Source organism: Chiloscyllium plagiosum, unplaced genomic scaffold (genome assembly GCF_037043375.1).
Source record: "Chiloscyllium plagiosum isolate Xiang-an unplaced genomic scaffold, Cpla_swu_hap1 HiC_scaffold_42, whole genome shotgun sequence".
Classification (NCBI taxonomy): Eukaryota; Metazoa; Chordata; class Chondrichthyes; order Orectolobiformes; family Hemiscylliidae; genus Chiloscyllium; species Chiloscyllium plagiosum.
This window is the reverse complement of record NW_028270180.1, coordinates 24,451,515-24,523,271: the sequence shown is the minus strand read 5'-3', so window position 1 is coordinate 24,523,271 and position 71,757 is coordinate 24,451,515. Positions and strand designations below refer to the sequence as shown.

Below are 71,757 nucleotides of genomic sequence, written 5' to 3'. Positions count from 1 at the left end.
GGGGGAGGGGGGGGGAGGGAGGGGGGGGGAGGGGGGGGGAGAGGGGGGGGGAGGGGGGGGGAGAGGGGGGGGGGGGGGAGAGGGACATGGAACCCCAGGGCCTTGCTTAGCTCTTGCTGTCTGTAGAGATGGCGGCCGCCAGCCCTCACTTACTGAATCAACTCCTCATTCACTTCCAGGCTGAACTTCCGAACTAGCTCCTGCTGGCACCAGCGCAAAAGAGACTCCGCATCACCACTCATCTTCCCTCCGCCACTACCACCTTCATTCCGCGCAGCAGCCATTGCACCGACCCGGAAGTATATCAACCGCGGACACAACACACGTAAACGGTGCAGCTCCTGTCTGTACCCAGGACAAACTGCTCCCCCGGCTCCGCACTAACGTTCCGATCACAAAGACATCCAAGTGTTGTCTGAGTGAGACCTTCCTTCACTCAAATCAAGAACCTTTATCTTCTAGAGAATGCCAAGGTAAGTCAAGAACAGGATACATTATACTAAATAACTCGGTTTATTCTAACGACAGTGACTATATTAGAAAGGGGTTTGATAATGTGTTATTTCAAAAACGGCATGCTCCTTCCAGACATAATTTTTTGCTTTGGTTGTGACAGACAATCATTCATAATGTGACATCTTTTGTTTTAAATTTTAGAATATCCAAGACATCTTTCCCTCTGCTCTTCTTCAACATAGTGCGATGTGGGATCTACTACATTCACCAGAAGGGCTTTTGTCCGAAATGTCGATTTTCCTGCTCCTGGAATGCTGCCTGACCTGCTGTGCTTTTCCAGCATCACCCTAATCTTCAGCATCCACAGTACCCACCTCCGCCCATTCATCAGAACAGGTAGGCCATACCTCAGTCTCACATCTTATCTGAAAAATAGCACCTCCACCATCATGCAATGCTCCCTCAGTACTGCATTAGAATACCAACCAAGGATTCTCTCATCTCAAACCCTGGAGGAAACCTCGAAATCCAGGACTTTGTGATTCAGTTGCTACCAACTGAGCCACAGCTACGTCATTGGGCTGTGTTTCACAAACTGGCAGCATGAAGATTACAAGATAGACCCACACTTACCAAGATTGATGGTAGGCATCAGGTGAGTTCAACCTTGTTCAGAGGGAATTTTTATTTTAAAAAAGTTCTACTGTGACAACAAAGGATACAAAGATACCAGATCACTCACATATTGATTATTCTATAGATTCAAATGGAGGGATCAGTGATTAATAACCTATTTGAAAAAGAGCTATCAAATCCAAAAAGTTTGTGAATATTTTCTCAGTTACTACTCCATGGATAAGGAGTATTTCACCTGTGTTGTCACTCCAAATTGCAAGCCTAAAATGTGTGTTATTCTTCTAGCTGCTTTGGCTTAGTGGTAACAGTACTTTAGAAGTCTGAAACTTCAGGTTCCAAATTGGAGATTTGGTTAGAAAATCTCATTTGGCATTCACAATATAATACTAAGGAAGTACTTTCAGGCAATATGTTTAGTTCAGGCAGAAATCCAGGTGGGATTATGATGTCCTTCAAGATGAAATTTGCATACTGCCATTTATGACCTGATCTCAGACACAAAGGACAGTCACATGGGAGAAATATAGACAAGGGAAGCATGGATAGTTTCAATCAACCTGTTCAGATGCATGATGGTACACCTCTGATGCAAGTGGGACTTGAATCTCAATGTCTTGGCCAGGGATATGGACACTATCATTGCACCGGAAGAGAGTGCTCCCGAGTCTACTTTTTATAAAAATTAATCTATTTTTCTAATCAACCTGTTCAAACATATTATTACACACCTCTAGTGCAAGTGGAACTTGAACCCAGATCTTGTGGCTTTTGGCAGCATGTTCAAAAGCAAAAATGAAGACTTTGAAAATGAGGCCAGGTGTGTCCAGTTTGGGTTTTAAGCTTGCCCAAGACGCGGAGAACTGCAGAGTGTTAAATGCTGCAGGGTCATATTATTGTTGGAAAAAGTGATTTAGAGGAAGACTTGTTCAGACTCACTGATTTTGGACCATGTTATATTTCATAGACACATGAATGTTGCTGAGAGGATTCAAATCAATGACATCTAAACTCTTAATTACCAATACATGATTAAACAGGAACAGCAAACAATGATGTACAATATAACAATGGCCTTTTGTACTGCACCTTATCGTTTAGGTTGTGATTGAATCATGTTTCCATATGTGCATTGCATTTTGTGTATCTCGAGAGAGTTAATTTTGCTGGAGGTGTTGGCGTGTGGGTTGCCTTTTATGCACTGTTTTTCGGCTACTCGCTGTGTGTTTTTATTTGATGTGGTTTATTTTGTTGGTTCTGTGTACTGCTTTTCCAGTTGGTTATGGAGGGGACTTTGCTTTTGAGACCCTTTTTGTTGTCGCTTTTTTTTCTTGTTAACTGTTAGTGTCATACATATGGCCACTCAGGTAGGTGCCCAACTGGGGGTTGGGACCAAGGCTGTAGGACCTCTTACCTTGCAAGAGTTCCTGCTAGCCACCCCCACACACTGAGGCTCAAGAGACTGGGTGGAACAGGCATACCCATAGCTGATACAGAATCTCCTGTTATTAGAAAACATTATAACAAGTGCCCAAGTGGTTCTTGAGCCAACTGGCCACAGTCAGTGGATTTGGGAGGCACTGGCTCTTGAGGTGACTGGCCACAGCCAGTGTGCCTTAGGCTCCTGACTCTTGGGGAAAAAAACAAAAGTGTAACAACTGCCTACACAGATGTTTTGTTGGCCTAGTCATCTGTCAGTCAAATTGGACCATAAGCTAATTGGATAAGTAAATTACTTCATGCATAAAATTATATCCAACAGATAACAAAATTAACATTGGAGTGCAGAGATGGAACATGGTTTAAAGGCAAAATAAAGTTGTCATAGTCCCAGAAGACCACAGGGCTGCTCTGTCATTGGACAGAGAAATGACTGGTGGTGGTTTAACCTAAGGGTCACCACATCTCTGACAAGATGAGAGGTTGAAGGGAGTTTTTCATGGTAACCTCAGCCAATGTGGGAATTGAACCCATTCTGTTGCTGTCACTCTGCATGACAAACCAGCTATCCAGCCGATGGTTCAGGATGGTATACATAGTTGCAACAAGGAGGAAAGTTTGAAGGAGTAATGATAGCATCAGCCAAATAGAAATAGGAAAATTATGATTTGACACAGATTGGAAAAGGGAAAGTTGAGTAAATTATGATTTGTCCTGACAAACTTTTCCTTTTGGTCTAATTTTAGTAAAATATTTTTACAAGTAAATGTTATTTCCTATATACGTTTACTTCAGCATCTTCCATCATGCAGTGAAGGGGAATTTAACAGATACAGCATATCTTCTGTAACTTCCATACTTTTGTCCATCAGTTGAAAAATGTACTTTTCGCCTCAGCAGACTTGTTTCAAAGTGAGAAGTGAAAGAGCTGCCCCTCCTTTCCATCTTGAACATGACTAGATAGAAAATGAGGGCTGCAGATGCTGGAGATCAGAGTCAAGAGTGTGGTGCTTGAAAAGCACAGCAGGTCAGACAGCATCTGAGGAGCAGGAAATTTGACGATTTGGGCAGTGATGAAGGGCTTATGTCCGAAACATCGGTTTTCTTGCTCCTCAAATGCTGCCTGACCTGCATGACTAGATTCTGGATTAGTGGTACTGGAAAAGCACAGCAGTTCAGGCAGCATCCAAGGAGCAGTAAAATCGACGTTTCTGGCAAAGTTTTACCTGCATGACTAGATGTTGTTCAATCTTTGTCATGTCCAGTTCTATTGTTTGTCAACACTGCCCCACCCTCCTTTCCTTCTGTTAGCCTGGGGTGATCATGTTGATTGTGATGACAGGCCTTCTCAACTCTGGTGTTTCCACAACATATATGATCATTGTTTGACTAATGTTAGATACCTTTTTAGCAGCTGATTGATGGGTAGCAATTAAGGAAGTAAAGTATTCACAATGATCAAAACCATTTCCTTTATCTTATTTCAAATGTAAACATTGTGTGGATATGGACACTGAAATCATGTGCCCAATCTATAATTCAATAAATATTTTCCAAACAAAAATAGATTTTGTCTTAAGATCGTAGAGACATACAGCACAAAAGAAAGTCCTTTGATCCAACTCATCCATGCCAACCCTAAACTAATTTAGTCCTATTTGCCAGCACTTGGTCCATATCCCTCTAAACTCTTACTGTTCATATAGCCATCCAGATGCCTTTTAAATGTTGTCATTGTACCAGCCTCCACCACTTCTTCCAGCAGCTCATTCCACATATGCACCACCCCCTCTGCATGAAAAAGGTGTCCCTTAGGCCACCTTTAAATCTTTCCCCTATGCCCTCTAGTCCTTAGCAATACTTGTGACCAAAAACATTCATTCACAGTGAATTTACCATTCTCAATGCTTTGTTTGGCCTGCAACTTTCCATCTTAATTTGCTGAAAATAATGTTTAAAATTAATATCAAGGACTGGCTCAGTGGTTAGCACTGCTGCCTCATAGCACCAAGAACCAGGGTTCGATTCCATCATTGGGCGACTGTCTGTGCAGAGTCTGCACATTCTCCCTGTATCAGTGTGGTTTTCCTCCAGTAATCCGGTTTCCCCTCTTAACCCAAAGATGGGCAGGTTAGGTGGCTTACCCAGAGGAAATCAGGGTTACACAGATAGGGTAGGGGGATGGGTCTGGGTGGGATGCTCTTTGGAGGGTTGGTGTGGACATCTTGGGCCAAATGGCCTGCTTTTGCACTGTAGGGATTCTATGATTATAATAGGCAACACAAAGGAACAATAATCCTTTGGATCACTGTCCAAACAGAAGGTTTGAGACTGGCCCAAAAGAAGGTAACTCCCACTGTAATAACTGCATCTGTCACAACTTTCCTTCCCCTCACCTCATGTAATAACATTAAAATAACAGGTTTTAAAGATGGACTTAAAGATTTTCCTGCTGTATTTTTACTGTGTTAATTTTGTGGGTAATTGTTGTCAAATACACCCCTCTGGTCGTTAGTAATTTTAATCGATCTTAATTATTGTAAAGTCAGTTTTTCTATGGAGTGTGTGTCAATGTGTCGATAACTTAAAATGTTCTGCCACTCTCCTGGCCAATCCTGAACTTTCAGGTGAGCTTATTGAAAGATCAAGGTTTTTGTTTGTTGTGGGGGGAGGATTTGAAATGTTTGTTTACCCTCCCTGCACGTCTCAATGTCTCAAGTAGGGCCAATTTTCAACTGCAGTTGTCTTTTAAAAATGTCAAAAGCAAGTATGCAAATAAATCCCAAGAGAAAGCTATCAATTAAGGTTAGGAACAAAGGACATAGGAGCAACAAAAGAATGAAACTAGGCAGACCACCTAACATCAATCTGGGCACCCGAAAAGATAACATCAGAAATAGCTCTATCGAGCCTGCAAAGTCATCCTTACTAACATCTGGGAGCTATTGTCAAAATTGGGGGGCACGGTCTCATACACGGGTCAAGCAACAGCCTGATATAGTTGTACTCATGGAATCATGACTTGCAGACAATGCCTCAGACATCACCATCGCCATCCCCAGATATGTTCAGTTCCACCAGCAGTAAAGACCCAGCAGGCATGGTGGCACTGAGGTATACAGTCAGGAGGAAATTGCCCCGCGAATCCTCAACAATGACTCTGGACCCCAAGAAGTCTCATGGCATTACATTAAATACAAGCATGGAAACCTCCTGCTGATTACTATGTACTGTCTTCCCTTACCTGATGAATCAGTACTCCTTCTTGTTGAACAATATTTGGAGGAAATACCGAGGGTGGCAAAGATGTAAAATAAATTCTGGTTGGGAGATTTCAATGTTCACTAGAAAGAGTGGCTCAGTAGCAGCGCTACTGATCCAAGGACATTGCCGCTAGACTGGGTCTGTGGCAGGTGTTGAGGGAAAAACTTACTTGACCTATTCATTAGCAATCTGCTGGCTGCAGATGCATCTATCCATGACCATCTCGATAAGAGTGACCAGGGCACATTCTCACATTGAGAATATCTCGATTGTATTGTGTGACATTACCACTGTGTCAAGTGGGACAGACTTTGAACAGATTCAGCAACTCCAGACTGGGCATCCATGAGATACCGTGTGCCATCAAAACCAGCATAATCTGCAATCTCGTGGCCTGCATATCTCCCACTTAGCCAGGACTATGAAAGCCAGAGGATCAAGCTTGGTTCAATGGAAAAGGTATGCCAGAAGCAGTATCAGGCATACCTGAGAATGAGGTGTCAACCTGTTGAAGCCACCAAACAGGACTACTTAAGTGCCAAACAGCAAAAGCAGCAAGTAATAGAATTAAGCAATCCTGCAAATCTGCAGAATTAAGCTCTGCAGTCCTGACAGTCATGAATTGTGGGGGACAATTAACAACTCACTGGAGGAGGAGCTTCCACTAATATCCCCATCCTCAATGATGGAAACGCCAAACACATCAGTGCAAAAGATAAGGCTGAAGCATTTGCAGCAATCTTCAGCCAGAAGTACCAAGTGAATGATCTATCTGAGCTTCCTCCAGTGCACCCCTGTATCACAGATGCCAGTCTTCAGCCAATTTGATTCACTCCACATGATCTCAAGAAACACTGAATGGAGACACTGGATAGTGCAAAGGCTATGGTGCCTGACAACATTTCAGCGATAGTACTGAAGACTTGTGTTTCAGAACATGCAGCACCTGTAGCTAAGTATTTCCAGTACAGTTAGAAAACTGGCATCTGACTGACAATGTGGAAAATGACCCAGGTATATCCTGTACACAAAAGTGGAACAAGTCAAATCACTGCCCATCAGTCTACCCTTAACCATTAATAAAATGATGGAATTTGTCATCAACAGTGCTATCAAGCAGCACCTGCTCACTAATGCTCAGTTTGGGTTTCCCCAGGGCCATTCAGCTCCTAATCTTATTCCAACCTTCAAACATTGACAAAAGAGGTGAACTCCTGGTGTGAGGTGAGAGTGACAGCCCTTGATATCAAGACCACATTTGATTAAGTATGGAATCAATGAGCCCTAGCAAAATTGGAATCAATGGAAGCTAGGGGGCAAGCTCACCACCAGTTGGAGTCACACCTGGCATTTAGAAAGATGGTTGAAGTCGGTCATCTCAGCTTCAGAACATTTCTGCAAGTGTTCCTCAGGGTAGTGTCCTAGGCCCAACCACGTTCAGCAGTTTCAGCTGACTTTCTCTTCATCTTAATGTCAGAACTGGACATATTCACTGATTACACAATGTTCAGTACCATTCATAGAGTTTTACAGCATGGAAACAGACCCTTCAGTCCAATTCGTCCATGCTGACCAGATATTCTGCATTAATCTAGACCCATTGGCCAGCATTTGGTCCCTATACTGCTAAACCCCTCCTATTCATATATCCATCTAGATTACTTTTAAATGACTCTCTAACCTCCTCGACAACACATTTTCCTATCTATCTTGATGTTATAGGCAAGTTCATCCACTAAATATTTGATGCCTTCATTCAAATCATTGAGATAGACTGTTAGTAATTGAGGCCCAGCATTGATCCTGTGGCATTCCAGTGGTTAGAACTTACCAACCTTAAAAAGAAAATCAGTTTACCTCTATACTGTCCTTCCTGTTTGCTAATCACCCTTTTAGCCAGGTTAATATGCTTTTTCCCTACACCAGCTTGGATAGCAACCTTTTGTGGCATGTTCTTTAAACACCTTTTCAAAATTTAAGTACACCTCTATTGGTTCTTCTGTATCCACTGTGAATGTTACCTGACAAAAATCTCTAATAGGTTTGATTGAAGAGGATTTCACTTTCACGGAGCCATGTTGGTTTTGCCTCATTACATCATAGTTTTCTTATCAGTATTCTGCTGTCGCCTCCTTAACACTTTCTCTTTGAGATTTTCCTATCTCTTATGGGAAAGTCTGGATTTCTTGATATTCTGCATTATATAAAGGTTTAATTTCTGTTCCTGCCAACAACCATTATTCGCATTAACTCTCATACTGGCCAGATTTAAGTTCCAATTTCCATTAAATCCAAATGTGTTCAGTTTTGAGCTCTGAGATCCTTCCTTATCATTTTCAAAAGAATGGATGCATGAATAGGAAGGGTTTAGAGAGATATGGGCCAAATGCTGGCAAAGGGACTAGATTAATTTAGGATATCTGGTCAGCATGGACGATTTGGACCGAAGGGTCTGCTTCTGTGCTGTACATTTCTATATTTTTAGACAGTCCCTGAGAATGATGATGACTTTCTTTTACTTGAGAGTTTTGGGTTCGGAGGTGGCTAAACAGACAAATGCTGGACCTACAAGTGGGACAGGTGTTATTTGAAGAAGTGGGTGCTGGAATGTTCAGTTTTCACATATTATTTCCAGTGTCTGTGCTTGGCCTTTAACTGTTTGCTCAGTTGGCTGGATAGCTAGTTTGCAAAACAGTGTGATGCCAACATTGCAGGTTTATTTCTGACACCGGCTAAGGTCACCATGAAGGCCATCCCAACCTCACCCCTTGCCTGAGGCCAGGCAAAACTCAACAAAATCATTTCTTTCTTTCTATGGACCTCTGGGGCTATGATGACTTACTTTAAAAACCCATTTGAAAACAACAAACCCCTTCTCCTTCCCCCAGTCCGACTGAGAACGATGGTTGCTGGGTTTGAGGTGGAACATCTGGAATCAGGACTTGACACCATCTTGGCAAATATTTCACTCACATTTATAATTTACCTTGAATTAATTATAGAAAAAATATATACCCATACTTTTTGATGGAATTAAATAGTATGCTTAAAAGTGGGTGGTTCTTTTTTTCTGCGAGAGCTGTGGTTGGGGAAGGGAAGACAGTTCCTCGTGGATACAAAAAGAATAAATTTTCAACCTACATCCTGATCAAAGGCAAGAAATTTGCTCCATGTGCACAACTAAATATTAAACTCCAAGACCGACAACACAATGGTTAGGTATGGATAAAGAAAAATTCATCAACTTCCCTCAACGAAATGGCCACAAATTCTCATTCACATACAACATCTACATATATGACGTGCATTGCAACTATCTCCATTGGGAAGCATAGGATATCCTGTGATCAATTACCATTTACTCTGAGTAATTGTCGAAGGTCATTTATTTTATGTCCAAAGTTCACAGCCCAAACTAAACATGAAAAAAACACTGGCACGTTTGGAAGTTGTGCACACGTTTAAAAACGTTAATCAATTTTCTTCCATTTGAAGTTTGAATCTACATTTAGCAAACTTAATCTTGCATGATATCATAGTCAAAGCCTCTTCCATGTTCAAGTGACAAGAAACCAATGTAGGTTTACGAAGAAAAGGTGGGTGTTTGGCACCAAGTCAAAATCATCAGAGAGCTGGTGCAGACTTGATCAGTTGAATGGCTTTATTCTGTGATTTAATGATTCTGTGAACATGAAAGGATAATTCTTGTTTTAGAGCCAACTACCAAACAATCAAATCCAGAATCTAATGCTGTGGGGAGATAAATACAAATCCCACCCGGCCAAGTAGGAGGAATTTAAATTCAATGAATAAATTTGGAATTAAAAAGCTAGTGTCCCTGCAAAATCCATCTAGTCTACTAGTGCCCTTTAGGGGAGAAAACTCTACCATCCTTACCCAGTCTTTTCTTCATGTAACTCTAGAGTTACAGCACATTTGACTCTTAACTGCCCTCTAAAATGACCAAATAAGCCACTCAATTCTGGGCCAGTTAGGGACAGGCAACAAATGCTGACACCAATATATGAACAAGGAATAAGAGTAGGGCACTTCACCCTTCGGGCCTGCTCTGCAATTCAAGATGGTCATGGCTGGTCTAATTTTAAACTCAACTGTACATTCTTGCCTAATTTTTCAAGAATCTACCTCGGCCTTAAAAATATTTAAACAGTTTGCATCCACCGCTTCACCCACATCCCGGGACGGACTTTTTAAAAAAGACAAGGTTCCACATCATAGACTGCTTAATGAGGTTGGATCACATGGAATACAGGGAGAACTAGCAATTTGGATTCAAAATTGACTGGAAAGTAGGAAACTGAGGGTGGTGGTGGAGGGATGCTTTTCAGACTGGAGGCCTGTAACCAGCGTTGTGCTGCAGGGATGAGTGCTGGGTCCAGTGCTTTTTGTCATTTGTGTAATGATTTGGATGTTAACATAGGTATAGTTAGTAAATTTGCAGATGAGACCAAAATTGAAGGTATAGCGGACAGCAAAGAAGATTACATCACAGTACATTATCTTGATCAGACGGACCGATGGGCCAAGAAATTTGCTCTACGTGTACAACTGAATAATAAACTCCAAGACTGACAACACAATGGTCAGTAAGATAACGAAAAATTCATCAACTTCCTTAAACAAAATGGCCACAAATTCTCATTCACACACAACATCTATATATATGACGTGCAGTGCAACTGTCTTCATTGGGAAGCATAGGATATCCTGTTGTCAATTACCAATTATTCTGAGTAATTATATTTACTAGGGTAAATCAGTGCAGGACTTATACCCTTAATGGTAAGATACTGGGGCATGTTGCTGAACAGAGAGATTGGAGTGCAGATTCATATTTCCTTGAAAGTAGAGTTGCGGGTAGACTGGGTAGCTAAGAAGGCGTTTAGTACGTATGCTTTTTTTAATCGGTGCATTGCATGTAGGAATTGGGAGGTCCTGTTGAGGCTGTACAGGACATTGGTGAGGCCACTTTTGGAAGACTGCATTCAGTTCTGGTCTCCTTGCTATAGGAATGTTATCAAACTCGAAAGGGTTCAGAAAATATTTACAAGGATATTGCCAGGGTTGGAGGGGTTGAGCTATAGAGAGAGGCTGATTCGGCTGGGGTTGTTTTCTCTGGAGCGTCAGAGGCTGAGCAGTGGCCTTAGAAGTTTATAAAATCATGAGGGATATATATATAAGATGAACAGTCAATGTTTTTTACCCAGGTCAAAAATCACATGGCACCAAGTTGTAGTCCAACGGATTTATTTGAAAACACAAATTTTCAGAGACTCATTCCTTTTTCAGGTACCCGTGACCTGAAGAAGGAGCAAGGCTCTGAAAGCTTGTGTTTTCAAATAAACCTGTTGGACTATAAGCTGGTGTCATGTGACTTTTGACCTTGTCTAACCCAGTCCAACACCAGCACCTCCATATCATCTTTTCCACAGGATAGGGAAGTCCAAAATTAGAGGGCATAGGTTTAAGGTGAGAGATGAAAAATTTAAACAGGACCTAAGGGGCAATTTTTTCAGGCAGAGGGTGGTGCGTGTATGGTGTGAACTGCAGGAGGAATTGGTGGAGGCTGGTGCAATTACAATATTTAAAAGGCATCTAGATGTGTATTTGAATAGGAAGCGTTTGGAGGGATATGGGTCAAATGCTGACAAAAGGTTAATTTAAGGTCAGCATGGATGAGTTGGACCAAAGGGTTTGTTGGAACGCTATACATTTCTATGACTCTAACTATGTGTTTTTATAACTTTTAAACCATCTGATAATTGCACTGTTATTTGAGGTGAAAATTACACAAGAGAGGAAATGAAAGATATGATTGAAATTCTACCAAGTAAATAATCAAGAATTATTGTCACATGTACCTAGGTACAGTGAAAAGTTTTCTTTTGCATGCAATAGGGTCAAATCATACCATACAAAGTGTATTAGGATAATAGAAGACAACGAAGAATACAATGTTACAGCTGCAGTGAAGGCGCACAGACAGCGAGATCAACATCAAATTTAAAATTTGAGAGGTCCATTAGAAGTCTATTAACTGGTAAGAAGCTGTTAAAACTATTTGTATGTCTACGCAAACCTTTAAATCATCTCTCCAACGGAAGAAGGTGGAAGGGAGTATAGCCAGGATGGGAGAGGTCTTTCACTATGTTGGTTGCTTTCTGGAGGCAGCAGGAAGTATAGCAAACGGATGGTAGGTTGCTTTACATGGTGGACTTGGCTGTGTTCACAACTCGTAGTTTCTTGCGGTCTTCGGAAGAGCAGTTGCCTTATTACACAGTACTGCATCCGACTGGGTGCTTTTTATCGTGCAACTATCAAAACTGGAAAGAGTCTTTGTGGAGCATGTCAAATTTCCTTAGCCTCCTGCGGAAGTAAAGATGTTGTGCTTTCTTGACCATTGTGTCGACATGAGTGGACCAGGACAGATTGTTGATAAGCACTCAATCTCTTTCTTATATTCTGTCTTATCGTTGTTTGAGATACACTGTACGATGGTGTAGTCAGTAAACTTATCAATGGAGTTGGGGTGGAATTGGCCACACAGTCATGAGTGTATAGGGAGCATGGTAGGGTGCTGGGTACACAGCCTTGAGTGACACCAGTATTGAGGATTATGGTGGAGGAGGTGTTGTTGCCGATTCTTACTGATTGCTGTCTATGGGAGAAGAAATTGAGGATCCAGTTACAGAGGAGAGTGTGGAGGTCTATGTCATGCAGTTCAGAGATGAATTTGTTTGGTATTGTGGTACTGAAGGCTGAGCTTTAGTCAATAAGCAATGGACTTGCAGAAATGACTTTGTAGAAATTGGATCCATCAATTAAAATTATAATCACAATTGCCTTGACATTCATTCTAATTGCCCTGGGTGAAACTAAACCTTCAATTACTGAAGTTAAGTCAGCAAACAATAAAAGCCGGGAAAATGAAAGTCCCGCCAATCTACCGAGATTCCCATTGGTCTATTCCCCTGCCAATCACGTAAGTTTGCTCGATAATTGGGGAATCACGTAAATCAATCCACTTATGCGCGGGAGATATAAAACAACTTTAATGAAAGGAAATTTCAATTTCTCCTTATCTCCTACCGAAATGCCAGTGGATTCATTCAATACATTCTCCTTTAAAAAGTGTTCTTTCTCAGAATGATTGCAAATGTGAAATAAAACCCCGCTTTCCCGCCACACACAGCCCGCACCCACCCCACCCCACCCCCAAAGCCGCCTGTTGATTGGTGAGTCGGTGCGGACGGTTTTATGAGACCCTCGCTCCGATTGGCGCGTCTCGGGAGGAGGAACGATCCGAGACGCTGGGTTGGGCAGTATTCCCCGCACCCGCCAAAAGTGCCGGCCAATGGCGGGCCGCGATTGGCCGAGGGAAGAAGGCGCGAGCCGGGGCGGCCGGTTTAAAAGGGGAGAGGCGGGAGTGGCGCGAGCCTGTGGCCCCGCTCTAACCGCCCCCGTGACGAAGATGGTCCGCACCAAGGCTGACAGCCCGTCCACCTCCACCGGCTCCTTTCGCAAAGGTGAGGGGAATGCCAACAGACCGTCCGCTTTCCCCCCCCGCACCCCGCACTCCTGGCAGCATCAGCCTGTCCCTTTCTCCAACATCCGTCTGTCGGTATGGGGGCGGGAGATGTCGAGCGGGCGCCGCCATCGCCGCCTCCTTCCCTTAAACCGCCGCTGTTACTGCGGGCCTGAATCGTCTCGCCTGTTAACCGGGATCTTTGGCGGACCCGCTTCTATCTTTTCGTCCTTTTATTTTTTTTTGGTTGTTGGGAGGTGTGTGTTTTGTTTTAGTACACCGTGCTCCCCGCGGGAATCTGTGTGAGGTGGACGGCTCCCCGGCAATCCCCTCACACACTGTCCCTCCTGTTTTTTTTTTATATACCAACGTGGTCACCTTTTGGCGCTTTGACCAAGGCCAGGGTCCAGCGGGGGTTCGGTCTTTAATTCTTTCCCCTTACCCCCCCACTCTCCTCAACAATCGGCTGCCTCTTTAAGTATTAAATAGCGACCTTTTTTTTTGTGGTAAGTCACCTTTCACAAGTGGGTTCTCAAACAACTTCGCACTTAGGAATTAAATGGTATGACCCAGAGCTTTGTCCGAATACTTTTAAGGCAAAATTAAATTTTAAAAAAAAAACCTATGTACCTGTCTGACATCGCAACCGATCAGGAAGCAATTCCGAGATGACCTTGTTGGATCTGGAAATGTTAACTTCCTTTTTTTTTGTTCTTGTTTCCACAGATGCTGCTGTGTCTCTCCAGCGCATTCTGTTTTTGTTCCAGGCCAGGCAGTATCAGTTAAAGCTTCAGGTCCACTTTGTATCAGTTGAAAAGATTTAGATGATTAGGTTTTGAGCAAGTGGAAGAGAGGCAGGAGCACAAAAGGGAAGGTGCATTGAGAATCGATGACACTTAATGGATTAAATGAAATGAGGCTTGATGCCGTGCACTTGATTATTGGTTTTAATGTCTGCATCGACTCTCTTCTGGTCACCACAGATCCACTGATTTTAAGCCTTGAAAGTACACTTAATCTACATTGCTCTAATTTGCAATCATGTACTCACTTTAATATACTGATCCAGAGTTGTTTACAGGAGTGCATCAGCCTGCCAATAACACTGAACCAAAGGAGGTTGCATTTTTAAGTCTGGGGCAACTAACCAAAAGCTTGGTATGTAAGAGATCTCGGTAAGATCTTCAGGGAAGTCATTCCAGTGCTTGGTCTTAGACCGCTGAAGTGAGAGGATTTTATTGTACCTGATTTTTTTTGTTGAAAATCCTGCATTTGATTTGCATCATGCACCAGAAGAATTAGTTTGCCTTGTTTGAATTTTGTCTTGTCTTTGAATACTGCAAGAATCAGAACTTAGGTGCCCTGTTTCCAAATGGCAAAAGTTTGGACATGGGATGAAATTCAATATTTTGAAGCTTGCAGCTAATACAGAATAAGTAGGGATATCTTAGAGATCACTTTCAAGAAAATTTGGGTGAGAATATGGTAGATGGAGTGTAATGTGAAAATGTAGGATATTTCTGCATAGTAGCTTGGTTAAACATTTCAAATGCAATGCAGTTTTGGTCTCCCACTTTCCTAATACTTTCTCTTTGGAAAGAGTTTACATTCCCTGTAAGCTGCATAGCTACTGGGTGGTACTCTGTATGATGTTTAGTTGGGTGTTCAGAAGAAGTAGTTTAGGCCATGTTTGGAAGGAGTGTGAAGATTCACTAGATTGGTCCCCAGGTTGGCAGGACTGCCCTATAAAGAAATTGGGCTAAACTTGTCAGGCCCCTTTGGGTCATTGCTGACCATGGGTTGCATCCTCATTCTGGCTTTCTGCTTTCCTGAAGCAATGTTGCTTGTGTCTGAAGAGACCAATGATTGTCCTGGTTGAAGAAGTCACATCTTATGTGACCTTCGATCTGCTAGAACTGCTGCGCTCCTTCATGCCTGCTTCTCTGCTACAGTGATCATTAGCTTCTTTTCCCCTGGTTTGAGGTGTTGGTTCAGGGTGCTTCTCCATCTCGTGCAGTCAGCTGCAAGCTATTCTCAGGACATAACGATATCAAGCACCTACTTGTCCCTTCCACTGACATCCTTGTAGCACAGCTAGGGACATCCAGTGGGTCTCTTTCCAGATGCAAGCTCTCCATAGAGCATATCCTTTGGGACGAGGCTCTTGTCCATGCAGTGGATGTGGTCCAACCACTACAGTGTCTGCTGCCTGAGCAGAGGACCATTGCAAAGCCTGTATTCTTTGGATTTCTGAATGTGATCTCATCGAAACCTAACAAATACTTGGTTGTAGATGCAGGTAAGATATTTACACAGGAAGAAATACAGACCATTAGTCTGCTCTGTCATTAATGACTGGCTAAGCTGAACTCCAATTTCCCCTTTCCTGAACCCGGATTACCTTGGGTTAAAAATCTGTTTCAGCCTTAAATACTTAATGACCCAGCCTTAGTTTCTCCTGATTGGAGAGTCAAGACCTAGGGAAATAATTTGTACAGGGGAACTTTCTTAATGATCTGCAGGATTTTATAATTTTCTCACCCAATGGCTTCTAGAAACTGAGTTTGAATATGCTTATAGTGTTAGATTTGGTTACTAATAGTGTAAAGTTTTGTGGTTTAAAGGCATTGAAGTATTTTTTCAGTCATAATGGAAAATTTTATACAAAAGCACTTATCTGAACAGAAGTTTCCCTTGTGACTTTTCTAGGACATTGCTTCCATGTGAATTGAAGATTGATCTAAACTGGTAGGACTGCAAATTAGATGTACTGTTTTTAATTTAGCAAATCTGAGTTTAGTAGGAGTACTTTTTTTTTCTTTACCTAATCCAGGATTGGTGACTGTTCACAATCCATGATATTCTTTTATCTAGAAAAATCCTGAGTAAGGAGTGAAGTCTGTTTCCTATAGTCAATAGGAACCAGTCTCTTCTGGTCTTCCTCGCTAGTTCAACATTCTCTAGTTGCCACTGACCTTGGAGATGCTTACTTGAGTAGTGTCCTTACTTAATTTTATTTGCAACATACTGGTGCCTTGGTTAAGAACCAAATGAGTCTGGGCCTTTGTAAAAATCACTAACCGGATTCTTGTTTTAAGCTTTAGTGTAGCTTCTTGTGTAGGAGACACCCATGCAATTGCCTTTTGTTTTAACAGCCGTTGCTGCCAGAGCACCAAGGAAGGCACTTGGATGTGCAAGTACAGCCAATGTTTCCCTAACATCTCCTGGAAAAAAGGGTATGTATTGAACAGTTCTTGAACAACCAGTAGCCTACAATCTCTGCAAAATAACCAGTATTAGCAGTGATTCAGACTTGTCAAAGATTTTTCACATTCATTTCAATTGTTAAACTTGAGGGTTTTTAAAGCTTGTATCTAATTGCTTTTGGATTTTCAGTTTTCACTTGTGCAATAAAACTTAATATTTGGATGACCAACATGGGGCAGGGAGAGAATGAAAGGGCCTTTAAAGAGAAAAGGTGTCCTGATAAGGCTCTCAAGAAACAGGAGTCCATCTTTAGATGGGAACCTCCAAATTTTAGGTGGGAATGTAGACTTCTGTCTACTCAATCTCCAACTTTAAAGATGAAATGTCTGTCTCCCTCTTATTCTGATATTAAACAATTAAGGATATGGTGTGCCAGCAAGACTGAGGTGAGTTAGCTTGCAGGGTCAACAACTCTGAAGGCTATAATTGAATTATTCATCAGGAGGGTTAGTGAATTTCATCCATCTATTTATTTCAAACTTGGAAAGTTTTCACAACCTGGTCTAATTTTTTTTACTGTAAGATGAAGGCTTGCTGCAAGCTCTGATTAATGGGCATGTTTTTATGCTTAACAGAAAACAAATATGCTGGTGGGAACCCAGTATGTCCAAGACCAACCCCAAAGTGGCAGAAAGGGATTGGAGAATTCTTCGGTCCTTTCAAACAGCCTGGAAAGGAGAATACAGAGCCATCAGATATCAGCAGTAGCAGCAAGGCTGGAACAAGTAAAGCTCCAAGAAGGTAAATTTTACCACTCACTCATCCAAAGGCACTCTATGGCTTGATGTGGGTTTAGCTAGACTGTCCTCTGGTCTTGATTCAAATGGCTTCTTTCAGCTCAGTTGGGCATATTACTCCTTTACAGGGGAAGCATGTTGATAGATCTTTTCCTGAATACTGAAAAGATCTTTCAGACTTGGGAGTATGATTATTAATGGTCAACTGTGTGACCATAACATCAGACTTTTACATCCAAGATACTGTAGTTTCCTTCAAATATCAGATTTCACCTACAGCAAAGGGCACTGTCTCCATTATTTTTCCTTGAGATAACATCTTTCTGGCTTGAAGCTTTTTACAACTTGTTGCTGTAATGCAGTTATGGAAGAATTGCCTTAAGGGCTGTAGCAATCTAACAACTGAATTAAATGATCTTGGGATGAGTGCTTCCAAGCCAACACTGTCCATCTAAGATTTAATATTTTCAAGAAAGTACAAAACTGCATTTTGGGCACATTTTCTTGGAAATAACTTATGATGTATTTGCTCTGCCTAGGGCACGTGTTCTACCTGAGGACTCTGAGGAAGCAGCTTCAGATGAAGAGAACTGAATACCACTTGCCCACACCACGTCTAATACTTGAATTGATCTTCCTTGACGTGTATATTTGTATATATGTCTATTGCTATGTAGTATGGATTTCTTAGTTGTCTTGTACAGAGTTAAAATACCATTAAAAGCCATAACTATGGAATCAATTTAAAAGCTGCCAGTTGAATATTTTGGTCCAGGGCCAGTGGTCCCTGAGCAAAATGAAACTATCTACATAATTATTTGTTTTATTAATCTTTTTGACCTATACTTGTGTTGATGGGTGGGGTTAGAAATGAAATTTCATGAACCAAGGCCTATAACCTATCTTGTGAATTTGCTGTATCTTTACAATTATCTTTTATAATAAATTTTTAAGCTGTGCCAAACTAAATATTGAGCAAGTCTCACTCTGGATCAAATGTTGAAACTTTCTAATGACTATTCCTGGCTTTGTTCTTCATGTATTCATTTCCTGACTTCAATGCTTCAAAATTCCAACAGTGAAGGGATAGCAATACATTGCCAATCTTGAGTGGCTTGGAGGGGAATGTGCAGGTATTCATGTATTTGCTGTCATTCTAGATGGTGGTCAATTTGCAAGGTGCTGTGTAAGGAGTGTTGGTGGCCTCCAGTGTCTTGTAGCTGTGGTACACCACTACTCTACAGGAGCAGTGAAATTTTCATGTTTAAATTTTAAATGGTTGCTTTCTCCTGAACGGTTGAGCTGCTGGATTATTGTTGGAACTACTGCCATCCAGGAAGTAGGGAGTATTTCATCAACTGCCTGACCTCCACCATGTGGGTGGTGGACAGACTGTAGGACATCAGGTGATGTAACTTGAATGATTCCCAGCCTCTGACCTGCTCTTGTAGCCAGTGTTTAAATGGCTGCCTCATGGCCTTCTCCAGAATGTTGGCTGTGGAGGGTACAGTGGCCAGGTGAATGGGTGATGGTTAAATTCTCATTGGTCACTGCTAGGCACTTGACAAATATTTGCCACTTTGCCAAAGTAAATAGTCCATTGTGGTATCTGGGCATAAACTGATTAAGGATGAATAGTGATCAATGAACACCATCTTTTGTGTGGAGAGAAGGTCAGTTGAAACAAATCAAAATATTTGGACTTGAGACATTTATCTACACAGACTCCTGCCGTGATGTCTTGTGGTTGAAGGTCTGTCATCTCTGCTTCAAGTTTTCCTTTTTGTGGTATTGGAATGTATCTGGCCAGCAGGTTATTTTCCTATTAATTTGCTATGCTGATGCTCCTTGATTCTAGTCTCATCATATTGTACCTTTTTTGAGTCCAGACAGAGTTGGAGAAAGTGAGGGCTGGAGATTAGTCAAGACTCTGCTGCTGGAAAAGAACAGGTCAGGCAGTATCTGAGGACCAGGAGAATTGACATTTTGGGTCTAATGTTTAAGGTGCTGCCTAATCACCTGTGCTTTTTCAGCACCACATGCCACTCAGGAGCTGAGTGGCCATGGTAGAACCCAGTTTCAGTGAGCAGATCATTGCCAAGTAAATGTTGTTTAATTGTACTAATCCCCTTCCTTTTCTGATTGAAAGTTGACTGGCAGTATTTGACAAGGTTGGATTTCTCTATGTATAAGACATACCTGAACAAACTCATTGCTGCTACTGAGTCTTGAGAATGCTACTACTAAGGTAGTCTTGCCCTCTATTGTGTTCCGCATGATGCACTGACTTGTCAGGGGCCACTATGTAGTAGGTGGTGTGGACTGCAGATGCTGGAGATCAGAGCTGAAAATGTGTTGCTGGAAAAGCGCAGCAGGTCAGGCAGCATCCAAGGAGCAGGAGAATCGACGTTTTGGGCATTCCTGAAGAAGAGCTCATGCCTGAAACATCGATTCTCCTGCTCCTTGGATGCTGCCTGACCTGCTGCGCTTTTCCAGCAACACATTTTCACCACTATATAGTAATTTGGTTTTCTTTGCCTGATCAGACTTAATGGGATCTTGAATAAATCTTGATGACTTGGCAATTCCTATCAGATTTTCTACCTTGCAGGGAGTGGCAGAGGCGATTTGGGAGGTACAAAAGTGAGGGGCATAAGACAAACTTACTCCCATTTAGTTGAGGAATCAACTACGTGGGGTAGGTTCAAGGCAATGGATAGGAGGTTTGGATGAGGAAGGCACTGGATGGAATCTGGAACTCTGCTTGTGTTGAGAAACCCTCAAACATAAAAGGATTTAGATGTGTACTTGCACTGCCAAAGCATACAAGGCTAAAGTTAAGAGTTGGAGATTAGGATTAGAGCTTTTTTGACTAGTGCTGATACAATGGGCTGAAGAACCTTTTGTTATAAACATCAAACTATATCACTGTACTAGTACCTCTGGGTGTACCCAGCTAGTGGTACAGGACCTATCCAGTGTTGTTCTGTAGCAACATCTATGCTTGACTGACTTTGAAAATCTTCCTCATCTTGAAACTGCTCCTGATAGGATATTTCAGGTGCAACAAGGCTGTTACTGTTAGCTCTGATTTCATTCCTTTGGGGCTTTTGATACAACAGATTACCCAAGGACTATCAGAGGATGGTTAAGATTAAACCACAATGGGTCTAAACCGGCTGACTTCCTCCCTAAAGTACAATGGTGAATTTGTTTTTATGGTCACTTGATTAATTCCAGAATGTCTAAACTCAAATAACATAGGGTCAAATGCCAAGATTGTAGATTATGTTCCCCAGAGCATTATGTAAATTGTGGGATTATTAGTCCAATAACAATACCAGTCACCTGCAGTGACCTATACAGGAATAAGTTTTGCTGTTATTCCCAACTTTAGTTTACAGATTTAATCAACTTTCAAATTCTCCATTAAACTTTGCCCTGTCAATAACAGATTAAACTTAATGGTGAAATTAGATTCCCTACACTGTGGAAACAAGTCCTTCAGCTCAACATGTCCACACTGACCCTCTGAAGAGTAACCACCCAGACCCATTTGTTTCTGACTAACATACCAAACACTATATAAGCAATTTAGCAGTGTCAATTCACCAGACCTGTACATCTTTGGACTGTGGAAGGAAACCCACGCATACAATGTGCAAACTCCACAGACAGTTGCCTGCGGTTAGAGTCAAACCTGGCTCCTTGGTGCTGTGAAGTAGTGGTGCTGTGAAGTAGTAGTGCTAACCACTGAGCCACCGTGCTTGATTGGCTAATTTGGTTAGAAGTCATGTAGAATGTCCTCAGGCTCCCACTGAGGTCCTCGCTCTCATGGGCAACAGCTTTCTACCAATTTACTGCAAATTATTCATTGAAATGAGCATGGTAGCAAATTGTCTTTATCAAGCAAGTATTTTGGAGTTTGAAACCAAGTGGTATACACATGGGAAGTTCTCTGTTGGCTGGTGTCAAAACGAGCAAAGAGGAATGCGTTTTTTGGAAAATCAGACCCGGCATATCACCACAAGAGTTCCTTAAGAGAGTATCCAAAAGTTGAACATCTTCAGCTGCTTCATCAATGACCTTCACTTCATAAAATCACAGGTGCACAATGTTCATCTCAATTCAAGTTTTGTCAAAGCATCTCCCAATCCTACTTTTGAAGGGCAAAAAGATCAGATATGGAAACACCATTAACTCCATGTTTGACTATATCAGCCTGACTTGAACATATATCACTGTCATTAGGTCAAAATCCTACATTCCCTCTGTAACAGCACTGTTGGAGTACTTTCACCATCTCACCTGCTGTGGTTCAAGAATGATAAGCAAGAGGCTGGAAGAACATAGCAAGCCAGGTAGCATCTGGAGGTGGAGAAGTAGACATATCAGGTGTGAGCTGAAAACGTGTTGCTGGAAAAGCGCAGCAGGTCAGGCAGCATCCAGGGAACAGGAGAATCGACATTTCGGGCATAAGCCCTTCTTCAGGAATCAGGTTCAAGAAGAGCAATTATGGATGGACAATAAATTGCTGTTCTAGCCGATGACATCCACAACATTAGAATTACCAAAAAATATATTTTTCCAGTACATTAATTCATGTACTCAAATTGAGCTGTAAAAATCCAAAGGTGGTATTCCCAAAGGAGAAAGTGAGGACTGGAGATCAGAGTTGAAGAGTGTAGTGCTGGAAGAGCACAGCAGGTCAGGCAGCATCCGTAGAGCAGGAGAATCAATGTTTCAGGCTTAAGCCCTTCATCAGGAATGAGGCTTGTGGGCAAGGGCTGAGAGATAAATGGTGTTGGGGGAAGTATCTGGGAAAGCAATAGATGGAGGTGGTGGTGAAAGTGATAGTTTGAAGAGGAGGGTGGACAGGTAGGACTGTTCAAGAAGGCGGTGCTGAGTTGGAAGATTGAGACCAGGATAAGGTAGGGGAAGGGAAACGGGGAGTCTGGTGAAATCCACATTGATCTTGTGTGTTTGAAGGTTCCCATGGCAGGAGAGGAGGTGCTCTTCCTCCAGGTGTTGGGTGTTTACGGTTTGGCAATGGAGGAGGCGCGGGACCTGCATCTCCATGGTGAAGTGGGAAGGGGAGTTAAAGTGTTCAGCCACAGGACAGTGAGGTTGGTTGGTGTGGGTGTCCCAGAGACGTTCTCTGAAATGAACAGCAAGTTGGCATCCTGTCTCCCCAATGTAGGGGAGACTACATTGGGTGCAATGGATGCAGTAAACGTGTGTGGACAAATTTCTTATGGATGTGGAAGGATCCTTTGGGGCCTTGGACAGTGGTGATGGGGCAGGTGTGGGCGCAGCTTTTGTACTTCTTACGATGGCAGGGGAAGGTGTCAGGAAGGGAGGGTGGGGGCGTGGACCTAACAAGGGAGTCGCGGAGGGAATGGTCTCTCTGAAACACAGATAGGGGTAGAGAGGCAAGTATATCTCTGGTGGTGGGGTCTATTTTAGGTGGTGGAAGTGGCGGTGGATGATGCGGTATATCCGGAAGTTGGTGGGGTGGAAGGTGAGGACCAGGATTGTTCTATCCCTGTTGCAATTGGAGAGGTGGGGTTCAAGAGCATTGGTGCAGTAAGTGGAGGAGATGCATCCCAAAGACCTTGTAAGTAAAGGCACCAAGATGTTTGGAACAAATGGTTAAAAATTCAATTACTTAATCCTGAGTATCTGATCACAGGGAGAATAAAAGTTGTGTAATACAGTTAACTTCAACAGGATTAGAATTTTAAGTTTTAGTTGATACCCAGTGAAAGCAGTATTGAAATGTGGGCAGAAGTTGAGAACTGAGCAGTGTTGTGTCTGCCAACACATAATTGCAAACTTGCTGCTTAGACCTGTCTGATTGGTTGTGGGATCACTTGGCTGTCTCTCACGTTCTGCTTTTGCTATTTGGCATACAGGTAGTCCTATGTTGCAGCTTCACCAGGTTGATGAGTTTTTAGTTGTGAAGATGGACTCCCAGGGGAATGACTCTCGGTTCCGTGATTAGTCAATAAGCACTCACAATCATTCTGGTTCTTTAAGACATCACTCTTTATTTCTTCTTACGGCAAGGTACAGGACATCCGGGAACACAGAAGTTGAGCACTTCCATTTTCCTCAAAGGAGCTGCACACAACAGCTTAATACAAAGACACTTTTTACTTTTCTTAAAGCAAGGGAGAGGGTGTGATCGCATAGTACATTCAAACAATTACCAGTTAATACATGATATTGCTTCATTGACAGTTAGTTGGTCCAATGATATTTCCTGGGAACCAATTTATGATCCAACGCTTAGGTCACTTCTATCTCATGAACCGAGCCACTGCACCTGCACCCAAAAGCCAGCCAGGACGGCTAGTACTGTCTTATCTAGTCAAGTTATTTATATGCTTTAAAGGGCACATTGTCTGCTAATCTCTATTGAAGCAAAGTTAAAAATCATACAACACCAGGTTATAGTCCAACAGGTTTAATTGGAAGCACTAGCTTTTGGAGCGCTGCTCCTTCATCAGGTGGTTGTGGAGTACACAACTGTAAGACACAATTTATAGCAAAAGTTTACAATGTGATGTAACTGAAATTATACATTGAAAAATACCTTGATTGTTTGTAAAGTCTCTCATCTGTTAGAGTGACCATGTTAGTTTCACTTCTTTAATATGTAAATCACAAATCTTTTTTTAAAAGTTACATTCTCAGATTAACTTTAATAATTGGTGTCAGCCCAGATAATGTGTTGCCCCCTGTGTGCTGTTGTCTGTGCCATAATGTTTAGACTGATTCTAATCTAAAAAAATGAGTCTGACATGGATTCATGCAGTTTTTGAGCAAAATACAATGTAACTCTGCAAGTACAAATTCACCCCACAAACATATGTGTATGTGTGCACGTGAGTTTGTGTGTGTGTCTGGGGTGGGGGGTTGTGACTGCCTGTGAGAGAGAATGTATATTGTTTGTGTGATTGTAAAGGGGTCTAAGTCTGTGAGTGAGTGCATGTGGGAGAGTGTGTATGTCTGTAGCAGTGTGTGTGTGTCTGGGATGGGGGATTGTGACTGTCTGTGAGAGAGAGTGTACATATGTGTGCGCGTGTACATGGGGTCTAAGTCTGTGAGAGGGTGCATGTGGGAGTGTGTGTGGAAAGAGTGCAAAAAGGATTTGCAAGAATGTCCTCAAAACTGGAAGGCTTGTGTTATAAGGAGAGGCTGGACAGGCTGGGATTGTTTTCCCTGGAGCGTAGGAAGTTCAGGGGGTGACCTTCTAGAGGTTGATAAAATCATGAGAGACGTACATAAAGGGACTAGCCAAGATCATTTCCCCAGGGAGGGGGAATCCAAAAACTAAAAAAGATAGCTTTATGGTGAGAGGAGAAAGATTTAAAAGGGACCTGAGGAGCAACATGTTCACACAGAGGTTGGTACTTATATGGAAGAAGCTGCCAGAGGAAGTGGTAGAGATGGGTACAATTACAACATTTAAAAGACATTTGAACAGGTAATGGTTAGGAAAGGTTTCGAGGGATATGGGCCAAATACAGGTAAATGGATTAATTCAGTTTAGAAATCTTAGTCGACACGATGAGTTGGGCCACATGGCTTGTTTCCATGCTGTATGACTCTATGATTCTAAGTATGGAATGGTGAGTTCATCGTGAGGGGTTGGGTTTGACAGTGGCAGAAGGGCATCACAGCAATATCAATGAGTTAAGCCATAGTGAGAGACTCTGACTTTGGTGTATCTGGTGAGCAGTGGCAGGGTGAATCAGCCCAGATGCGAAAGACAGTGCCTGAGGCTCAGTGACATTACTTGGGATTGGCATAGATGGCAGAGAGGTGGTGGTGGCTCTGAGCTTGCTGAGAACTCAAACGTAGATGGATTTTTCTTTAAGCTATAGCTTTTTCATTTGTCTCTTATTCTTAAAACTATCAAAATGGTACCAAATTGTGGTCATGAATGAAAGTTTTTCACTGTATTTTGTTGTATTTCTCACTGTAAAATACACATGACAATAAAAATCATTCATTCAATAAAACTCATTCATTCAAGGGGCTTCAACATTGTGGATGCATTGATTGTAATCTTCCAAAATGTGCTAGATTCTTGGAAAGTTCCAATGAACTATAAAACTGTAGATGCAATACCTCTAATCAGCAAAGGAGAGAGTCAATAAAAAGTAAGCTATAAGCCAGTTTGCATACATATATCATTGGGAAAGTGCTGGAATCTAATTTTAAGGAGATAGTAGTATAAAATCATACACAATCAGGCAGTAAACATGATTTGTGAAAGCAAAGTATTTTTTGGCAAATTTATTAGAGGTGTTTGTAGACAGAACATGCAGGGTGGATAAAGGCCTGCAGTGTATTTGAATTTCCAAAAGGCATTCAGTGAAGTGCCAACATAGAAAATCTGAAAATCGCCTTTTTGTGACCATTTGTATTTACCCGCATGAACAAAAAAAATTGACATCCATGTGGCATATTAATTTCCTTTTCTGTCCTGTCTTGTGGTTATTCCACAAGATTAGAGGTAATGATGTTGGAAGCAATATAGTGGCATAAGTAGATGGTAAATTGACTGACAGGAAACAGAGAACATTGAAAATGTGTTTGTTTTCATGAGTATCTAGTAGGGATGGCACAATGATTAGTGCAGTGGCCTCAATGATTTATAAAGACTTGGTTGAAGAAGTATAGTGTACTATATGTGATTTTACTGATGATACAAAGACATATTTGAAAGCAAGGTGTGAGAAGAACACAAGGGGTATATACAGGATAAGTGAGTGGACAACAAAATGGCAGATAGAGTATGATGTGTGAAAATGTGAAGCTGTCCATTTTTGTGGGAAGAATAAAAAAGCAAAATATGTCTTATGCAGAGAGAGACTGCAGAATGCTGGGGTAAGAGACATCTTACAGCTGGGGTAAGGCGGGGTGGGGGGTGGGGAGGGAGCATGGTGGCTCAGTGGTTAGCGCCTCAGCACCAGGGAACCAGGTTCAATTCCTGCCTCGGGCAACTGTCTGTGTGGAGTTTGCACATCCTCCCCGTGTCTGTGTGGGTTTCTTCCGGGTGCTCCGGTTTCCTCCCACAGTCCAAAGATGTGCAGGTTAGGTGAATTGGCCATGCTAAACTGCCTGTAGTGTTAGGTGCATTGGTTTGGGGTAAATGAAGGGGAATGGGTCTGGGTGGGTTGCTCTTCGGAGGGTCAGTGTGGACTTGTTGGGCCAAAGGGCCTGTTTCCACACTGTAGGGAATTTAATCTAATCTAATCTGGATGTCCTTTTAAGTGAATTTCAAAAAGTAACTTTGCAGGCATTAGGAATTCAAATGGAATAGTCATTTTAATTACAAAAGAGGATGGGTATAAAAGTATAAAAGTAGTGTGCTTCCAATTAAACCTGTTGGACTATAACCTGGTGTTGTGTAAATTTTAACTTTGTACACCCCAGTCCAACACCGGCATCTCCAAATCATGACTACTATAGAGTCATAGATAGACTAAGTACATCTCTAACTTTACACAGTTCTGGTGCAAGATTACAAACCTGAAAAGTTAACTATCTCTGCACACCAACTCTTCCAGACCTGCTGTTTTTATTTTTTTTTAATACTGGTTAGCACATAAAACAATATTTTCATTGTATTTCAGTGTGTATGACAATAATAAATCAAATCAAATATCAAGTAGGGAAATGAACAATTCCGGAAATCACAGCGGGTCATCAGATGAAGAGTTATCTAGATTTGAAACATTAGCTTGCTCTCTCTCCGCAGATGCTGCCTGAGTTGCTGTGACTTTCAGCATTTTTTGTTTTCAGTACAGATTCCAGCATCTGCTGTAAATTGCTCTGACAAGGATGAAGTCTGTTGGTTGACAGAAATAACTGCAAAAATACAAAAATTATGCACAATGAATTGCAGATGCTGGAAATCAGAAACAAAATCATTAATTGCTGGAAAATCTCAGTAAGTCTGGTAGCATCTATGGAAAGAAAGCAGAGTTAAAGTTTCAGGTCCTGTGGTCTCTCTTCAGAACTGCAAAAATATTTTTTGGCAGGACAATACATGCCATTAGCAGTTGGTTTATTTTCAATCTGTGTGCTGTTGCTTTCATTTTTGAGAAGTGATTATTTTCTCTCTCTCACACTGCCCTCTCCCCTGGCAACTAGCAATTGCAATTCACACTCCAATGTCATGTGTCACCTGACGAAGGTGCAGCACTTCGGAGGGTTGGGATTTCAAATGAAACCTGTTGGACGACAAACTGGCGTGACTTGTGTGACCATGTGTCGAACAGGTTGAGTTTGGACACTCCGGGAAAGACGGTGGTCGGCCCTCCCCCCTCCCTTTGTCGGTCTGTGCGGAGTGAGGCGCTGTGAGAGGTGTTGGTTGGCCACCTGCAGCGGGGAGTCCGGTCACGAGGCGCCGAGGGAGGCCCTGAGGAACAGCTCAAGGTAGTTAAATGGCCGGGCTTTCGGTTTATTTATTTATTTATTTTAGCTGGAGCTCTCCGCTCGATGTAAAATGACAGGGATAAAAAGCTGTTTTTGTTTTAAAATGTGATCCAGGCTGTAACTTCCATGTTCACGGCCTCGGGCCTCGGGCCTCAGGCTCTGCCGGTTTCAGTCTCCACACCCCCCACGGCCGGTCAGACCCTCATCACACCCCTGTCCTGGAACGGCTTTGGGATGTACATGAGAGACCCCCCCCCCACCCCGACAAAACCATCCCCCCCCCACCCCCGACAAAACCACCCCCCCCCCACCCCCGACAAAACCACCCCCCCACCCCCGACAAAACCACCCCCCCCCACCCCCGACAAAACCACCCCCCCACCCCCGACAAAACCATCCCCCCCCACCCCCGACAAAACCACCCCCCCCCCACCCCCGACAAAACCACCCCCCCACCCCCGACAAAACCATCCCCCCCCCACCCCCGACAAAACCATCCCCCCCCACCCCCGACAAAACCACCCCCCCCCCACCCCCGACAAAACCATCCCCCCCCCACCCCCGACAAAACCATCCCCCCCCACCCCCGACAAAACCACCCCCCCCCACCCCCGACAAAACCACCCCCCCACCCCCGACAAAACCATCCCCCCCCCACCCCCGACAAAACCATCCCCCCCCACCCCCGACAAAACCATCCCCCCCCCCACCCCCGACAAAACCATCCGCCCCCCACCCCCGACAAAACCATCCCCCCACCCCCGACAAAACCATCCCCCCACCCCCGACAAAACCATCCCCCCACCCCCGACAAAACCATCCCTCCCACCCCCGACAAAACCATCCCCCCCCCACCCCCGACAAAACCATCCCCCCCCCACCCCCGACAAAACCACCCCCCCCACCCCCGACAAAACCATCCCCCCCCACCCCCGACAAAACCATCCCCCCCCACCCCCGACAAAACCATCCGCCCCCCCACCCCCGACAAAACCATCCGCCCCCCCACCCCCGACAAAACCATCCGCCCCCCCACCCCCGACAAAACCATCCCCCCCCCCACCCCCGACAAAACCATCCCCCCCCACCCCCGACAAAACCATCCCCCCCCCCCACCCCCGACAAAACCATCCGCCCCCCCACCCCCGACAAAACCATCCCCCCCCCACCCCCGACAAAACCATCCCCCCCCCACCCCCGACAAAACCATCCCCCCCCACCCCCGACAAAACCATCCCCCCCCACCCCCGACAAAACCATCCCCCCCCCCACCCCCGACAAAACCATCCCCCCCCCACCCCCGACAAAACCACACCCCCCCACCCCCGACAAAACCATCCCCCCCCCACCCCCGACAAAACCACCCCCCCCCATCCCCGACAAAACCATCCCCCCACCCCCGACAAAACCATCCCCCACCCCGACAAAACCACCCCCCCACCCCCGACAAAACCATCCCCCCCACCCCCGACAAAACCATCCCCCCCACCCCCGACAAAACCACCCCCCCCCACCCCCGACAAAACCACCCCCCCACCCCCGACAAAACCATCCCCCCCCCCACCCCCGACAAAACCACCCCCCCCACCCCCGACAAAACCACCCCCCCCACCCCCGACAAAACCACCCCCCCCACCCCCGACAAAACCATCCCCCCCTACCCCCGACAAAACCATCCCCCCCACCCCCGACAAAACCACCCCCCCACCCCCGACAAAACCACCCCCCCACCCCCGACAAAACCACCCCCCCCACCCCCGACAAAACCACCCCCCCACCCCCGACAAAACCATCCCCCCCTACCCCCGACAAAACCATCCCCCCCTACCCCCGACAAAACCATCCCCCCCTACCCCCGACAAAACCATCCCCCCCACCCCCGACAAAACCACCCCCCCACCCCCGACAAAACCACCCCCCCATCCCCGACAAAACGATCCCCCCCCCCCACCCCCGACAAAACCACCCCCCCACCCCCGACAAAACCACCCCCCCACCCCTGACAAAACCACCCCCCCACCCCCGACAAAACCATCCCCCCCTACCCCCGACAAAACCATCCCCCCCACCCCCGACAAAACCACCCCCCCACCCCCGACAAAACCACCCCCCCATCCCCGACAAAACGATCCCCCCCCCCCACCCCCGACAAAACCACCCCCCCACCCCCGACAAAACCACCCCCCCACCCCTGACAAAACCACCCCCCCACCCCCGACAAAACCATCCCCCCCCACCCCCGACAAAACCATCCCCCCCCACCCCCGACAAAACCATCCCCCCCCACCCCCGACAAAACCATCCCCCCCCACCCCCGACAAAACCATCCCCCCCCACCCCCGACAAAACCATCCCCCCTCACCCCCGACAAAACCATCCCCCCCATCCCCGACAAAACGATCCCCCCCCCACCCCCGACAAAACCATCCCCCCCCACCCCCGACAAAACCATCCCCCCCCACCCCTGACAAAACCATCCCCCCCCACCCCCGACAAAACCATCCCCCCCCCACCCCCGACAAAACCATCCCCCCCCCACCCCCGACAAAACCATCCCCCCCCACCCCCGACAAAACCATCCCCCCCCCACCCCCGACAAAACCACCCCCCACCCCCGACAAAACCATCCCCCCACCCCCGACAAAACCATCCCCCCCCACCCCCGACAAAACCACCCCCCCACCCCCGACAAAACCACCCCCCCACCCCCGACAAAACCATCCCCCCCCACCCCCGACAAAACCATCCCCCCCCACCCCCGACAAAACCATCCCCCCCCACCCCCGACAAAACCATCCCCCCCCCCCACCCCCGACAAAACCACCCACCACCCCCGACAAAACCATCCCCCCCCCCCGACAAAACCATCCCCCCCCCCGACAAAACCAGCCCCCCCCCCCGACAAAACCAGCCCCCCCGACAAAACCTACCCCCTCCTCCGACAAAACCATCCCCCCCCCATCCGACAAAACCATCCCCCCCATCTGACAAAACCATCCCCCCCCACCCCCGACAAAACCACCCCCCCCTCAGACAAAACCATCCCCCCCCCCGACAAAACCATCCCCCCCCCGACAAAACCATCCCCCCCCCGACAAAACCATCCCCCCCCCCCGACAAAACCTTCCCCCCCCCGACAAAACCTTCCCCCCCCCGACAAAACCTTCCCCCTCCCGACAAAACCTTCCCCCCCCCGACAAAACCTTCCCCCCCCCGACAAAACCTTCCCCCTCCCGACAAAACCTTCCCCCCCCCGACAAAACCATCCCCCCCCCGACAAAACCATCCCCCCCCCGACAAAACCATCCCCCCCCCCGACAAAACCATCCCCCCCCCCCGACAAAACCATCCCCCCCCCGACAAAACCATCCCCCCCCCGACAAAACCATCCCCCCCCGACAAAACCAGCCCCCCCCGACAAAACCAGCCCCCCCCCGACAAAACCTACCCCCTCCTCCGACAAAACCTACCCCCTCCTCCGACAAAACCATCCCCCCACATCCGACAAAACCATCCCCCCCGACAAAACCTTCCCCCTCCTCCGACAAAACCATCCCCCCCACATCCGACAAAACCATCCCCCCCCATCTGACAAAAACATCCCCCCCCCACCGACAAAACCATCTCCCCCTCCGACAAAACCATCCCCTTTGGTGCTGAACAGAGACCTTGGAGTGCAGGTTCATAGCTTCTTGAAAGTGGAGTCGCAGGTAGATTGGATAGTGAAGAATCCTCCCACTTCCTCCAGACCAAGGGGGTAGCCGTATGGGCCCCAGCTATGCCTGTCTCTTTGTCAGTTACGTAGAACAGTCCATCTTCCGTAATTACACTGGCACCTCTTTCCCCCCCGCTACATTGATGACTGCATTGGCGCCACCTCGTGCTCCCGTGAGGAGGTCGAGCAATTCATCAACTTCACCAACACATTCCATCCTGACCTTAAATTTACCTGGACCATCTCTGACACCTCCCTCCCCTTCCTGGACCTCTCCATCTCCATTAATGATGACCGACTTGACACTGACATTTTTTTACAAACCCACTGACTTCCACAGCTACCTTGATTACACCTCTTCCCACCCTGCCTCTTGTAAAAATGCCATCCCATATTCCCAATTCTTTCGCCTCCGCTGTATCTGCTCCCAGGAGGTCCGGTTCCACCACACAAAACACCAGATGGCCTTTTTTCGAGATCGCAATTTCCCTTCCCAAGTGAAGATGCCCTCCAACGCATCTCATCCACATCCCGCCCCTCCACCCTCAAACCCCACCCCTCCAACTGTAACAAGAACAGAACCCTCCCCAGTCCTCACTTTCCACTCTACCAACCTTCGCATAAACCGCATCATCCGCCAATATTTCCGCCATTCCCAAACGGACCCCACCGCCAGGGATATATTTTCCTCCCCACCCCTTTCTGCATTCCGAAAAGGCCGTTCCCTCCCCCCAACAACCCACCCTCACATCCTGGCACCTTCCTCTGCCACTGCAAGAATCGCAAAACCTGTGCCCACCCCTCCTTCCTCACCTCCATCCACGGCACAAAGGAGCCTTCCACATCCATCAAAGTTTCACCTGCGCATCCACCAATATCATTTAATGTATCCGTTGCACCTGATGCATTCTCCTCTACATTGGGGAGACTGGATGCCTCCTGGCAGAGCGCTTCAGGGAACATCTCCAGGACACCCGCACCAATCAAACCCACCTCCCTGTGGCCCAACATTTCAACTCCCCCTCCCACTCTGCTGAGGACATGGAGGTCCTGGGCCTCCTTCACCACCGCTCCCTCACCACCCAACGCCTGGAGGAAGAACGCATCCTCTTCCGCCTCGGAACACTTCAACCCCAGGGCATCAATGTGGACTTCACTAGTTTCCTCATTCCCCCCCCCACCCCCCCCCCCCCCCCCACCTTATCCCAGTTCCATGCTTCCAACTCAGTCCTGTCCTACCTGCCAATCTCCCTTTCCACCTATCCGCACCTCCATTCCCACCCCCATTCACCTATTGTACTCTTTGCTGCCTTTTCCGCAACCCCCCCCCCTTTATCTCTCCACCCTGGAGGCTCCTGATGAAGGACTTTTGCCCGAAACGTCGATTTTCCTGCTCCTCAGATGCTGCCTGACCTGCTGTGCTTTTCCAGCACCACTCTAATCTAGCATCTGCAGTCCTCACTTTTGCCCAGTGAAGAAGACGTTTGGTATGCTTTCCTTTATTGGTCAGAGTATTGAGTACAGGAGTTGGGAGGTCATAGAGTCATAGAGATGTACAGCATGGAAACAGACCCTTAGGTCCAACCTGTCCATGCCAACCAGATATCCCAACCCAATCTAGTCCCACCTGCCAGCACCTGGCCCATATCCCTCCAAACCCTTCCTATTCATATATCCATCCAAATGCCTCTTAAATGTTGCAATGTACCAGCCTCCACCACATCCTCTGGCAATTCATTCCATACACGTACCACTCTCTGCATGAAAAAGTTGCCCCTGAGGTCTCTTTTATATCTTTCCCCTCTCGCCCTAAACCTATGCCCTCTAATTCTAGACTCCCCGACCCCAAGGAAAAGACTTTGCCTATTTATCCTATCCATGCCCCTCATATAATTTTGTAAACCTCTATAAGGTCACCACTCAGCCTCTGACGCTCCAGGTCAGGTTGTGGCTGTACAGGTCATTGGTTAGGCCTCTGTTGGAATATTGTGTGCAATTCTGGTCTCCTTCCTATCGGAAAGATGTGAAACTTGAAAGGGTTCAGAAAAGATTTACAAGGATGTTGCCTGGGTTGGAGGATTTGAGCTATAGGAGAAGTTGAATAGGCTTGGGTTGTTTTCCCAGGAGTGTCAGAGGCTGAGGGATAGGTTTATAAAATCATGAGTGGCATGGATAGGATAAATAGACAAGGTCTTTTCCCTGGGGTGGGGGAGCCCAGAACTAGCAGGCAGAGGTTTAAGATGAGAGAGGAAAGATTTAAAAGGGACCTAAGGGATCTAATGGCCTTCAGGGAAGGAAACTGCTATCATTATCTGATTTAGCCTCTATGTTTCTCCAGACCCCCAGCAATGTAGTTGACTCTTAACTGTCCTCTGGGCAATTAGGGATGGGTAATAAGCCAACGACATCCTCATCCAATGAACGAATGAAAAAAAGGGCAACTAAGAGGGTGGTACTTGTATGGAATGAGCTGCCAGAGGAAGTGATGGAGGCTGGTATATGAACAGGAAGGGTTTAGAGGGATATGGGCCAAGTGCTGGAAAATAGAACTAGATTAGGTTAGTATGTCTGGTTGGCATGCTTGGGTTGAGCCGAAGGCTTGGTTTCTGTGCTGTACAGCTCTCTGTACACCACCCCACCCAATCACACCATCCTCCCAGACCAAGAAAATCTTTCACAGCACTTTTGATACTTATGATCTGTTGTATTTAAGAAGCACAACGAGCAACTTACACACTGCGTGGACCTCATACAGCAAATGTGGTCATGAACAGATCATCTTTTTTTTACTAATGTTGATTAAGGGATAGATATTGGCTAGAAGCGATCGTCTTCATTGCTGTCCTCCAAAATAATATGGTGGGACTTTTTTCTGCTTTTACAGGGATCATTATGGACGAATTAAGTCAGGCATTGTCCACCAGCTTTACAGTCTCTCAGGATCTCAACAGCATTGCCGCTCCACATCCACGTCTCGCCCAATACAAACTCAAATCCAACACACAGGAGCAGGCAGAGCGTCGGCGGAAACTTCTGGAGAACCAAAAATCGTAAGTCATTAGAATGAAGGAAAGCAACTAGATTGCTACAAAGTGTGGAATATTTTGACGATTTATCCACTGGGATATGCCATTCTTTTTTTCCTGCTTCCTGTGCCCTTTATAACTGTTTTGTTGCTAATGCAACACTAACTCTGGCAAATAGAAAATACATGGATTAGTGATGGAGACAAAATTAACATTGAGTAGCATAATTCACAAATCTGGAGTAGCTTATGTTTTGATAGTGAATATTCCTTGATTGCACTCTGGCCTCAAAAATCTGAAACTTTTGTCCTCAATTTTGTTGTATTTGGATTTGACTGTTTTTATGTACCGCTTGCTGGCCTCCCACATTCTACCCTCCTGTTTACTGGAGCTCATCCAAAACCGCTGCTCAAGTTCTAAAGCGTAGCAAATTACCCCCATGCTTGCTGATTCAGAGTCAAGCAATGTCTTTGTTCTAAAGTTCTCATCTTTATTTTCAGTCCATCCGTAGTCTTGTGTCTCCTTTTCTCTGTAGTCGTCTCCAGCTCAACAATTCTTGGAGCTGACTTTGTTCCTCTAATTCTGGCCTTAGTATTGACCTGTATGGCTCAGTACTATGTTTTGTTTCATAATATTCGTGTAGACTCTTGGGATTATACTAAAGACACTATTTCACTGAGGTTTTGTTTGCTGAATCAGTTTTTGCCATTTCGAAGTATAGTCATATAACCATGAAAACAAGAAAATCAGGTCTATATTGTTTGATTAAAGAGGTCCTTCTGCCTCTGATTGTACTTTTGTTCTTGCAAAACAAATTATGCTTCTTTTGGGGAAATATAAATCTGTGGTATATTATGGGGGTAGCAGTGTTCATCTAAATTTATTGAATATCTGTACAAGGGTTTGAGAAGACAAGACCTCCATTTATAACCAAAGAAGACCATCGCTCAAAAATGCTGCAACTTGCATTTTAACTGAGATATTGCCACTGTAAATGATTATGAATCAATTGGTTCTGCAGCGCACGGCAGCAACTTCCTGTTGTTTTTCTCTGGTGGCAGAAGGTTTATTTTATACTGCCCTCCATCAAAAAGAAGGGTTTACACCTATATAGCACCTTCACAACCTCATGATGTTCCAAAGTGCTTTTCAGCCAATGCAATGCATCCAGTGAGAATTGTTGTAATTTAAAAATGGAGGCAGCCAATTTGTACAAAACAAGATCCCTCAAATGACTGTGATAGAGGCCAGGCATTGTCATAATGGCTTAAAAATAAAAACTGTGAGAGAATTGACTGAAGAAGGGTCACTGGATACGAAATGTTAACTCTCTGTTGCCAGATCTGCTGAGTTTCTCTAGCACCTTGTTTTTGTTTCAGATTTCCAGTTTTTCTTTTAATATTATAATGCTGCTGGCTAGTTTCTGTCAAGCTGATATTTTGGGAATATATCCTTCAGCTGCATTTTGTTACTTTTGAAGTACTAAAAAGGGAGCAATATTGTCACAAGAGCCATCCTTTGAATGCACCACTAAACTGAGGCCCATCTGCCCTCAAGTGAACATGAAATATCCCACTGCATTACTTCTAAAAAGGGCAAAAGATTTCATCCTTTTACTGGCAAATGTTTATCTATCACTTTGTTTTAACAGGTCATTGTCAGGTTGTTGTTTGTGAGAGCTTTCTGTGTGCAAACTTGCTGCTACGTTTCCTAATTTACAACAGCGGCTTCACTTCAAAAGTGCTTTATTGTTTGCAAAGAGCTTTGGAATGTCCAGAGGTTGTGAAAAGGACACTATGCAGATTCTCTACATTGTGCTGTATTTAAGCAAACACGACATAGTGCTGTACTGACCTCAATTTTTCTTTGTGCTTCTGCATCAAAAGGCAGCGACTGAATTATGTTAACCATGCAAGGCGTCTTGCCGAAGATGACTGGACAGGAGAAGACAGTGAGGAGGAACAAGAGGAGCATGACGAAATGGAAGTTGAGGTGGCAAAGAAGAAACTTCCCAAACGCTACGCAAACCAGGTTGGAAATATTCTGAGTTATTCACCAAGACAAGGCACTGATTGCAGCATAGTGATCAAGAATTGGGTCAAGCTTCAGCAGTAGGGTTGCTGCATAATCCCGAGGCAAATATGGAAAAATAAGGTGGGGCTCCCTGTCCTAATCCCTGCACATTGATCTTAATGGAAATTTGTACGTCTTTATAAGATGTTGAGATGCAGATGTTGGACTGGGGTGGACAAGTTAAAAATCGCACAATAGCAGGTTATAGTCCAACAGGTATATTTGGAAGTACAAGCTTTCAGAGCTATCTGACAAAGGAGCAGCACTCTGAAAGCTTGTACTTCCAAATCAACCTGTTGGACTATAACCTGGTATTGTGCGATTTTTAACTTTACGTCTATATAAATGAACCGAGGCTGTGTCAACTGTTAAATCAGTCAACAAAACCTGGGCCTGAAGAATACCATTGCTAATGCTGGGGAATTAAAGCCCAGTCAGACTCTTCAGCGATTCAGGAAGGAAAAGTGATGTGAGAGCTTCCCTCCGTCTGGTTTGCTCATTGGCCCATGCATTCATCTGCCCCAATTGCAGGGGTTAATAAAGTGACACCTGTACAGGAGCTGGGAGTTTCTGGCTCAATGAAAATGTCCTAGTGGGTTAAAACATCTGGTAGTAAAGTTCAGGGCAAGGGACATAACCCTAAAATTGAACATGGTCATGGATGATGGGTTGTGCTTCCTACAATTACAATAGTAACCACACGTCAAAGAGTCTTTCATTGACAGGAAAGCACTTTGGAATGTCCTGAGATTATGTAAATGTACCCTCTTTTTCTTGCACAATTTATTGTCCAGTTGTTTGTGGTTGAGCACTACAGCATCTGGAAGCCAGTTGTGCAAAGCAAGATCCCACCAATACGCTAATGCCCAGATAATGCTAAAAGTAACTACTTGCTGTCAGAAGAAAAGACAGAATGTTCAACAAAAAGGATTCTGGGTAATCCAAGGTGAACGACGGGAGAAAATTGTGGCTGTAAGAGCTGCTTTTTTCAGGTATCAGATTGGAGATGATTTCCTTGAATTCGAAGAGCAGTAATTATTATTCTACAAGCATTGTATTGGAACTTTTGGGGGGGGGAGATGATCAAAACAACGGCACTTTAAAAAGGAGGCAGTGACCACCACATGGTCAATAAGAGAGAAAGAAATCTCCGTCTGACTCAGCAGTGAACCTGCACAGCTACTGCCTTTGCTATTTGAGTTCAAGTATTTCTGCATATCGGAGTGTCAAAAAAAAAGGACAAACAGTGAATTTCACAGCTGGCCTTGGAGGAATGTATATGGGAGAGCTCTCCACACAGGAACAGATAAGTTCAAGGGTTTTAAGTGTAACCTTGCTGTCTTTTTTTAATAGTGAGTAGAGTGGGTTCTTTTTGATTAGATGTTTTATTGAGATCTGTCTCTTGATTAAATTTTAAAAATATAAAACATAGGTACAAAGTTAACCTGGAGCAGTGTCTTTTAGAGCAGTAAGACTGCTATTTTCTGTAGATTGTTAAGGTGCAAAGATGGCCTTTGATATACTCTTCCTGTCGGATGTGGGAGATTTAGGGAGAATTTCCATGTTACTGATGATTCTGTCTACAGTAAATGTGTTTGGTTGCAAATCCTATCAACTTGCATGGATTGATTAGAGCGGCAGTTAGAGGCAATGAGGAATTTACAGGAGCTAGGGGGTGTGATGGATATCCGATACAATCAGGTAGGAGAGGGAGGCAGGTAGTACAGGAGTCTTGTGCAACTATCCGCATCTCAAACAAGTGTTCTGTTTGGAACATATAAGGGGCGATGGACTCTCAGGGGAACATAGCACGGCCAGCCAACTTCCTTATACCGAGAATGGCTTATGAGGGTTACGTTGGGTTCCAAGTGGTTGATTGATTTGAGATAGGGGACTCTAGTCAGAGGCACAACAGATGTTTGTATGGCCGACAGCGAGAAATCAGAATGATGTGTTACCTCCTGGTCCCGGGATTAAGAATATCTCGGAGAGAATGCAGAATACTCTCAAAGGGGAGTGGGGCCAGCAGTGAAACTAATGACACAGGAAAGCAAAAGGATGCGATTCTAAATAGAAGGTTAGGCAGGAATTTAAAAAGGAGATCCTTGAGAATAGTCATATCTGGATTACTCCAGGTGCTATGAGCTAGTGAGGGTAGGAAAAGGAGGATCGAGCAGATGAATGTTTGGCTAAGGAGCTGGTGCAAGGGAGGAAGGTGCTCATTTTGGATTGTTGGAATCACTTCTGGGGTAGATGTGACCTGTATATGAAGGACAGATTGCGCTTGCATTGGAAGGGGACTAATATACTGGTAAGGTGGGATGTTGGGACCCAGGGAGATAGTGAAGTAAGAGAGCAATCTTGAGACTGGTACTGTAGGAAAAAGGAGCAAGACAAACAGTCAGGGCAGGCAGGAACAAAGCAGAGAGTGAAATAACTGCAGTTCAATTTACCTCAATGCAAGAGGCTAAACAGGGAAGGCAGATGAACATGGGGCTGGGGTATCATAGCAATGACAGAAATGTGGCTCGGGGATGGTCAGGACTGGCAACTTCATGTTCCAGGACACAAATGCCACAGGAAGGACAGAAAGAGGAGCAAAAGAAAGGAGTGGCGTTTTTGATAAGAGGTAACATTACAGCTGTACTTTGGATATTCCAGAGAATATCCAAAGAAGTTGGATAAGTTATTTGGGTTGAACCGAGAAATAAGAAAGGAATGATTACTTTATTGGGGTTGTCTTATAGAACCCTGAATAGTTAGCAGGAAATTCAGAAACAAATTTGTTAGGAGATCTGTTATCTGTAAGAATAAGAGAGTGATAATGGTAGAGGATTTTAACTTTCCAAGCATAATTTTAGTGTTAAGGGCTTGGATGGACAAGAATTTTTTTGTGTGTACAAGAACATTTTGTGGATGTACATATGAGAGAAGGTGCAAAATTTGACCTCCTCTTTGGAAATAAGGCAGGGCATGTGACTGGGTGTCAGTGGGGGAGCACTTTCGGGCCAGTGACCATAATTCTATTAGTTTTAAAATAGTGATGGAAAAGGATAGACCTGATCTAAAAGTTGAAGTTCTAAATAAGAGGAAGGCCAGTTTTGATGCTATTAGGCAAGATCTTTCAAAAGTTGATTGGGTGCAGATGTTTGCAGATAAAGGGATGTCTGGAAAATTAGATAATGAGCGTCCAGAGACAATATATTCCTGTCAGAATCGAAGGCAAGGCTGATAGGTGTAGGGAATGCTGGATAACTAGAGAAATTGAGGTTTTGTTTTAGATTAGATTAGATTCCTTACAGAATGGAAATAGGCCATTTGGCCCAAAAAATCCACACTGACCCTCGGAAGAGTAACCCACCGAGACCCATTCCCTTACCCTATATTTACCCCTGACTAATGCATCTAACACTGGGTAATTTTAGCATAGCCAATTCACCTAACCGGGACATCTTTAGACTGTGGGAGGAAACTGGAGCACCCAGTTTGTAAAAACAAAAGGGTAACTAGGGAGAGAATAGGGTCCCTCAAAGATCAGCAAGGCAGCCCTTATGTGTGGAACTGTAGGAGATGGGGGAGATACTAAAAGAGTGTTTTGCATCAGTGTTACTGTGGAGACAACATGGAAGTAACAGTATGTCAGGATATAAATGGCGGCATCTTGAAAAATGTACATATTACAGTTGTCCAGGTGCCTGAAGGGTTCTTAAAACACAAAGCTGTGGATATTTCCCCAGGACCTGATCAGTTGTACCCAAAAACTCTGTTGGTAGTGAGGGAAGTGATTGCTGGGCCCCTTGGAAATATTTGGATTATCATTAGTCAGAGGTGAGGTGCCGGAAGACTGGGGGGTTGGCTAAAGTGGTGCCATTATTTAAGAATGGTGTTAAGGAAAAGCCAGGGAACTATAGACCGGTGAGCCTGACATTGGTGGTGGGCAAGTTGTTGGTGGGAATCCTGAAGGACAGGATTTATGTGTGTTTAGAAAGGCAAGGACTGATCAGATATAGTCAGCATGGCTTTTTGCGTGGGAAACCATATGTCACTAACTTGGTTGAGGTTTATGCAGAAGTAACGAAGAGGCATGGTGAGGACAGAGCAGTGGATGTGATCCATATGGACCTCAGTAAGGCATTTGACAAGATTACTCATGGTAGACTTGTTAGCAAGGTTAGGTCTCATGGAATACAGGGAGAACTAGCCAATTGGATACAGAACTGGCTCAAAGGTAGAAGCCAGAGGGTGGTGGTGGCGGGTTGCTGTTTCAGACTGGAGGCCTGTAATCAGTGGTGTGCAACAAGGATCGGTGTTAGGTCCACAGCTTTCCGTCATTTATGTAAATGGTTTGGGTGTGATCATAGGAGGTATAGTTAATAAATTTGCAGATGACCCCAAAATTGGAGGTGTAGTGGACAGGATCTTAATCAGATGAGCCAATGGACCTAAGAGTTGTAAATGGAGTTTAATTTAGATAAATGTGAGGTGCTGTATTTTGGAAAGGCAAATCCTGGTAAGATTTATATACTTAATGGTAAGGTCCTGGGGAGTGTTGCTGAGCAAAGAGACTTTGGAATACAAGTATGTAATTCCTTGCAAGTGGAGTCTCGGGTAGATAGGATAGTGAAGAAGGCGTTTAGTATGCTTTCCTGTATTGGTCACAACATTTGAGTATCGGAGTTGGGAGGTCATGTTGCAGCTGTACAAGACATTGGTTAGGCCACTTTTGGAATATTGTGTGCAATTCTGGTCTCCCTCCTATTGGAAAGATGTTGTGAAACTTGAATGGGTTCAGAAAGTATTTATGAGGATGTTGCCAGGGTTGGAGATTTGAGTTACAGCAAGAGGCTGAATAGGGTGTGCTTGTTTTCCCTGGAGCGTCGGAGGCTGAGGGGTGACCTTATAGAGCTTTATAACATCATGAGGGGCATGGATAGGATAAATAGACAAAGTCTTTTTCCTGTGATGGGGGAGTCCAGTACTAGAGGACATAGGTTTCGGGTGAGAGGGAAAAGATATAAAAGAGACCTAAGGGGCAACCTTCCTCACGCAGAGGAATGAGCTGCCAGAGGAAGAGTTTGAGGCTGGTGCAATTACAACATTTTAAAAGGTATCTGGATGGGTACATGAATAGGAAAGGTTTAGAGGGATATGGGCAAAGTGCTGGCAAATGGGACTTGATTAATTTAGGATATCTGGTCAGCATGGATGACTTGGACTGAAGGGTCTATTTCTGTGCTGTACATCTCTCTGACTCTAAGACTTCTCGCTAGAACTTAATAATGTTATCCTGATGATAATGCCTTTTCAGCATAGGTCATTGTGGATTCCCCTTTCCTGAATAAATGATCATTTATTTATAGTAAGTACCTGGGGATATGTCAGAACATGTCACTGAAAAGTTTGTAAATGGTCCAAATCTTCCTAGATTCGGAGCAGTAAAATATGGATTTAATTTCTGTTTAATTGTGATAGTCTTGCTCAATGTTCCCTCTAAATTTTCTTGCTGGTGCCCAGATCCCCAAGGGCTGTGCATGGTAACAGCTTCTTAAACAGAAGCTATGTACTGTATTGGCATGTACGTAAGTGGCACTTGCAAGCGGCCACGCACCTTAGAGGGAACATTGGTCCTGATGTGCATACACAGACACTGAAATTGTCATGGATATTGACACTTCTGGTGGGCTGGTTAATTTTGCCTGGGATTTTCCATGATTATGGCTGAGCATCAGAGGCTTGGGTGACATATTCATGACCTCCCCAAACCTGACAGCACCTTACCACCACCACCTGACCTACTCGCCCATTCAGCCATTCACCACTAAAGCTTGAGACCTTCAAAATGTAGCTGAATACAGCATGTAATGGTATGAAAAGAGGACAGATTAGATTAGATTACATTACAGTGTGGAAACAGGCCCTTCGGCCCAACAAGTCCACACCGCCCCGCCGAAGCGCAACCCACCCATACCCCTACATTTACCCCTTACCTAACACTACGGGCAATTTAGCATGGCCAATTCACCTGACCTGCACATCTTTGGACTGTGGGAGGAAACCGGAGCACCCGGAGGAAACCCACGCAGACACGGGGAGAACGTGCAAACTCCACACAGTCAGTCGCCTGAGGCGGGAATTGAACCCGGGTCTCTGGCGCTGTGAGGCAACAGTGCTAGCCACTGTGCCACCGTGCTGCCCACAGAGTCTCGCTTCACCAGGCTTTTCCTGTTCCTGTGCTCGCCAGTGCTGTTCTTCAGAGTCTGCATTGATCCATAACTGCAGCTGGATCAGAAATACTTGCTACAATAGTGCAATATCGACAGGGCACAGAAATCCTCATGGCCAATGCATTGACACTGTTGTAAAGGCTGGTCAATATATAGGACATAGAAATGTACTTTTACATAACCAACTCAGACAGTTACATGTATAAAATAAATTACAGTTTGCTTTTGGTAGAATGCCCTTATTCTGTGAATTAAGTGGCGACGTTGTCCTGCTAACTACATTTTTAGTTGCTTTTTCCTGGTGTCTCAAAGGGACAATGTTTTTCATGTACAGAAAAGAAATTGTGTTGCTGCCACTTCCCTCCTAAGCAATAGTGGGTCCAGTCACTGCTTTATAGAGGTGCTGTATTTGTAATCATGCCCAATATTTTTTGTTGTTTCTATGGATCAAAATGTTTTGCAGAGAAGTACCTGAAACTGTTATATGGTATTTTGCTTCACACAGTTCTGCTTGCCTGCTGCAGATGGCAGTATTGTCATGTCTGAATAATACTACTTTCCCCAAGCCATTCAGCACCCTTTTTAGGATGCAAGGGTAATCTTGAGGGATAAGAAAGTGGGATGCTCATGCATGCAGTTCACCGGTGTTAGAGTCGGATATTTTATATTTTTCAAATGCCATTTAAATTTAACAGCCCTTCTCTCTCAATTTTGGGGAGAACAGATTTAAATATGCATGGAGTCTTTCCTACCCCCCCCCCCCCCCCCCCCAAGTCATCGCAAGAGTGTGCAAGAACCTAGATGAACATTTTACTAGACATTGGAGTCCTATTGAGTGTGAAGGAACTAAAAGTATGAGAAAAGATTTGAACATATAATGGCTGAAAAGGTTACTGAGGGTCGTCAAGATTGATAGGAGAAACCTATTATATTGGTGTGTGACAGTGTAAGAAATCATATCACCCAATGTGAAATCCTTTATTTGAAATAGACAGTTGACTCAACCTATTGCAATCTAGATGAAGAAATTAATAGCATTGTTGCTAAACTTTCAGATGACGCAAAGATAGTTGGAGAGACAAGTAATGTTGAGGAAACAAGGAGGCTGCAGGAGGACTTGGACAGGCCAGGAGAGTGGGGAAAGAAGTGGGAGATGAAATACAATGTGGGAAAGTGTGAGGTTATGCACGTGTGTAGGAAAAATGGAGGTATAGACTATTTACAAAATGGGGAAAGGCTTCGGAAATTTGAGTTCTCGTTCAAATTCTCTTAACGTTAAAATGCAGATTCAGTTGGCAGTTAGGAAGGCAAATGCAGTGTTAGCATTCATTTCAAGTGGGCTAGAATACAAGAGCAGAGAGATACTGCTGATGCTGTATAAGGCTCCAGTGAGACGGCATTTGGAATATTGTGAGCAGTTTTAGGTCCTGTATCTGTGGAAGAATGTGTTGGTCTTGGAGGGGGTCCAGTGGAGGTTCACAAGAATGATCCTGGAGTCGAAGAGCTTGTCATGAGCAATGGTTGAGGACTCTGGGTCTGTACTTGATGAAGTTTAGTAGGATGAGGCAGGGTCTCAGTGAAATTTGCAGGATACTCAGAGGTCTGAATAGAGTGGTTGTAGAGAATATATTTCCACTAGTAGAGAGATTAGGACTCAAGGACGCAGCCTTGGAGTGAAGGGACGACCCTTTAGAACTGAGAGGAATTTATTTAGCCAGAGAAGGCCATGGAGGTCAAGTCATTAAATATATTTAAGGCAGAGATAGATAGATAGGTTTTTGATTCGAAAGGGGATCAAATGTGTCAGGGAAAAAGCAGGAGAATGGGTTTGAGAAATATATCAGCTTTGATTGAATGGTGAAACAAATTCAGTGGGCCGAATGGTCTAATTCTGATCCTATGTTTTATGCTCTAATTTGCATGGAATCTTTTCACCTTATAAGTGAGTTATATCACCAGAATTTGCTCAACATCCTTCAAGATGCGGCTCTCCAGAGGATGTTTTGAGGTTGGAGAAGGATTTCCATGATTATAACATACTCACTTACTCCAGTCAGTTCAGTCAGTGAGTCCTTCAGTGCTCAACAGTTATCCCACTCAGCGTCACCTTTGAAAAAAATCCATGATTGAAAAGTCTATTTTGAGTCTATAATGAAAGGACCAGGAAATAAATAAAATTGGCAGTACAGAGAGTATATTCCAGGAGAGCATACAGTGCATAGAGGTTATGGTCTAGATGGGCTCTGCTTTTCATAGTTGGCCCCTGTTACTATATACGTACATGAAATTGAATTATGGATGAACTATTTCTGTTTCTTGGAAGTTCCTTAAATAGTGATTTCTCCAAAAATGCTTCTGTTCCATCATATCTCTCCATATTGCAGCATATATATTTTCTCTCTGTATTTTGCTATCACCAAAAGCGAACAATTAGTTCACTGTCTAAACCATCAAAGTAGTTTAGGGATCTGTAAAAAGAGGTCACATGCCACACTTGCCCCCTTCCATGAGTGCTTAGTCTGTGCCCCAGGGGTAAAATTGAGCCTTGTTTCCCATAACTGCTTGTGTCAGGGGTCAACTCTTAGTCCAGTCCAACCTTCAGAAACATTAAATTATTTGCCCTCTTGTGGAGATTGTAAAAGATCCCATTCCACTCCTTGGGGATAATAGCAGGGGAGTTCTCTCCATCAATTAACATCACTTTAAAAATAAGTCTGGTTGCTGTGGATTGCTGTGCACAAGCTGGCTGCTGTGTTTCCTGCGCAGTAAGTGACTACACATCAAAAATAAGGCACTTAGGGGTATCCTCAGCTGGTAAAGCTTCGTTAAGATTTGTAGCTCGATTAATGTAATTGAATCCACTCAAACATAGAAGCAGCTGCTCTCCAGCATTGATATCACCGGTGAAGGCCTGGATGGGTCAGACTTAGCTTTAAATGTTTCAGGTGAGAGAGAGAGAGGAATGTAAAAGAGGTGGGGAAGTTGCCTTACTGGTAAGGGAGAATATAACAGCTGCACAGAAGGAGGACACCTTAAAGGGCTCACACAGCAAGGCAATATAGGTAGAGCTCACGAACAGGGAGGGTGAATCACTTTGGGATTGTACTACAGGCCTTCCAATAGCTTCTGGGTGATAGTGGAGCGGATATATGGGGAGATTGTGGAAAAACATAAAAACAAAAGGATTGCTGTGGTGAGTCCCCTATATTGACTGGACTCGCTTAGTGCTTGGATTTGAGGGGAGGGAATGTCAGAATTTGTCAGCTGTGTAGGATAGTTTTTCTTGAAACAATATGTAAATAGTCCAATGAGGAAAGGGGCCATAATATATCTAGTGTTGGGAAATGAACCAGACCAGGTCATAGAAGTATCAGTGGGGGAGCATTTTCGGAACAATGACCATAATTGTGTAAGTTTTATTATTATTGATCAGAATAAGAGTAACCCTCGGATGAAAGTACTAAATAGGGGAAAAGCTAAGTACCACAATATTAAGTCGGAGCTCAGGAATGTAGATTGGGTGGCTATTCAAAGGTAAGTCTACACCTGTCATGTGGGAGTCTTTTGAAGACCTGTTTAGAGTTCAGGACCAGCATGTTTCTGTGAAAATTAAGGATAAGGACAGCAAGAATCAGGAGCCTTGGGTGACAAGAAATTCAGAGCTCAGTCAAGAAAAAAGGGCTAAGCAAGGTTTGGAAAACTGAAGACAACAAAGCCCTCTAAGAAGCCAAAGACAGCAGGAAAGAACTCACAAGAAATTAAGAGGGCTAAAAGGAGCCATGAAATGTCTTTGGCAAGCACAATTAAGGAAGAACACCCGAGACCTTTCATGTGAATATAGGGAGCAAGAGGGTAACTAGGGAAAGGATAGCTTCACTCCAGGACAAAAGGAAAGCTGGAGAAAGTGGATGAGATCCTTAGTGAATACTTTGCATAGGTATTCACAAAGGAGAAGGACATGGTGGGTGGAGTCTAGAGAGGGGTATGTTGATATTCTAGGGCATGTGAACAAAACAGGAGGTGGCATTGGGTGTTTTAAAAGCATTAAGGTAGACAAACCCTCAGTAGTTGATGGGATCGAACCCAAAATGCTAAAGGGACACCTCAAGAGGAAATGGCTGTGGCCTTGTCTGAAATCTTTGTATCCTCTTCCGTCACAGGAGAGGTCACAGAGGACTGAATAATAGCCAACACTGTTCCTTTGTTTAAGAAGGGTAAAAGGGATAATCAGAAAAATTACAGGCCAGAGAGCTTTACATCAGTTGGAGGGAAATTGTTGGAGAAAATTGTTAGAGATACAATTTACTCACATTTTGGAAAATATGGACTTATCAGTGATAAGCAGCATGGCTTTATGCAGAGGAAATCATATCTGTCAAACTTGATAGAGTTTTTTTAAGGAAGTGACAACGATGGTTGAGGGTAGGGCAGTAGATGTTGTCTACGTGGACTTCAGCAAGGCCTTTGACATGCTCCCTCATGGCAAACTGATACAGAAAGTGAATTCACATGGGATCTGCAGTGAGCTACTGAAATTGATGCAGAACTGGCTCCATCGTAGAAGATGGAGAGTAGTGGTGGAAAGGTGTTTTTCTGACTACAGGTCTGTGACCAGTGATCCACAAGGATTATTGCAGTTGTCTATAATATATAAATGATTCGAAGGAAAATGTAGGTGGCTTGATTTGCTTGGTTTGCAGATAACATAAAGATTTGGGGAGCTGCAGATAGTGAGGAAAATTGCCAAAGGATACAGCAGGATATAGATAGCTTGGATACTTGAGCAGAGAAGTTGCAAATGGAGTTTAATCTGGACAAATATGAGATGAACTGAAATGTTGGAGATCACAGTGGGTTAGGGTGTATCAATCAAGAGAGACCAAGCTAATGTTTCGAGTCGAAATGACTTTTCATCAGTCTGTGATCTTTGGCATTTTTTTTTGTTTTCAATTTAGATTCCAGCATCTCCAGTAATTCGCCCTTAAATTTGAGATGATGAATTTTGGAAGATCTAATGCAGGAGGGAAGTATATAATCAATAGTCAAACTCTTAGTAATTTCAACATGCAGAGGGATCTGGGGTACAGGTACATAGTTCCCTGAAAATGGCAACAACTGTAGATAATGTGGTCAAGAAGTCATTTGGCATGGTTTTCTTCATTGGTCAGGGCATGGAATATAACGCTTGGTAATTCATGTTGTAGCTATATAGTACATTAGTTCGGCCACATTTGGGATATTGTTTTCAGGCCTGGTTGCGACACTATCAGAAGGAATGTTGAGGCTTTGGAGAGGATACAAAAATGATTTACACAGCATGGTTTGGAGGCTTTTAGCTATGAGGATAGATTAGATTAGACAAACTTGTTTTCATTAAGACACCAAAAGAATGGGGGGGGGGCTGAGTTAAAAGAAGTTTACAGAATTATGAGAGGTATGGATAGTATGGTTAGTCAGAACCTTTTTTTTTCTGAAGGTTCAGTTACTAGGGGACATAGACTTGAGGTAAAAGGGGTAAAGTTTAAAGGAGATGTGAGAGGCAGGTTTTTTTTTAAGAGGGTGGTAATTGCCTGGAGTGTGCTGCCAGAGGAGGTGGTGGGGCTGGATACAACAGCAATGTTGAAGTGACATCTTGACAGATATATGAATAGGTAGGAAACAGAGGGATACAGACCACGTAGAAACACAATTTTTTTTTGTTTAGAAAGTCGTCATGTGTCAGTGCAGTCTTGGTGGGCCAAAGGGCCTATTGCTGTGCTGTACTGTTCTTTGTTGTTCATTTAGCTATGCAAAGGGGTTGATTAACTAAACATAGTTTCTGCTGTGTTCAGGATTTTTTTAAGCAAGCTAATTGTAGTCCAACTCATCGTATTAACCACCCATCCCGTTTGCCAACATTTGGCCCACTTCCCTCCTAAACCTTTCTTATTCATCTGTCCATGCAAATGCCTTTTAAATGTTATAATTGTACCCGCCTCCACCACTTCCTCTGGCAGCTTGTTCAATACGCACACCACCCCTCTACTTGAAAAGGTTTCCTCAGGTCCTTTTTTTTTAAATCTTTCCCCTATCACCTTAAACCTATGCCCCCTTGTTTTGGACCCCCCCCCCTCCCTCCCCCTCCCCACCCTCCCCCTCCCCAGGAAAAAGACCTTAGCTATTCACACTATCTATGTCCCTCATGATTTTGTAAACCTCTCGGAGGTCACCCCTCAGCCTCTGACAGTCCAGGGGAAAAAGCCTCAACTTATTCAGTCTCTCCCAATAACCCAAGCCCTCCAGTCCTGGCAACATACTTGTAAATCTTTTCTATACCCTCTTAGGTTTAACAACATCAGGAGCATACCTGAAGATGGGCTTATGCCCGAAATGTCAACTGTCCTCCTCTCTTGCTGCCAGACTTGCTGTGTTTTTCTTTTTGCAGCACCACCCTTTTTGACTCTTATTTTGTGATTAGTCAGGTTTGGGAGCAGTCCATCATTTGGTTAGCATAGAGGACAATGCCAGATTTACTTTGCCAGTGGTCTACTGCACTGAGGAAGGCGTGTGCATCGATTGGTCTCTTCCAAGAATTAAACCCTGGCTTAAAACACACAACATTTGATGAATTGGCAAGTTCCCTGTGTGCAGGAGCTGTGCTCTCTTTTAGGTTTAGTGTATGTGATCTTGGTCCAATTACAAAAGCTTTTTAATATTGCTTTAAAATTTATTGTTTTTTCCAGTAAGGGAAATTGGGAGAGGATCTAAAATGGAAAGTATCTTAACAAATCTTTTGCTTTAATGTGCATACACCTAGAATTTTTCTTTTAATTAGTTTCTTGAAGATGGGCATTGTTGGCAAAGTCTAGCATCTCCAATTATCCTTGAACAGGGTGAGCTTCTGCCTTGAGCTGTGTAGACCATGTTGTGAAGAACCACTGACCTTGCTGTTCAGGAGGGTGTTCCAAATCTTTGACCAAATGGAAACAAAAGAATGGCATGTTGTTCCACGTCAGGTTGACTTGGCGTTGTTTGTGTTTACATGCAGCTGCTGCCTTATTTCAACTCAGCAAGCGGTCACTAAATTTCAAGTTGCGCTCAAAGAATATGAGTAGGTGAGCAAAGTTTATCATTTTGTTCTATTTGTGCTCAGCAGTTTGTAATGTCACTCCAGGATAGATGCCCACATGTGCTCCAGTTCGTCAATACTATTGCTTTGTATTGTACGCCTGCACCAGTCACCTAAATGCACAGACATAGTTAATAATGTGTGCTGCCAGTATGCAACGCTGTGTTATAGGGGTAAACATAGCCTTTTCTGTGAACCTGCCAACTTTTGCGACTGTTGAAACATAAAAGAAAAACATTACCCGTAAATGATATGAATGGAAGGTCACCAATTGAACCTTTTCCTGCGTCGAGTTCCAGTATTTGGCACAGAAGTTTCACTGAAAAGGGAAGTAGCACTTGACCTATTACCCCTGGTTTTTGGTCTTTCAAGGAATTGAGTGATGTGGGAAGCAGGTTGTGAGTGACGCAGAAGATCAGCCATATTGTATTGAATGAGGTAAAAACACATTCCACCCTGACCTTAAATTTACCTGGACAATCTCTGACACCTCCCTCCCCTTCCTGGACCTCTCCATCTCCATTAATGACGACCGACTTGACACTGACATTTTTACAAACCCACCGACTCCCACAGCTACCTGGATTACACCTCTTCCCACCCTACCTCTTGCAAAAATGCCATCCCGTATTCCCAATTCCTCCACCTCTGCCGGATCTGCTCCCAGGAGGACCAGTTCCACCACAGAACACACCAGATGGCCTCCTTCTTTAGAGACCGCAATTTCCCTTCCCACGTGGTTAAAGATGCCCTCCAACGCATCTCGTCCACATCCCCCACCTCTGCCCTCAGACCCCACCCCTCCAACCGTAACAAGGACAGAATGCCCCTGGTGCTCACCTTCCACCCACCAACCTTCGCATAAACCAAATCATCCGCCAACATTTCCGCCACCTCGAAACAGACCCCAGAACCAGGGATATATTTCCCTCCCCACCCCTTTCCGCCTTCCGCAAAGACCGTTCCCTCCGTGACTACCTGGTCAGGTCCACGCCCCCCTACAACCCACCCTGCCACCCTGGCACTTTCCCCTGCCACCGCAGGATCTGTAAAACCTGCGCCCACACCTCCTCCCTCACCTCTATCCAAGGCCCTAAAGGAGCCTTCCACATCCATCAAAGTTTTACTTGTACATCCACTAATATCATTCATTGTATCCGTTGCTCTCGTTGCGGTCTCCTCTACATTGGGGAGACTGGACGCCTCCTAGCAGAGTGCTTTAGGGAACATCTCCGGGACACCCACACCAATCAACCACACCGCCCAGTGGCCCAACATTTCAACTCCCCCTCCCACTCTGCCGAGGACATGGAGGTCCTGGGCTCCTTCACCGCCGCTCCCTCACCACCAGACGCCTGGAGGAAGAACTCCTCATCTTCCGCCTCAGAACACTTCAACCGCAGGGCATCAATGTGGACTTCAACAGTTTCCTCATTTCCCCTTCCCCCACCTCACCCTAGTTCTAAACTTCCAGCTCAGCACTGTCCCCATGACTTGTCCGGACTTGTCCTACCCTGCCCAGCTCCTTTTCCACCTATCCACTCCACCCTCTCCTCCCTGACCTATCACCTTCATCCCCTCCCCCACTCACCCATTGTACTCTATGCTACTTTCTCCCCACCCCCACCCTCCTCTAGCTTATCTCTCCAAGCTTCAGGCTCACTGCCTTTATTCCTGATGAAGGGCTTTTGCCCGAAACGTCGATTTGGAAGCTCCTTGGATGCTGGCTGAACTGCTGTGCTCTTCCAGCACCACTAATCCAGAATATTGTATTGAATGACAGATCTGCCCTGAAGGGCCAAATGGAAATGTTTTCTCATATATAATTGTGTCCATATGACTACAGTAACTCCGTATGATGAGTGGATTTTAGACTTTCATGCCTCTTATGTGGGCTATCTGTGCTGTTTGCAACTGGTTGGTTGACTTCAACTAGGCCTGGATTTTGATGCATATAAACGGGGCCTTGATTATGAAAGCATTCTCATTTAGCAGTTATTTTCATCCCCAACATTACCAGTTGCAGTATGGCACATGTACTTGGCTTGAGATAATTCTTAGCACCACAGTCTTTTATCCTTGTTTAGAGACACAGCCTCCAATTGCTGCACCCTCTGCAGCGTGTGGATTGCCTGAGATTGCACATCTGATAAATGGGAGATTCTGGGTTCAGGCTTATTCTTGATATAACTTGATTGATGAAGGAAAGAGGTTGCATTATTGTAACACCTTACAAAACCTCAGTGCTTTACAAGCAATTGTTTCTTGAAGTGGGACGTGTTCTGCATGTGATACGAGAGTAGATTTGTACTCAGAATGGTCTCACAATCAGCAGTATGACAATGGCCAGATTATCCATTTTCATGAAGTTTATTGAGGGATAAATATCAGGAGAATACAGAGAAGAACCTGATGAAGGGCTTTTGCCCGAAACGTCGATTTTCCTGCTCCTCAGATGCTGCCTGACCTGCTGTGCTTTTCTAGCACCACTCTAATCTCCAGCATCTGCAGTACCCACTTCCACCGAAAATAACCTCCCTTAAATAGTGCTATGGGATCTTATACCTTCATCTGAGAAGAGAGTTGGAAAGACCGTACCTCCTACAAGGTAGCCCTTCCTCAGTATTACACTCGAGGCAGTGTTTTGTACTTATGTCTCTAGAATGGACTTTCAAACCACAAGCTTCTGATGTGAGAGTGCATAGCTGACTCACTGAAAGATAAGATTGTGATTCTTGAGCAGGAGACACACTTGTAATAATTGGCCTGTATGAAAAATGTGCAGGCTATATATTTTTATTTTTCTGTATCTTTAATCGTGGACTGAAGTTGGAGAACAGGACTATTGTAAAAGTAAGGAAGGAATTGTTTGGGTTCTATTTATTTGTTGTAAATAGTAGGTTTGCTAAGTGAGAAACCTGGTCCATGTTTTCTGTTAGCTTGAGTCTATTTAGCAAGTAAATTGGGGATTTTTGTACTTTAATAACAAATTTTAATTTTTGTGATGACTCCGAGTTTAGTGCACTATCCCAATGAGGTGTAACAGAAGGTCTGAGGAGGGGTCACTAGACCTGAAAAGTTAACTCTGATCTTCTCTCCACAGACCTGCTGAGCTTTTCCAGCAAGTTTTATTTTTGTAACAGAAGTAAAATGTTTTCTCATTTAATTGGAGAAATAAACAATACACAGGTTTCCACAAAGACCAAAAGATTTTTAAGACTTCTGTATAATCATTTTCTATTAACATCCACACAGCCAGTTGGTGACTAGTAGTACTGTAGCAAATCTTTATTTGGTTTTACACTTGTTACAAGCACATACACCTTAACTCAGTTTCAGTCAGTACCTATTTATACTGCTTTGAGTGACCAATTAAATCAAATAAGTGTTAGTGTCTTAACGGGGCACTCTAACAAAAATCAAATGTTCAAATGAAACATGAAATATTTAAATTGGGTGTTGTTGTGGGGCGCGATGATGCACCCCAGCCCTGTGACACTCCAGTTGTGGAAGACCCAAGTATATTGGTGGATTGCATGTTTCTTCTCTCGAGAGACTAGAGTGCAGGCCTCCATCTGTGAGGAGGACCTCTGATCTGCTTGCACTGGGTTAATTGTATCTGTGTAAATTTATCTGGGTAACCTGTTTTGGAAATGATTTGGAAACCTGTTGGACTATAACCTGGTGTTTTGTGATTTTCAACCCTGTTTTGGAAAAGTCTTGACACATCGTCAGGGCAGGTGGGACTTGAACCCAGACATTCTGGCCTCGGGAAAAGGATACCATCACTGCACCACAAGAGTCCTACTATGTCTGGGTGTTCAAGTGAAACCCCAGGTAATGCTTGTACGCCACCTATATACTATTAAACACAATTAATACACAACTTACGTTTTCCAAGGAGAGCATAGATGTGGAATGCTCGTCTTTGAATTGGTTTTCTCCTAGAACAAGTCCTAATGAGCTTTTAAATGACAACAGAATGTACTGCAAACACTTTCCAGGCAGTATCTGTGGAGAGACTCATCTGTTTTGAGCCAAATATTACTTCTTTGGAATTATACAACTCAAAACAATAACTTTGTTTCTTGTTTCACAAATGCTGAGTTTTTTGGGTGTTTTCAGGTTTTTGAAATTTCAGATTCCCAACATCTGCAGTATTTTGCTTACAATTCAGTAACTATATTAATTCTCTTTATTGCTTTAAGCATTCATATTGCGCATGTGGAATATCTTAAGTATACCAGTGCAGTGTAAGGAATTTGATACTTCCTGAGCAACTTTACAAAGAAGTTGTCTGTAATTGGCTGTGCCTCTGTTTCTTGCAGTTGATGCTTTCTGAGTGGCTGGTGGATGTACCCAGTGACCTGATTGAAGAATGGCTGCTGGTGGTCTGTCCTGTTGGCAAGCGGACTCTCATCATAGCTTCCAGAGTAAGTACAGAATGCCTGAAATCCCTTCTGCCCTGCACAATTGGTCAAGCCTTGTGGCTGCCAGATGTGAATTCACACAATGTGCTCCCTTTCAGAGTGTTGCAGTATTAATGTAGGATACAATGGTGCAAAACTGTCAGAGACTAGCAGTCACAATCCACTATTCAGCACCAACATTTGAGCAGCTTCACCTGCATGTACTGCCAGATTGGAAAAAAACTGGGAATTGTTTGATTTTTGGGGTCAGAAAAGGGAAAGTCCTGGCATGGAAGTCAGGAGAGAGAATTTCATACTGATGTAAGACAGCGGTACATAATGGATAGGCCAGCAAGAGATTGTTGATGACCTCAAAGAATCTGAAAAGATGGAGCTGTGATTCATGTTATAAAAATGTGGAAACTACTCGTGTATAAACAAGCTATAGATTAAGAAGAATGATGCGCAAGAATTAATTTTAAAAATTAATGTGTGCGCGATGTTTCTGGGGAGAAGTCAATGTCACATATTAAGCATTTAAAACGTTGCATCTATTAATTGGTCATCATTGACGTATATCAATCCTGACTTTTGTCAGAGCTGCTTTATTAGAAACCAGGCAATGAATGCCTGCCAGGGTGGTGTGAAAGAATCCTGTGGAGTGAACAGGGGGAAAGGAATAAACTGAAGGAGGCACAGAGCACCCCCTAAAACCAAAAGAAAGGAAGAAAATATATTGTAGGCTATTGTAGACAATGTAGATTATCACACAAAATTATAAAAGGTTGTGAATGGGCAAAACCTTAGCAGATGCATTTCAATGTAAACAATTGAGGTTATCTAATTTAGTCCAAACCAGGGTAAATCAGGTACTTTCTAGACAGTATGACGTTAAATACAGTGGCTATCCAAACCATTTTGGGGTCCAGTTGCTTTGGTCTTTAAAATGCCACAGATGGGTGCGGCAAATAATTTAGGAAGACCATGGAATGCTGGCTTTTATATCGAGAGGATTGGAGTACAAAGATGCAAAAGTCATGATGAAGTTGTAGATTCCATTTGGAGTGCTACTAGCATATCTGAGCATCACACTCCAGGAAGGATATATTGGCCTTGGAGGGGCTACAATATAGTTCTACAAGCATGAAATCTGGATTTCAGGGGTAAATTATGAAGAGATGTTATACAAATTAGGCCTGTTTTCTCTAGAAGATTAAGGGGTGGTCTGATTTGAAGTTTTCAAGATCATAACAGGAAACAACAGGGTAAAAAAATATAAACTATTTCCACTGTTTGGGGAATTCTAGAATTAGGGGGCATAGTCTAAAAATTAGGACCAGACCATTCAAGAGTGATGTTACAAAGCACTTCTGCATACAAAAGGGTTGTAGATGTTTGGAATTCTCTTCCACAAATGGCAGTTAATTGTAAAACTGAGGTAGATAATTTTTTTTAAGTGAAGATACTAAGGGAAATAGGCCAAAGGCGGGTATATGGAGTTAGGCCACAGATTGCACCATGTGGCACATTGATACGCGGAGGGAGGGGTCTTATAAACAGAAGACCCAACAGAATAGTGGGAAAGTGAATATGAAGCCAAGACTCTGATTTGATTCACTAATAGTTTCTGTTGGATTCCCTTTGGTCAGGGGAGCACAGCAGCATATACAAGAAGTGGTTTCTGCGTAAACAGGTTTCCCTCACTCCTCCCTGGTGGAAATCGGCACAACTCTGCTACAGGCAAAGGTAAACACCAGATTTTTAAAATTTGTTACTTTGCGCTCCGCTAACTGGGTCGGCATTTACTTATCTACTCATTGGAATTTCGAAGAAAGAGAGGCGATCTGATTGAAGCATGCAGGATTCTTCAGGGGGCTTGACAGGATAAAGGCTGAGAGGATGTTTCTCTTCTTGGGAGAGTGTAGGACCAGAGGACATAAATTAACATCCCTTTATTTGGAATCTAAGACTGAGATCAAGAAGAATTTCTTCTCTCTGAACTCCTTATCACAGAGACCTGTGAGGGTAGAGTCCTTGTGTCTATTTAAGGTTGAGGTAGGTTCTTGATCATTTGGGGAATCAAGAGTTATAGGGAGTGGTCAGAAAGGTATGTGTGAGGAATGTCCGAGCAGCCATGATCCTGTTGAATGGCAGAGCAGGCTAGAGGGGTCGAACAGCCTACTCCTGTGCTTATTTCTTATGTACTGTCCCTAATCACCATTGAGAAGGTGGAATTGATCTGGTACCTTGGACTGCTGTGGCCCACTTGGTCGAGGTAGACCCATAAGGCTGATGGGATGTAGGGGGGTGGGGAATTGTTCTGGGATTTAGAGTCAGGATGGTTAGTGACTTGGCAACCCTTTTGCTCCTAAATAGTAGAGGTTGAGCATTTGGAATGAGCTGATGAATAAGCTTTAGTGAGTTGCTTTAATAAATTATAGTTTTTAATGAGTTTGCTCAATTTGAACAGAAAGATCTGCCCTCATGCTGTTTCATGACCCACGAGAGACAAAATAGAACACAGGATTAGAATTGCATGGTGTTGGAAGGGAGTCATTCAGCTTTCTGTGCCTATGTTGGCTCTCTGAAAAATTCCTTCCTCCCACCCTTTCCCACTGCACTTCAAATTAGTGTTTTTTTGCGTTCCAAATATTTAACCAACTTCCTTTTTAAAAAGGTTCCATGGATTCTGGTTCCACTGCTGTTTCTGATCAGGAATTCTATATTCTAACAAATTCTGCAATGAAACCTGCCTGACTTCTAATATAAGAACATAAACTATCGACCAGTGGAAATAATTATTTCATATTTCCGAACATGGAACAGTCCAGCACCGGGAAAGGCCCTTTGGCCCACCATATGTGTACCAACCATGATACCATTTTGAACTAATCCCATCTGCCTGCACATGGTCTGTATCCCTCTGTTCCCTACCTGTTCATGTCTGTCTACGAGCCTCTTAAACCTTGCTGACATATCTGCTTCAACCATCTCCCCTGGTAGTATGTTCTAGCCACCTACCACCCTCAACTTAAAAAAACTTTCCATACACATCTCCTCCTTTTAAGGTCTCACCTTAAACCTAGTATTTGATATTTGCACCCTAAAAAAGACTCTGATTATCCATCCTAACTGTGCTATCATAATTTCATGTACTTCTATGATCTACACCTCTGCCACCACCTCTAGTGAAAACAGTCCAAGTTTATTCAATCTCACCTGATAGCTAATACACTCCAATCCAGGGCAACAATCTCTTTTGCACCCTCTCCAAAATCTCCACATCCCTCCCTATAGTGTTGCAACTAGAACTGCAAAAAAACCTCCAAATGTGGCTTAACTGAAATCTTACACAACTGCAACATGACATATCCAGTGCCCTGACCAATAAAGGCATGCCATAAGCCGCCTTTACCGCCTTATCCACTTGTGTTGCCACTTTCAGGGAGCTATAGACTTACACCCCAAGATCCCTCTGCGTATCAATGCTCCTAAGGGTCCTACTATTTACTGCATACTTCCTCTTGCATTTGACCTCCCAAAATGCATCACCTCACATTTGTCTGGATTAAATTTCATCTGTTGTTTCCTATCTAAGTTTCCAACTAATCTATATCCTGCTGTATCCTTTGATAAGCTTCCTCAGTGTCCACAATTCCACCAACTTTTTGTGTCATCTGTGAAACTTCTTAACATTTAAGAGGTCCCAGCACTGATCCTTGCAGCACACCACTATCAACAGACCTCATCAGAAAAGCACCTCTCCACGACTATCCTCTATCTTCTCTGAGAAAGCCAATTTTGTATCCAACTTGCCAACTCACCATGAATTCCATGCAACTTAATCTGCTAGACCAGTGTACCATGAGGGGCCTTGTCAAATGCTTTAGTAAACTCCATGTAGACAGCATCCACTGTCCTGACGTCCGTCATCTTCACTTTTTCAAAAAAGTTTGTGAGACAAGACATCCCTTGCATAACGCCATACTGACTATTCCTAGTAAGTCCATACTTTTCCAAATGCAAGTAAATCCTGTTCCTAAGAATCTTTTCCAGTAATGTTCCTACCACTAATGTAAGGGTCAATAAAACTCCACAAAATTTTGAACATAGTTCCCAATGTGTACTATGGCCAAGTTTCATGTTGATGAGATTTGCCCATTATCAGCGGTAAGCAGTAAACATTTAAAAATTGGACAATCTCCAGTTAGCTGCTTTTCCTGCTAGTTAGCAGCAGCTGTATCTGCTTCTCAGCACAGAGGTGATCAAAGTTTAACAAGGTGCTGACAGCTGATTGCAACTGCAGCATGAAATCCAAGTGCCTAAAGTCAGCAGAGTTTTGTCTGGAGCTGAGAACAGAGCAAGAACTTAGTGAACTGTTTGAGTACTAGAGAAGTGGTGCCTTTGGAACTGACTCCTGTATTGGGGGTGAATATGTAGTACAGGCGCTACTTATGATAACTGTTAACAACTGTACTGAGATCAGATCAATGTTCATCGTGTCTTTCACCAAGGATTGAGAGTTCAGACTTAATGAGGTGCTGTGATTGATAAGTTTTATGTTTTGTTTTACGTGTCATTTATGCCATTGGGCTGAGAGGTTCATCCCAGTGTCTGCCCTTACTCTGCATGGAGCTGGAAACAAACATCAGCCCTCTGTCAGCTTCAGTATTGCCCCTATCCATTGAGCTAGCTGGCTGAGTTACATTTAAAGAGAATTTTTTTTAAAATTGCCTAAGAAGTGATTACCAACTGAGGTTTGCTGTATGGAGGATGTGTGGAGGTGTAGATTTCTCACTGAGTCTGACAGTGTCTGGGAGCTGACTTCTGAAATGAAACTGTGGCAGGGCACTTCAAAAAAATGTGCAGTTACTGAGATTTATCAATAGATTATAGAGTATCAAAACAAAGAAGTTGTAATGAACCTTTCATTGAATTCTGATTTGGTCTCCGTTGGAGTATTGTATCCAATTCTTTTAGTTTGATTAGAGAAGTTAGGACTGTTCTCTTGAGAGAAGGGTAAAAGTTTACTTGACAGACATGCTGAAAATCATGTAGTGTCAACAAAGGAAGGAACCATTCCCCAATGGCAGGAAGATTGAGACTAGTGGTACCAATTTTGAAATGAATAGTAAACAAACTGAAGATGAGGGAAAAAAAAATTCTCCACGCTGAGTGGTTGGGATCTCGTGTGCAGACTTATAGAATCATACAGCATGGAAACAGCCCCTTCAGTCCAACTTGTCCATGCCAACCAAGTTTCCCAAACTAAACTAGTCCCACCTGCCTGCATTTAGCCCTATCCCTCTAAACCTTTCCTATTCATATACCTGTTCAAACATGTTTTAAATGTTGTAATTGTACCTGCATCTGCTACTACATCTGGCAGTTCATTCCACACATGAACCACCTGTGGCGAAAGTTCCTCCTCCTATCCCTTTTCAAATCTTTCTCCTCTCATCTTAAAAATATGCCTCCTAGTTTTGAACTTGCCCCACCCTAGGGAAAAGACATTTTTCTATTCCCCTTACCTTTGCCCCTCATGATTTTAAAAACATCTAAGAGGTCATCCCTTAACTTCCTCCCTTCCAGTGAAAAAAGTCCCAGCCTATGTTTCTAACTCAAACTTTCCACTCCTGGTAAATCTTTTCTGAAGCCTCCAATTTAATAATATCCTTCCAATAGCAGGGTGACCAGAACTGAATATGTACTCTGAAAGTAGTCTCTGTAACATCCTGTACAACCTCAACTTGATATCCAACTCTAGACTCGATCTGACCAATGAAGGCAAGCGTGCTAAATGGCTTTTTAACCCCTTTGTCTACCTATGATGCAACTTGCAAAGATGTATGTATCTCAGCCCATAGGACTCTGTTTGACCATATTACCTAGGGCCCTACCATTAACTGTGTAAGACCTATCCTTGTTTGTTTTACCAAAATGCAATACCTTGCATTTACCCAAGTCCTTGAAGGGAAACACTTATGGGAAGGGTCAGAGCAGTGAGACTGGTTGGGTTGCTCTTGCATAATGGGCGGCACGGTAGCACAGTGGTTAGCACTGCTGCCTCACAGCGCCAGAGACTCAGGTTCAATTCCCGCCTCAGGCGACTTTGTGTGGAGTTTGCACATTCTCCCCGTGTCTGCGTGGGTTTCCTCTCTCAATCCAAAAATGTGCAGGTTAGGTGAATTGGCCATTCTAAATTGCCCGTAGTGTTAGGTGAAGGGGTAAATGTAGGAGAATGGGTCTGGGTGGGTTACGCTTTGGCAGGTCGGTGTGGACTTGTTGGGCCGAAGGGCCTGTTCCCACACTGTAAGTAATCTAATCTAATAATGCCAGCATGAGCTCCACAGGCTGTATGGTTTCTTTCTGTGCTGTAACTATTCTATTCATCCCTACCTCCTTCATTTATCCCTGAATTCGCATCACTAAAAAGGAACAGGTAATGTGATTGCTATCTCATTGGTGTTTGTGAGAGATTGCTGTGTTCAAATTGGCTTTTAATGTTTCCCACTTTAGAGCAATTAATTGGGACTCTTGGTAGTGTGTCTATGTCTGGGCCAGAAGGTAAAATTCAAATCTCTCCTTTTTTAGAGGTGTGTCAAACACACGTGAATAAGTCTATTAAAAGCTATCTACAGCAAATGATTAATTTTCATTAACCCAACACCCCCTGATGCAATGTCATTGATTTGAAAGGCTTGTAATTGAGCTTTAAGAAGGTTATCCTTCTGAATTCTATTAACCTATTTGTTGCTGACTTTTGGCATTTCCTTCTCCAGATTACACCATATTGGACTGTATTTATAGTGAAGTGAACAGAACATACTTTGTTTTGGATGTGATGTGTTGGAGGGGTCACCCAGTCTATGATTGTCAGGTGTGTAAGATAGTAACATTTAAAAAACATCTTCTTTCCTACTGCTCCACTTATTCTGTATTATAATCATAGGACATGGGACATCATTAAGATGTTTCATCTACTTAACAAGCTCCATACAATGCGAGTCTTAAATAGGCTAACATATTAATAAAAAGAATAAAATCAAGTGTGTTTTCAATTTGGCAAGAACATTTTTTATTATTAACCATCAGCTTGATTTAGTTGTTAGCCTAATTTGAGTCAAAAGGTCATGATTAGATCCAAGCACGAAATATAGATGCATGGTGCAGTATTGATTGAGTTGGAGGGACCATTAACATTGAATTTGAATCTCCGTCCGTCTGCTCAAGTAGCACAAAGTGTCCTGAGAATGGAGATGACTTATTGTATCCTGGGCAACATCTGGTTATTTTGAGAAGCAGAAGGGTCACCTAGATATTTATTGCCTTGTTGTTTGGGAACCTTGACTTGTATAAGTTGGGTGCTATTTCACCTACAATATAAAGGAATGCAGTTCATAATGTAATGCATTGTAAAGAACTTTGGTCGTGTCCTCAAGACATCACAGATGCTACAGTACTGAAAATTGTTTAATTCCTTGAATGAGTTTGTAAATAATTATTTAGCAAATCATTTTTAATTACTTATATCTTTTTTTTAAAATATAGACCGAGTTCAGATTTTTCTGGCTTCAGTCAAAATTGGAAGAGGAAGGCAAGAAGCTGGCTGAGATAGTGTCTCGCAATCCGGTGAGTGCTTCCACGTTTTCTTATGGCAAGATTTGCGGATTCTAGTCCAAACGGATATTTATATTTGTAGGGATATCATTTATTATTATTAAATATGGCCTGAAGGGAAATCTGAAACCTAATGGAATAAGGGAAAGATAGATGGATATATTAATTGACGATTAATTTGGTGTGAATTGATTGTATAAATACGAGGAGGTAGTAATCAGTGGGCTAAGAATTTTGTCATAGAATTACAGAATTCTTACAGCGCAGACTGAGATAATTCAGCCCATTGTGAATGCACGGGTTCTGTCCCCTAGTACCAATCTCCTGCCTTTTCCCCATATTCCTGCATTTGATTTCTGTCAAAATAATCATCCAATGCCCTTCTTGAACACCTCAATTGAACTTGACTCCTGTACATTTTTAGGCCATGTATTTCTTACCCTAACTACTCACTGTATGAAAATGTATTTTTTCTCATGCCACTTTAAATTTATATCTTTTTTAAATATCGACCAAGTTCAGATTTTTCTGGCTTCAGTCAAAATTGGAAGAGGAAGGCGAGAAACTGGCTGAGATAGTGTCTCGCAATCCAGTGATTCTTTTTTTTTCTTGTACTAGCATGAATAGCTTCTCCATATCTACTCTATCCAACCAGCTCAGAATTTAACTTCTATCAAGTCTCCTGTCAGCTGCCTTGTCTTGAAAGAGTACAGTCCCAATCTGTTCAATTCTCGTCATAACTGAATTTTCTCATTTCTGGAACCATTCTTCTAAATCAATTCTGCACTCTCCAATGGATTTACATCTTTCCTATAATGTGGTGCCCACAACTGTACTCAACACTCCAGCTGAGGTCCAGCAGGGATCTCAAGTTCAATGTCACCACCCTGCTATTGTACTATATGCTTCCATTAATAAAGCTGAGAACACTTTGCATTATTAACTTCTCTCTCCGCCTGTCCTGCCACCTTCAATAATCAAGCACGTTGGCATTCAAGACCCTATCCTGTGCCCCCTTTAGCATTGTAGCTCTAGTTTATATTGTCTTTCAATGTTTTCCAACCTCTCCCTTCTCTGCATGGAACGTCATGTCACCTACCCAAACACTACACCAACTTATTAATGTCCTTATGGAGTGTGGTTAAGTGAAATAAAACTCATTAAACATATGGATTTGAATTCTGCGTCAAAACGTGAAGTTTCTAGGTATGGCTACCCACTCCTGTTTTCTGAAAGTGAGGCTGATGACCAGTGGAGAAACGAATACCCATGCGGATCTTTATCTATGAATAAATAAATCATATTTTTAAATGTGATTGAATAATCAGTTAGGGTGTGATTCATGGAGTGTCGTTAACTGAGCTAAAACACTCATTAAAAGTGTGGAATTGAAGTCTGTTCAAGAACAGTTATCGTTTAGTGTGTAATATAATTATTCACTTTAATCTGTCAATTTTCAGGTATTACAGGCATAGAACAGTACAGCACAGTACAGGCCCTTCAGCCGTCAATGTTGTGCTGACCTTTTCTCCTACATACCCTTCATTTTACTATCATTCATGTGCCTATCCAAGAGTTGCTTAAATGTCCCTAATACATCTGACTCTACTACCACTGCTGAGCGTGCATTCCGTGCACCACCCACTCTGTGTGTAAGGAACCGACCTCTGACATCTCCCCTAAATCATCTGCTAATCACCTTTAAAGTTGTACTCCCTTGTGATAGCCATTTCTGCCCTAGGAAAAATAGACTATTCACTCTATCTATGCCTTTCATTATCTTGTACACCTCTATCAAGTCACCTCTCACCCTTCTTTGCTCCAATGAGAAAAAACCTAGCTCTCTCAACTTTTCTTCATAAGACATGCCCTCCAGTCCAGGCAGCATCCTGGTAAATCTCCTCTGCACCCACTCTGAAGTTTCCACAGCCTTCCTATGATGAGGCGACCAGAAGTGAACACAATATTCCAAGTGTGGTCTAACCAGGGCTCTTCAGAGCTGCAGCATAACCTCGCGGCTCTTAAACTCAATTCCCCTGTTCATGAAAGCCAACACACCATACGCCTTCTTAACAACCCTATCAACTTGGGTTGCAACTTTGAGGGATCTATGGACATGGACCCCAAGATCCCTCTGTTCCTCCACACTGCCAAGAATCCCACCTTTAACCCCATATTCTGTATTCACATTCAACCTTCCAAAATGAACCACTTCACATTTTTCCAGATTGAACTCCATCTGCCACTTATCAGCCCAATTCTGCATCCTGTCAATGTCCCGTTGCAACCTACAACGGCCCTCCACACTATCCACCACTCCACCAACCTTCATGTCATTGGTAAACTTACTAACCCACCCTACCACTTCCTCATCCAAGTCATTTATGCAAATCACAAAGAGCAGAGGTCCCAGTACCAATCCCTGTGGAACACTACTGGTTACCGAGCTCCAGACTGAATACTTTCCATCTACTACCACCACCCTGTGTCTTCTGTGGGTCAGCCAATTCTGTATCCAGACAGGCAGGTTTCCCTGAATCCCATTCCTCCTTACTTTCTGAATGAGCCTACCATGGGTAACCTTATCAAACACTTTGCATGTACACCAAGAAGGCTCTGCCGCCTTCAGCGTGTTTGTCATGATGCAAAGATCACTGCCAAAGGCATAGCAATCTCTTCCCTCTCCTTATGTTTTTCAAAATTTTCAGTACATCCTCCTCCTCAACATCAACCTGTTCGAGCATATCAGCCTGTTTCACACTGCCCTCAGAAATGTCAAGGTCCCTCTCAGTTGTGAATACTGAAGCAAAGTATTCATTAAGGACCTCCCCTACCTCCTCTCACTCCAGGCACAAGTTCCCTCCACTATCCCTGATTGGCCCTACCCTCACTCTGGCCATCCCCTTGTTCCTCACATAAGTGTCAAATGCCTTAGGATCTTCCTTAATCCTGCTAAAGCTTTATCATGCCCCTTCTAGCTCTTCTAAGTCCATTCTTCAATTCCTTCCTGGCTACCTTGTAACCCTCTAAAGCCCTGTCTGATTATTGCCGCCTCAACCTTAAGTAAGCTTCCTGCTTCCTCTTGACTAGATGTTCCACATCCCTTATCGTCCAAGGTTCCTTCACCCTATCATCCCTTCTTTGCCTCAGTGGGACAAACCTATCTAGCACTAACAGCAAGTGCTCCCTAAACAACCTCTTCATTGCTGTTGTGCATTTCCCTGAGAACATCTTTTCCCAATTTAGGTGCCCCAGGTCCTGTAATAGCATTGTAACTCCCCCTCCCCCAATGAAATAATTCCCATACTGTCTGCTGCTATCCCTCTCCATGAGTATAGTAAAGGTCAGAGAGTTGTGATCACTGTCACCGAAATGCTCGTCCACTGAGAGATCTGACACCTGGCCAAGTTTGGTGCCAAGCACCAAATCCAATATGGTCTCCCCTATAGTCAGTCTATCTGCACATTGAGTCAGGAATCCTTTCTGGACATACCTGACAAAAACTGCTCCATTCAAACAATTTGATTAGCAAAGCCATTCCTCCACCTCTTCTGCCTCTCTCCCTATTCCTTTTGAAACATCTAAACCCTGGAACATCCAACAAGCATTCCTGCTCCTGTGATATCCCAAGTCTGAAGTGGGCACAACATCGTAGCTCCAAGTGCTGATCCATGCTCGAAGTTAATTATTCTTATTCCTTCTTACTTGGGTTAAAATAGAGACACTTCAACCCATCACACTAACTGCAACATTGTTCATCAACTGTCTGTCCCGAATCACAGATTCTCTGCACACTGTATCTTGCTGTTCACTAGTTATTCCGTCTTCCGATCCATAGCAATGGTTCCCACCCCCCTGTCAAACTAATTTAAACCTTCCTGAAGGACTCTAGCAAACCTCTCGCCTAGGATATTGGTACCCCTCCAATTCAGGTGCAACCTGTCCTCCTTGTACAGGTCCCACCTTCCCCAGAAGGTATCCCACTAATCCACATATCTGAAGCCCTCCCTCCTACATTAGCCCTGCAGTCACGTGTTTATCTGCACTCACTCTCTGTTCCTCGCCTCACTAGCACGTGGAACTGGTAGCAGTCCTGAGATTGCTACTCTGCTCATCCTGCCTTTTAGCTTCCAAGCTAACTCCCTATATTCTCTCTTCAGGCCCTCATCCCTTTTTCCTAGCCATGTCGTTGGTGCCAATGTGTACCACAACTTCTGGCTGCAGCACACCTTCCTTATACACAGTGGCTCTGAATTTCAATTCAGCTTGATAGACTGGGATCAAAGTCTCTTTGTAAAAGGAGCTGAAATAGAGAGGAGGAGTTTGATTCAATTGTGCAGAGTCACAGGACGTGGGCATAACTGGTTAGGCCAGCATTTATTGGTCATTCCCTAATTGTCCTTGTTAGACCTCAGCTGGAATATTGTGTACAGTTATGGGCACCACATTATAAGAAAGATGTAAATGCATTGGAGACCCAATTGCTGTGGGTCTGGAGTCTCACAAAGGCAAGGCCAGGCCAGGCCAGGTGAGGTAAAGATGGCAGATTTCCTTCCCTAAAGAACATTAGTGGACCTGATGGATTTTTCCTGACAATCAGCAGTGTTTTCAGACTGTTAATTCCAGATTTTTTAATTGAGTCCAATTTCCACCATCGCCATGGCGAGATTCAAACCCAGCCCCCAGATTATTACCTTGGCTCCCAAGCACTGAGGATGTCACCTAGACAGGGGACGAAACGTCTGCAACACAAATTTCCAGCTCTGCGAACAGAACCACAACAATATATTCAGACTCCTACTGTTCTATGCTAAACGTAAATGGGCCTCCTATTTGAACAAGGTGCTCTGTCTCATATATGCAATTAGAAAGAACGTTTATAAAATCTTGAAGCAATACTAAAAAAGTGAACATGGAGACCTGTAAACATGGAACACAATTTTGATTTGAAAGGAAAACAGACTGGATGGTATTTTGGCCCAGTCCTGAACCTTTGTTATAACTCAGCTGGTTAGGCAGTGAAGCATCAAAGACTGAAACCTTGTTCTTCTAAACATACAACTTTTACTTACATACAAGCATCTCGCTTACCATACACCTTGCATCAATTTTGCTGCTATTTTTATGCTTTTGGGTGCTCAAATGATCAGATTAACTAATTAGAGGATCACCGAATTAACCCATTAGGGGCTGGTTCTTTAACAAAACCTAAATATTCAAAGGAAACTTAGAAAACTAAACTAAAATGTCATCCCTGGGGTTGATGCGCTCAGCCACTGCAGTGCCCATTGGTCATAGGAGGGTTCAAATATCCCATTGGACACTGCACGCTTCCTTTCCAGGGGCATTCGGAAGATGCCCTGTGTTAGAGCACAGATGAGCCCCCAGTTAATACTCACTACCTTAAAACTGTTTACAATAGCTGCTGTGAAGAAGTAAGGAAAAACGGATGAAGGCTGATGTGTACTAAGTGAAAGGAAACGTAATGTTGGGACAGAAATTACAGTCTGCAGTTCCAAAATCAAGGTTGAATCCAGAAGCTATGAAGAGTCTAATTGTCAGTTTGAAGAACAGCACCTCATCTTTCAAGTGATTGATGTGAAATATTTGATGTATTTAAAGGGAGTCTAGATAACGTGAGGCAGAAGTAAGTAAAAGATTAGGATAATGGGTGGGTGGGTGGCTGGATTCTTGAGTGGAACATGAACATTGGCATGCACTTGTTTGGGAACCAGGCTCCATTCATCATTTTTTTTAAAAGCTGTTTTTGGCCTGTAAGCCAGTAGTACATTTGGATTGTCAATACTGTTGAGAAGTACAAAGGTCAATCTCTCTCTTCTCTCCACAGTTTAAGTTTGTGGGCCTGCCAAGTTTGCCATGTACACCAGAAGCCATTTGCCAGACTTTGGCTGCAGTTTATCCATTTGAGGTAATTAAAACTGTTCTAAACATGTCTCTACATGTTTCATTCACTCTCCTCTACTCGGTTTTTCTCTAAGTAGCTAGTTCTTTCCCTAAAACACAGCAGATTATATTTTTCTATTACCTCCAATTAGAGTAACATAGATTGCCGAATCTCAGTTGTGATTCCAAATGAGTTCATTGTTAGAAGTGTTATGATTCTCCTGTCATAAGGGAACTTTGATGTATGATAACTCCATTTACCATATTCCAATACACTGGCTTTTCATTCCATTTTAATCTCTGCCATGGTTCACTGGGTTATCATTCTAGTCTGAGTTAAAAGCTTAAATGTTTATGTCCCACTGCAAATGCTTGAGCAGAAAATTTGGGGTGGGGCTGGGGAGAAGATAGCTGAGAGTGCAATAGGTGGTTGGAGGTGGTGGTAAAGGTGATAGGTTGGAGAGGAGGGTGGAGTGGATAGGTGGGAAACCAGATTGACAGGTAGGACAAGTCATGAGGACAGTGGATGAGATGTTAAACTGAGACCTTGTTTGTCTCTTCTCCCTAGCCCCCACCACCACCACCCACCAAACACCACCACCACCCACCATACACCACCACCCACCAAACACCACTTTGAAGAAGAGCAGTGGAATTATCTCCAGTACTCTGACCAATGCATCTGTCGACCATGATCGCTAAAACAGATGACCTCGTCATTTTCACCTTATTGCTTGTGTTCCCTTCAACATAACAGTGATGAGGCTTGTTTAGCTGTGAAATGTTTAGGGAAAGATGCAATGTAAATACTATATATCTGTTTCCTTTTAACTTTTTTGTCTGATCTCTCCCTTTTGTTCCCTTGTCCTCATTTACTCGTTCCCTTTTTGACACAATCTTGTCTGACACCAGACCCCTCTTTCTGTTTGCGTGCTCATTCAGTATTTTAATCATTTTAAGTGTAAAAGGAGTGTGTCAGGATGAATGTGTTTAAGAAACTGAGGTCCCATGTTAAGTTGGGTCCCCCTTCCTCTCCAGAATAGGTCTGTGATCTGAAATGTGCCTTGCAGGTGGATGGGTTGCTGTTTTACCACAAGCAGACACACTACACCCCGGGGAGCACGCCGCTAGTTGGCTGGCTGAAACCGTACATGGTGGCTGACATCCTTGGATTGGCTGTCCCGGCCTGCCCTTTGTCTGTGAAGCCCGAATATGCCAACTCACAAATGCAACAGATAATCGAGCTGAAAAAGAGCAAGGCCGAGGGGTACAGCACTAACCCGAGCAAGACGGAGACCGCTGGGTTGGGCCGATATGAATTGGAGCATCTCTCCACTCCCAAAAAAGCTGGATCATCGCCCTCTAAAATGGAATGCACGAGTAAAATCAGAAGCTGAGTGACTTGGCTGTATGGACAGTGACTGTTCCAAGATGGCAGATCTCCTGCCGGAAACACTCAAAGGACCAGCGCTTCCTGGTTTATTTATTTTAAAAATAAAAGTTACATTTGAGCTTTCATTCCAGCAGGCTCTTATTGAATGGGAATTGTTGAGAGATGAAGTTTGGGGCTTGTGCCTTTGCTTGTTCTTGCAGTTTGACAGTGCACACATTCAGAGTAAGTGGGTTATTTGTCTCGAGCTTCGGTATGTGCTGTTCCTGCACAAGGCTGGTGAGTCAATCATTTAATGAGAGGAAGCAGAATAACACTCACTGGGAACATTCCCATAGTTATACTTAATAAGGGAGAGGTTGTCAGGGCATTTGTGAACATCAAGTGTCTGTTAGCATTTGGTTCTATATTGAGCTGAAACCCAATGAGAGGCTTGAGTTATAAGTTAGCTTTTTTAATACTGCAGGTTAGGAATTGGTGCATTATTTTTTGATATATTGCAGTACAAAGGTAGATGAGCAAATTTTGTCAGAGGTATTGGAAATACAGAGGTTAACTCTTAAGCACATTGTCCATTTGGGTAAAACCATACAGATCTGGAAAAGCTAGCCCTTTCTGAACTCATTTGAAGGTGTGCTGCCATTGAGTCAACTTGTCCTGACAAATCTGTAGTTGCCTGCTGGGCACGTGTGCAGCTTTACACAACTTCCAATCAACATTAAGTTAAAAATCTCACAACACCAGGTTATAGTCCAACAGGTTTAATTGGAAGCTCACTAGCTTTCTGAGTGCCGCTCCTTCATCAGGTGGTTGTCCATGAAGGAGCTGCGTTCCGAAAGCTAGTGTGCTTCCAATTAAACCTGTTGGACTATAACCTGGTGTGTGATTTTTAACTTTGTACACCCCTGTCCAACACCGGCATCTCTAAATCCAATCAACATGATTGTGTCAGCGTTCCTTCCAGTGATGAATGCAGTCCACTTCTCCATGTATGTGTTTGGTTGATCCTCGGGTCATAGGAAGGTTGGAGATGAGCCATCATTTTCAAAAACGAAATGTTGCTGAATTTGAGGTTTAATGTCTCTTCTTGAACAATTGTCCTCTGCAATATCTCTGTGGAAATGCAATAATCGGTTTTGCTGGCTGGAAATCCTGTGTTTTTATTTTGTCTGCTTTATCCCAGGCCATTGTTTCTCAAGGTTGATTTATAGCTTTTCTGAAAGTGTTCAGCACTGTGCTGAGGATGATTGATTGTACTATCCACCAGTCTGGTGACCTGCTTTTTAATAAATCAAATTTCTCATTGTAAAACTGGATGTATTTCAGTGTTTGTATGCTTCTTTGTCACTGATCTAATTACTGCTGAGAAATAGATTTGTGAGCCAAATTTGTCAGCTTTACTTCTAGTTAGCAAAGGGGCGGTGGTGAGACAAGAACCTCCTGGAGTCTCTGCTACAAGACTGAGTTGGCTCTTTGTTGACCAATAACCCCTTGAGCAGGGGTAGTATAGCAAAATAACGTGGTGAGAAAGCTAAATTAAAGCTCACAATTAACCTGACCAAATCTACAGAACATATCCTGTTGTGGACAGATTTTAAAGCCCTCCTCTGAACTGGGTATAGAGGAAGGGTTCTATCCTTTTTAAGTGCAAAGTGGGAAGACTGATAGATGGCTGGACTAATTGAAGTCCTCAATAGATAAGTAATGCCGACTTAAGGGACTCAGTTTGGAAGATACTTGCCATGCAGGCAGCTAGAGAAAACAAATCCATTTGGAGTTGCTCCCAGGGCAGAGGCGATGACCTCTCTCTTAAAGTCACTGTGTCTGATCAAAGGATCTGACATTGGGAAGTGAGGGGTGATGTGTCATTAATGCAACTCTGCGTTTGGTGACAGCCACCCATCCCTCATGACTCACCCATCTGCCTTGTTTACCTGTGGCTTGGTCCCTTGCTGGTCCTATACCTTGAGGGTCTGTTGCTGTCAGTAACCCCCCCCCCCACTAATATTACTGCAGTAGTCACTGGTCATCACCTCTGACCCCAGGGGAAGGCCTGCCATTATCTCTAGTGCCTCATCCTGCCCTTGCTGCTTTTTTTTAATACACATAGCAGAGGAAGACCCATTACTAATGAATGTCCAGCAGCATTTACTGTATTGTTAATATTAGGCAAGTATGGGTGCCTCCCTTGTTGGGGTTGGGGGCATGGTTCAAAAAATATCCTGTGTGAATTTGGCACTGCTGAGCCTACAAAGCTGGCATCCAATCAGATTGAGATGGGGGGGGGGGGGGGGGGGGGGGGGGTGGTGTTGAATCTTGATCTTGGGTGATTAATGTTGCTTTGTATGTAGAATGTTTCAGGGCAGCCCCCTTTTGAGTGGGTGAGGTCTGCACCAACATTTTAGTTGAGTGGTGTGGGGAATATGGCACTTTATAAAATTCAGACACATGTCACTGCAATTTTTCTCCATGTATTTAATCCAATTTTCT

At 43.7% G+C, this 71,757-nt stretch overlaps 3 protein-coding genes across 5 annotated transcripts in view; 2 read left to right on the top strand and 1 right to left on the bottom strand.

Annotated features, from left to right (window-relative positions):
- Positions 1-291, bottom strand: part of trip4 (thyroid hormone receptor interactor 4) — a 144,924-nt gene extending 144,633 nt beyond the window's left edge. The window contains exon 1 of the mRNA XM_043680516.2: positions 154-291. Within this exon, the coding sequence (XP_043536451.2) occupies positions 154-284 (131 nt within the window). The 5' untranslated portion in view covers positions 285-291. The remainder of the gene's footprint in view (positions 1-153) is intronic.
- Positions 292-365: 74 nt separating this feature from the next.
- pclaf (PCNA clamp associated factor) lies at positions 366-18,318 on the top strand. Of its 2 annotated transcripts, XM_087982065.1 has the most exons (5): positions 366-473; positions 658-852; positions 16,495-16,575; positions 17,182-17,347; positions 17,883-18,318. In XM_087982065.1, exons 2-5 carry the CDS (start codon positions 768-770, stop codon positions 17,935-17,937), a joined length of 387 nt encoding a protein of 128 aa, XP_087838191.1. In that variant the 5' UTR covers positions 366-473; positions 658-767; the 3' UTR covers positions 17,938-18,318. The 2 variants fall into 2 exon arrangements, with proteins under 2 accessions (XP_087838191.1, XP_043536457.2); XM_043680522.2 differs by lacking the exons at positions 366-473; positions 658-852 and adding an exon at positions 13,185-13,340.
- A 9,319-nt stretch (positions 18,319-27,637) lies between these two features.
- On the top strand, positions 27,638-70,583 carry snupn (snurportin 1). 2 transcript variants are annotated; one of them, XM_043680519.2, is made up of 9 exons: positions 27,638-27,798; positions 34,398-34,563; positions 36,426-36,570; positions 54,273-54,377; positions 56,003-56,099; positions 61,136-61,233; positions 61,905-61,985; positions 67,822-67,902; positions 68,921-70,583. In XM_043680519.2, exons 2-9 carry the CDS (start codon positions 34,406-34,408, stop codon positions 69,272-69,274), a joined length of 1,119 nt encoding a protein of 372 aa, XP_043536454.1. In that variant the 5' UTR covers positions 27,638-27,798; positions 34,398-34,405; the 3' UTR covers positions 69,275-70,583. The 2 variants fall into 2 exon arrangements, with proteins under 2 accessions (XP_043536454.1, XP_043536455.1); XM_043680520.2 differs by having other exon boundaries at positions 27,647-27,798; positions 68,948-70,583.
- The last annotated feature ends 1,174 nt before the right edge of the window (positions 70,584-71,757 follow it).

Excerpts from the sequence above, each read along its gene's own strand:
- snupn (XM_043680519.2), top strand. The coding sequence starts at position 34,406 with ATGGACGAATTAAGTCAGGCATTGTCCACCAGCTTTACAGTCTCTCAG. Across the intron at positions 34,564-36,425 it reads CTTCTGGAGAACCAAAAATC|GCAGCGACTGAATTATGTTA; the intron begins GTAAGTCATTAG and ends CTGCATCAAAAG. Across the intron at positions 67,903-68,920 it reads CTGCAGTTTATCCATTTGAG|GTCTGTGATCTGAAATGTGC; the intron begins GTAATTAAAACT and ends TCTCCAGAATAG.
- pclaf (XM_087982065.1), top strand. The coding sequence starts at position 768 with ATGCTGCCTGACCTGCTGTGCTTTTCCAGCATCACCCTAATCTTCAGC. Across the intron at positions 853-16,494 it reads CCGCCCATTCATCAGAACAG|CCGTTGCTGCCAGAGCACCA; the intron begins GTAGGCCATACC and ends TTGTTTTAACAG. Across the intron at positions 17,348-17,882 it reads ACAAGTAAAGCTCCAAGAAG|GGCACGTGTTCTACCTGAGG; the intron begins GTAAATTTTACC and ends TGCTCTGCCTAG.